This window comes from Hyperoodon ampullatus (assembly GCF_949752795.1).
Source record: "Hyperoodon ampullatus genome assembly, chromosome: 17".
NCBI lineage: Eukaryota > Metazoa > Chordata > Mammalia > Artiodactyla > Ziphiidae > Hyperoodon > Hyperoodon ampullatus.
Window position 1 is genome coordinate 22,669,783 of NC_136930.1, and position 72,089 is coordinate 22,741,871.

The 72,089-nt window shown below is 41.2% G+C and overlaps 1 protein-coding gene and 1 long non-coding RNA gene across 7 annotated transcripts in view; both read right to left on the bottom strand.

Annotated features, from left to right (window-relative positions):
• Window positions 1-9,220, bottom strand: part of LOC307065433 — a 17,000-nt gene extending 7,780 nt beyond the window's left edge. The window contains exon 1 of the long non-coding RNA XR_013811334.1: window positions 9,096-9,220. This is a non-coding gene — a long non-coding RNA (uncharacterized lncRNA). The remainder of the gene's footprint in view (window positions 1-9,095) is intronic.
• Window positions 9,221-15,272: 6,052 nt separating this feature from the next.
• TPD52 (tumor protein D52) lies at window positions 15,273-59,630 on the bottom strand (the record flags this gene model as incomplete). Of its 6 annotated transcripts, none has more annotated exons than XM_079722252.1 (8): window positions 15,273-15,392; window positions 18,996-19,044; window positions 20,913-20,954; window positions 28,372-28,398; window positions 29,434-29,535; window positions 31,144-31,292; window positions 41,222-41,337; window positions 56,248-56,383. In XM_079722252.1, the coding sequence occupies 8 exons, from the start codon at window positions 56,381-56,383 to the stop codon at window positions 15,273-15,275; spliced, it is 741 nt and encodes a 246-aa protein (XP_079578378.1). The 6 variants fall into 6 exon arrangements, with proteins under 6 accessions (XP_079578378.1, XP_079578377.1, XP_079578379.1 ...); XM_079722251.1 differs by having other exon boundaries at window positions 56,245-56,383; XM_079722253.1 differs by lacking the exon at window positions 28,372-28,398 and having other exon boundaries at window positions 56,245-56,383.
• Window positions 59,631-72,089: the final 12,459 nt, after the last annotated feature.

Consider the following 72,089-nt stretch of genomic DNA (forward strand, 5'->3'; position numbering starts at 1 on the left):
CATTTAGGGAGATCTAGGATGGAAGGCAAGACAAAAGATTAAGGGAGTGAGATCCTAAGAACGGCTGCCAAGTAGTTCCAGACTGAGTATGAAGAAAGGTAGACCCAGAAAAAAAGCTGATAGACTAGTAGATAAAGGTGGGATTCCGGAAATGGAGAAGGTGAAGAGCGTAAAACTGTGGTCCAAGAGGGCTCAGGAGTTTGAGAACCTGAAGATATCGCTCCAAGTGATAATGAATTTGTATACATACAAATTATGGTATATCTGCAAGTAAAAGAAAGTAGAAATGAAGGTCTAAGAATATGATACGTAGGGCTTCCCTGGTGGCGCAGTGGTTGAGAGTCTGCCTGCCGATGCAGGGGACGCGGGTTCGTGCCCCGGTCCGGGAAGATCCCACATGCCGTGGAGCGGCTGGGCCCGTGAGCCATGGCCGCTGGGCCTGCGCATCTGGAGCCTGTGCTCCGCAACGGGAGAGGCCACAGCAGTGAGAGGCCCGTGTACCACAAAAAAACAAAACAAACAAACAAACAAAAAGAATATGATACTTAGAATACGATGTGCATCTCTGTTGCCCAAGTGTTAGCAAAGTCATCGATGTACATGCTGAAGTCCATGAAGATGGCAAGTAAGAAGGGGAAAAGAGAAAAGCTGTGAGTCAAATGCTGAAGAAAAAAACTCAAAGAATTGAGAAGATTTCTATCAAGGAATCTTTCCTTAAATATTTCTAACACAACAGTGGTCTGAAATGGTAGAGAAGCAAGAACCAAAATGACTCCTTTTCTTCTCAGACCCATCTGAGAAGTAGTGTTATCAAGAGAAATTGAGGAAGAAAGCAAGAAACACTTGTGAGAAGCTTAAAGGGAGACTGTGCACAGAAAGATTTAGGAGACTTGGGACCAAGGAATACAAACCTAGAGCAGGCTGAAGGAAAGAAGGCAAGTAATATGAAAGAACAGTTATCTCCATGATAACCCAGAGAACAAAAGAAGAAACTTCTGGAACTTCTAGTGATGGTTTTTTACTTAACCCTTTAAACTGTTGTTTTTTGTGAATGCTTTAAAATGTGTATAATAAATAGTACTGTAGTAGATAAATCTTTTTTTTTTTTTTTCTTTTCGGTACGTGGGCCTCTCACTGTTGTGGCCTCTCCCGTTGCGGAGCACAGGCTCCAGACGCGCAGGCTCAGCGGCCATGGCTCACGGGCCTAGCTGCTCCACGGCATGTGGGATCTTCCCGGACCGGGGCACAAACCCGTGTCCCCTGCATCGGCAGGCGGACTCTCAACCACTGCGCCACCAGGGAAGCCCCATAAATCTTTTTAAAGTAAATATTGGGGCTTCCCTGGTGGCACAGTGGTTAAGAATCCACCTGCCAATGCAGGGGACACGGGTTCGAGCCCTGGTCCGGGAAGATCCCACATGCCGCGGAGCAACTAAGCCCATGCGCCACAGCTACTGAGCCTGCGCTCTAGAGCCCACGAGCCATAACTACTGAAGCCCGCGTGCCACAACTACTGAAGCCCACGTGCCTAGAGCCCGTGCTCCGCAACAAGAGAAGCCACCGTAATGAGAAGCCCGTGTACCGCAACGAAGAGAAGCCCCCGCTTGCTGCAACTAGAGAAAGCCTGCACACAGCAACGAAGACCCAACAAAGCCAAAAATAAATAAATGAAATAAATAAATATTGGAACATATGTTCAAAAATTTCTTAATGAAGGGGCATTATCAAAAAAGTTTAGAAACCTTTATAATAGAGGTATATCATAGTAGCAGGAGAATAATTATGCCGGATAGGGAGAAATATAGTTACAAGAGGAGGCTGGATAACCAGAATGATTTGCATGATTTTGCTAATTTATATCAAAAGAAACTGAGGATATATGTGGGAATGGATCCTAAGGGTACTGGATCAGGGTGAGAGGAAGACAGTGTTGCCTTGAGCCAAATTTACCAATATAGGCTCACTAAGCAGAGATTCAGATACAACATATTAGCTTAAATGGCTGAGAGTGATAGGCTATACTAGATGAAGCTAAAATACCAGAACTTCCTCAGTATACCACAAAGAAAGGTATCCAAAGGCTTGAAGTGAATGGAATGCTGGAGTGGATTTACTGTTTATGATCTGTTCACCACTCCTTACTAGGGCCCCCAAGAGGATCTATAAGATACTCACTTTCACCAAGGCTAAGAGAAATACCTGTGTGAAGGGAGCACCAGCATTCCTGAAAGCTGTGTGGTAGTGATTCTCTGTAGGCCAGGACTGACAGTGAGACCTGCTGCCAACAAGAGCTCCCTGAATTCAGTGGAGATAATGTGGCAGGAGTCAAGCCAGCACTTACTAGCCAACAACATGGTGGGCACCGTTATCATAATGCAGCAGAGCGTAACAGCAATCCAACTAATCTGACCTGTAGAGCTCTTTGGTGTTGGCTGGTTGGTTATGGTGTCCTTAGAAATAAAATAGATGGGAAAACTCTAGTTCTAGAGAACAGCAGTCTGACTTGAATACCACATATGAATATCAAAGCCCCTCAACCAATTCCCAAAGTTGAAGCAATTCTCAGACACCAAGCCTTCTGAATGAAGAGGAGGTTTGTGTCCCCTTGAGGAAAGATCCTGCTACAAAAGCAAAAATTTATATCACCCATCTTCCTTCTAGCTTTCCCAAGAGGAGCTGTGGCTATTTACCAGAATGACTGTTCATTGAGGAAGGAGAAATCATCAGACCTTTCAGGGATTATCTGAACTGACGCTAACTCTTCAAGAACCAACTCAATGCCAGTCAGAACAGGGGCTTATAGAGATCACGTGATAAATGGAGTTTTAGCTCAGCTCTATCCCATGAACCTGCTCTATAGTTCTCTCCCTAGTTCCAGAATGCAAAACTGTAATGGGTACACTCAGCAACCGACAGGATCCCCACACTGGTTCCTTGATCTGTGGAGTGAAGGCTATTAAGGTACAGAAGGCCAAGTAAAAGATGAATTTGTTTGGTAGGTAGTTGAATTTCCCCTACCTACCAAACAAGTAAATCAAAGGCAATTACCACATTCCTAGAGGCACTGCAGCGATTAGTGCCACTATCAAGGACCTGGAAGATGCACGGTGGTGATTCCTACCACATGCCCATTCAACTTGCCCACGAGGCCCTGAAGAAAACAGACAGGTCTTAGAAAATGACAATTTATTATCATAAATTTAATCAAGTGGTAACTCCAATTTCATCTATTCCAGATGTCATTTCATGGCTGGAGCAAATCAAATATCCTCCAGCACCTGGTATGCAATAATTATCTAACAAATGCTTTCTTTTTCTAGACCTGCTAGTGAAGACTATATACCTCCACGTTACATTAATTCTCTAGCTCTATGCCACAATCTAGTCTACTAAGACTTTGATTGCCACTCCATTCCACTGGACAGCATGCTGCTCCATTTCATATGCTGATTAGACCTGGAAGCAGAAAGCTGCAACTCCTCCTGACGCATGGTAAGACACATATATGCCAGTGGGTGGGAAATAAATCCCACAAAAATACTGGGCCTTAGTGAAATTCCTAGGGAGCCAATGGTCTGGGCTACGTCAACATACCCTTTCTTACCACTAAGAAAGAAGCTCAATGCCTAGTGGGTCTCTTTGAATTTTGTAGGCAACAAATACCTCATTTGGACATGCTTCTTCAACTCTTTTACCAAGTAACCCAAAAAGCTGCCCGTTTTGAGTGGTGCCCAGAACAACACAAGGCTCTGCAAAAGGTCTAGGCTATCAGGTAAGCTCTTCTACTACTTGAGTTTTACAACCCAGCAGATGTGGCAGTGGCAATATATACACGTAGAATGAGACTCTGACAGACCTCCCTAGGTGAAGTGTAGTGCAGAGCTAGAGTACCTTTGAACGACAGCAGTAAAGGACTTTGAGCGTATACCTGAATGATCATTTTGCCTGGAAAGAGAGATGGCCTAAGGTGGGATCTATATTGATTTGTGTGAAGTGACTAATGATTTTGCTGGATGGTCAGGGATTTAGCAGGAACATGACTGGGAAATAGATAACAAGAAGGTCTGGGAAAGAGATAGGAAGATAGAATGGACACAGAGTGAGAAAATAAATGTGAATCATTTCTTCTGCAGAAAAGAATCTTAATAATCAAGGGATAAGATAACTAGTCATGTGGAGGTCAGTCAACCTCTTTCCCCAGCCACTCCTGCTCACCTCCCCAGTGGGTTCAAGAACAAAGCCGCCATGACAGCAGGGACTGCTTCTGTCTTCGGGGTAGGGGAGGTATCTCACATGTCCCAGACTATTGACCGACTAGGCATTTTACCAGGTGCAGGCCCGAATCCCTACAAACCAGGCTCCACTCAAATGTGATAGTTTCCTTTATTTCCTATGTTATTTAATACCTATAGATAAAAACAAACTTAAGAGTTGTAATCACATTAGAAAAATTAATCAAAAGAGAAAATCTTAATATAACCTTTAAAAGAAAAAACAAAATAAAGCAAAATCCAAACACATTAAAAGAAGGGAGTGAGATGCCTGAGCAAAAATAAGAGTTAAGAAAGATATTCAACTAGTGAAAGCTAATGCTGACTTGAGAAGTCCTAAGAGTCTGATTGCGTACGATCAGAGCATATGACCACCCACAAAACAAAATACATACAGAATATATTCATCTTTTCTTTGTAGGAAATGTATAGTATTATTTATAGGTATATTATAGCTGTTGATAAAAAAACCTATTTTCCCTAGAGATTTATATCTACCTCAATACACTCTTTCATTGTTTTTATATTAGCTGGTCATTTCCTCTAAACCTGCTTTGAAAATGTTAGACTCTACTGTGAAACTAGACAGTTCAGAGGGTTTTATTTATTAGTTAGAGATAACTCTCCTAAAATTCTCTAATGTAAAAACTAGGGAACACCATGGTTAAAACCAGAAATATTTTTCATCATTCCTTTACATATTAGTTTTTAAAACATTTGTGTAATTTTTAAAGTTGTCAATATAAAACTAGTGAGAAAACAAAGGGTTAAATAAAGCTGTATAATACTGCTATTTTATGAATTTAGAAGACTTAAAACTTATACTAAAAATAAGAGAATTGAAACAAATCCTTTAAGTAAGCTATTTTTTGGATTTTCCCAGTATTCTGAAAGGACAAAATAGCTGATTCAAATATTCTATCTTCTGGAATATTCCAGCATTTTGAAATAAAAAGTGCCGATAAGAAATGTTCATGAAAAAGTAAAAAATAACATTTAAAAATATTTACATAAACTCTATCTAATATATTGCTAAAATGAAACTATAAAGTATAATATCAGTATTCTACATAAATAAGCTAAAACAATAAAATGTTATTCTCCATCTTAAAAAAATAAAACATTCTGTGTAGCCTCATAAACTCTTGCAAACCACTTTTTCAATGTGCTGAAAAGTAATATGCCCCCCTCTACTGTTAAGAAACAGTAATATTCATAAAGCAGAAAACCAATTCTTTGCTCAACTATTGCCACCCTGTGGCTATAAGGTGGATCTTTCACTATACCATAGCTCCCCATCGGCTTAACAGGTTCTACAAATCTCTATTGTCTAAGTGACATAAAAGGGTTAAAGTTTTTAAAATAGTAAAAAAAAAAAAAAAAAAAGAAAAGAAAAAAGGTATTTGACTTTAAAAATGTATTTAGCAAACATTTACCATGTCCTGTATTCATAAGTATGTGTTATGTTGGTTACAAAAATGAAAAGGACTTGGTCCCATCGTAAAAAAAAAATAAACAAACAAAAAAACACTTAAAGAGATACATGCAGAAACCAATCTTAAAGCTAATGAATCAAGGAAAAGATAATGGATAAGTGAGCATGGATGAGTAAATGGCCTTTCAGGTCATTTAAACTTGAGATTCCTTTAACTGTCCTTGATTAAATTCCTGCCTGGGGGTGGGGGGAGTCCCTTGTAAGGATAACTTGCTTGGCTCTTACTGAATATCACTTACTTCTGAGGTGCACATATAGATACATGTCTGCACTTTGAGAGTAAGAATTAAACCAATGGGTAGGATGTCAACTTCCATTCCTATGTATATATACATTTTAATCCAATAACACGAGATGTTATTTCTCATTTATAGTTATTCAGACATCAAACTGTGTAAATCTTATTCCAATTCATATCAACAAATATATATTAAATCCCTACTTATGTGTAAGGCATTATGCAAGGAATGAAAAGGGTAAATAAAAAACTACCCCGACCTTCAAGAATTACAATCTAGGAGACGGGATAAAACAAGTTCACAAATGGCTCTAATATAACTTAAGAGTTGTGTGTGTAAAATAAAGGTAGCATAAAACAAAGCCCCAAGACATTCAGAAGGAGTTTCATCTGGTTGGTGAAATGACAAAGGCCTAAAAGAAGAGGTGATTTTTACTATGGAATTTGCAGGCATGGAAGCTAATTCTAGGGGAAAGAGCAAAGGTAAAGAAATAGTGCTTTGTTTAGGGAACAGCAAACTGTTTACCTTCTAAAAACATTTTTTAAAGCAGAAACCATGTTACAAATTAAATCTTACATAGAACCCCAATATATATGACATTAAGTGTAGTATTTTGTTGGTATAAGTGTATTTTATGAGCTCAAATTGATAGCATTTACTTATTAAGTCAAAAAATGTGAACATGCAGTTATTTTGATAAAAATTACAAACTGGTATCAGAGGTGAGAGATAAACAACTCCAGTTCCCAATTTTTGTATTCTGTTTTGACTGTCCACTACCAAGAAAATCCACTTATAATACCCCACATGTATAAGTGGGTGAGGAAACAGGCACTGTCATGCACTGTAAGTGGAAGTGTGTGTGGAAGTATGTATCAAAACTCAAATTGTGTGTACACGTTGACCTAGTATATATCCCATAAATAAACAAAAAAAATGTAAATGCTCACTGTACCACTGTCTGTATTAAGGGGGAAAATACCCCCCAGAAACAACCTAGAAGCTCATTAGTGAAGGCCTGGTTAAAAAAATAATGCTATATCCGCACCATGGAATACCAAACAAGTATTTTTTCAATGAGATATACAGTGAGACCTCTGTATTCACGGATGCGGGAGCCGCAGAGGGTTACCTGCACCATTTATATAAGGGACTTGAGCATCCAGGGATTTTGGTATGGCAGAGGGTCCTGGCACCAAACCCCCATGGATACCTAGGGACAGCAGTAAGTATACTACACTACACATATATAATGATAAGGAAAAATATTCAAAGTTATACTTAAGTGAGAATAGCAATTTTCAGCAGCAGCAATGAAAATATACTGAGTGCTTATTATCAGGTACTTGTGCTAAGTGTTTAAATAATGAATTCATTTAATCTCATAATAATCCCATGACAGGTTTTCCTTTTATAAAAAAAGGAAAAGAAGATATACGGATATCAAGTAACCTTCCAAGGAAACACAGCCAGTAAATGACAGAAAAATTAGAATTCAAACCAAGTCTGTCTGAATCCAGAGCTTACATTCTTAAACATTAATAATGTAGTTCAAAACTTGTACGTTCTAAAAAAAAATATATATATATATATAATTAGCTTATATTCATATATGCATACATAAAATCTCTAGCAGTATGCATTTATAAAAATACACCTTCCAGCTTTGAGAAAGTGAGGAAAAGAAAAAGGGGGCTTTTATATTTCCCATAGTAACCTTCAGTGCTATTTACATGCTCCTTTTGCAATACTATTTTTATACTTTACAATTTTTTTTCAAAAATCCTGATCACACAATAAAGACGAACTTTATTCATCTTGTAATCTCAGGATACTCTTCAATTACATAGTTCCAGAAACTTCAAAGAGTGAAGTGAAAGATTTTTCACAAAGTTGAATCTTTACATCAATACCTAACAACTACTCATATTCCTCATCATAAATATGTCACAAAAGTACTGAAAACTTCCAATAAACACTAAAATAAAACTAATGTGGTACCTTCAGTTTTCTTATTACTCTGACAATTGTTTTTGCTCAGTTATTACTCTGGAGTAGCACATTTAACTCACATGCTCAAGCCTGTCCTATCCTCACTTATACAACCGTTTGTGAGCAGTCACACAAAGATCTCAATTCAAAGACTGCTCAGATTGTCCTGAAGTTCAAATGTGCACTTTCTGTTCTATTCATTCATTCACGCACTGGGCAAACACTTACGGAGTGCCCACTAAGAGTCAAGCACTGTGCTAGATGCTGGGCAGTTTTCTATAACCCACGACACTACCCATCGGTAAACTGTTTGGTACTGGTTCCCAAGGCGATGAGTACAGAAATTGATACAATTTATTTTTATACAGTTTAATACTGCCAGACATCCAATTCCATGTCCTCTGACTCAAAAAATCTGACTTGTATTTACGTCTATTTCTTCCATTTTATTTATCTAGTAATTTTATCGCATTTTACAAAATTATTGCCTCGGACAGATGGATTTAAAAAAGGAAAAGGTCATTTACAGAAAAGGAAAGTGAAGCATTGACAGGTTACATTACTTGCTCAAGTTCATAGTGACAGTAATTCTGATTCACCTCTCCACTGAATTAAGAAATATTTATGAGCCTGGTACGCCAGACACTAAGGTCCACACTGCAGCTACTGGGTAGAAACAAGAGGAGCAAAGGGCCCTGCCTCTCCCAGTGTGAGTCCAACTTTACTCGGAGTCCCAAGAGTCGCCCTAGGCGCGTCACTGGCAACCCTCGCTGCTGGTTTCCCTTCCAGCACTCGCCCGAGGAAGACGCATGCAAGGGAGTGTGGGCAGCGCACGCCCAGCATGTAAATGCTGTACAAAAGTACAACAAACGGAGGAAAAACACCACCACACGCTCTGTTCTAAGTGGCCAGCAGGTGGGACAAGCCACACCGCGGCCCCCTACTCTACTCCCTACGCCGGGCCCCGTCCCCGCCTCTCGGTCCCACCCACCTTGCCGGGCCCACCCCCTACGCCGGGCTCCGTCCCGGCTCCCGGCTCCACCCACAACGGCGGGCCCCGCCCGCCAACGCGTCGCTGGCTTAGCGCCCACAACTCACCCTCATACGTCCGAGCTCCGCCTTCCGCTGCAGCTCTGAGTGCCGCTTCAAAGAGCTCGCGAAGCCGCCTAGGCGCGGCCTAGGCTCCGTGGAATCAGAACTCTCGCTTCCGGAGCCACTTTCAGTGCCTGCGTCTCGACAGGGCCGAAAGAAGACAAGCACTCGCAGAAAATGACTGTCGGCCGTCACGGAACGGATCCGGCACAGCGCCGCCATGACGGCTCCACAACCTCTGACCTTTGGCTTCTCCGCGAACGTGCGGGTCACGGGGCGGAGCAATGAGAGGTCCGCCCACTTGCGGAGCACTGTGGGCCGGTGGGCGTGGCCTAATCGGTGTAAGGGAGAAGTGTGGTGTGAGAGAGACTTAAGGTAAAATTGGGGGACTAAATCCTTGGTGGCTCAAGTCCCCTACTAGCAGCGACGCGCTAAGTTTTGCATGGAAAGGGTTTTGACTCGGAGCAATTTCGCCCTCGCGGGTGCCCTTTGGGCCTGTACTGCTGTAAATTCTGGTAATGCGACTCTTGCTGGCCCCGCCGCCTGCGTGTCTGCCCCAGATGGCCCCAAGGCTCTCTCTGGTCGCCACCGCTCTTCAGGTCTTTGCTCAAATGCGAGGTTCTCCTTGACTATCTTATTTAGAATTGGAATCCCAGACAATATGCCACGTAGTTTACTTAGAAGTAATTTTGTTTAGCGTCTGCTCTCTCGATTTGTAAACTCTGAGGGCAGGAATTTTGCTGTTGAATACCTGACAGCGGGCACATGGTAGGGCTCAAACATTTGTGAAATCCCGGATCTAAGTTTCGTTACAAAAATATTAACTTGAGACATTTTTGGTCACCTCTTAGCTACAATCCCTTCTAGGGAATTAAGGAATTTCGTAATGCCAAAACATACACCACCAGAGGCCCACCCTCACTTATGCTTTTCTCCCTACCCGCCCCAAGTTAATTGCCAGAATTTGCCCACCTTCTTCAAAACCGAGCCTAACTCCATGCTTGGAGTGTTTATGAATTAAGCTGTCCACCCAACTTCTACCCAGCATTTTTATATTAATGCGTAGTTACCTGGAGGGAGGTAGCAAGCACTTTTCCAGCTCATTTACAAGTACTTGGACAGAAGGAATTTTTATGTATGACCACAGCCCCTATTTTAATAATGCTTTTGACTGAGACTTTTTTTTTTTTTTTTTTGGCTGTGCTGCGCAGCTTGCGGGATCTTAGTTCCCTGAGCAGGGATTGAACCCATGCCCTCAGCAGTGAAAGCACAGAGTCCTAACCACTGGACCACCAGGGAATTCCCAATAATGCTTTTGACTGTGGATTTTAAAACTCTGATGTTCTCATCAACTGCCTAGACAGCAGACAGAACCCTAGAAGTGCACTAACCTTAGAATGGTGCATGACTGTATGAATCACACACAACTTATTACTAGCCACCTGTTCGGCAGTCCTTAAATTCGGCGGAGAGCTTAAGATAAATTCTACTCCAGGTGAGTTCTCCCTTTTGGTACATAAACCGTTTCTTTCCCTTGACCATTAATGAAGTCTTGCCGAAGATATGTTTGCATTATTTTTTATGGCTTTTGCTACTTCTGTTTCTCTTCAGGAAAAAGTGTGGTAAATTGTAAAGAGTATTGACCAGTGTTCTTAGTTCTAGTTCGACCTCCAGTCCTGATCGCAGGCAAGCCAATTTAATGTTGCTGATTTGGTTTCCTCACGTAAAAACCAAGTTATTAGCCTCTTTTTTTTTTTTTTTTTTTTTTTTTGCGGTACGCGGGCCTCTCAGTGTTGTGGCCTCTCCCGTTGCGGAGCACGGGCTCCGGACGCGCAGGCCCAGCAGCCATGGCTCACGGGCCCAGCCGCTCCGCGGCATGTGGGATCTTCCCGGACCGGGGCACGAACCCGTGTCCCCTGCATCGGCAGGCGGACTCTCAACCACTGCGCCACCAGGGAAGCCCATAGCCTCTGTCTTAAATTTAAGGAAGTGTTTTGTAAACTTAACTAAATCAGCATCTACAGAACAAATGGGATTACTAATATCCCAGCTCTAAAATTCAGTAGATGTATTATCTTCGTGTCCTACCTCAGCCAGATGATAAATTCCTTCAGTACTGTGATAATGCATTGGGGGACAAATCCTGATGTTTTCAATGGATAAGAGTAAGTTTGCATCAACTGACTTCAAGTGTGCCTAGTTCTCTGCCTTTGGTAAAGCATCAGAATCATCACATGAGAGAGAGGGTAAAGGACTGAGTGAATCTGCACACTGTCCTTGCCTGTATCAGTGCCAATTGTAAGAATAACCCTAATGGCAGTATTTCAACATCATGGCACTTCTGATCCTGCTGTATTCCTTGAACCACACTTTCCTTCTTGATTTATTAAAAACACAAGCTTCTTTTTTCCCATATAGCTTGCAAATTGTTAGTATGCTTTTTAAAAATATTAGTAATGGCAGATGACAAGTGAATAAAAAAATAATTCAGGTTCTGGCTCCATGTCTACTGGCTGTGGTTTCATCTGTCAAATGGTGACAGCACCACATCCTTGAGTGAGGAATTAAAGGAAATGGGTGTGAAATGCCCAACACCTACTAAAAGCTCAATAAATAGTGGCTATTAGTGGCTAGGTGGAGGTGACCAGAAGGTGATTTAGAAGTTCATGCCTCTCAAACATGCATGAAAACCTGGAATAAAGATAGGGCTAGTGAAACACCGCAAAGATATGAGTATTACTGTAAAGACAGTCATTTCAACCATAGAGATGAATACAATCATTAAGGAGATTGTGTAGATGACTGGAGATAGGCAATAACATTTAAGGAGTTGGAAGAAGAGAATACCAGAGAAGAGTCAAACTGGAAAATGAGAAAAGAATTAATTCTAGACACCAAGGGGAAAACTCGAAAGCACATTGAGATGAAGCGTGTTAAAGTTAAAGTCACCAAGTAGCGTTTTATTTAAGTAAAATCCTGGCAGGTGATAGGCACATGCAGGCCCTGCCCTCTCAGGGCTCACAAACTAAAAGTGAGTTCTTTTGGCTCATTTTGATTTTGGTTCATTTTTATTTCACAATCAGAACGTGGAAATTGAAATCTATGGATTGTAGGTTTACTTAAAAGTGATAATGCTTTATTATTAACTGTAAACCAACATGGCCTCTGTAATTAATCCAATTACAATGGGACAGCCACTAATTAATGGCCAAACGTCTCCCCATTATGGGCAAAAATCTGATTTTTCATCTGGGTCTTAAGAGCTATAAAGAAACACATGCGATCCTGATATAGGGCCTTATGCAGCCTCTCTGGCACAAATACAGCAAATAGTCACTTACAAATGTCTTTTTGTAGTCAGCATGTAGCGTTTTTGTTTGATACACTGAGTCCATACAGCTGCTCCTGGTTCTTTCTATACCCAGGATATGAAGGGTCTGGAGAGAAGTTGTATAATTAATGGATTTACCCCCTTTCCTCAGCACATAGGTAATACAAAAGAACCCATGCCCAAATTATAGAATTTTTATTGTTTTCAAATACTATACAAAAAAAATAGTAGTATCTCTTCCTTAACAGATCCAGAAGTAGTGAGTCCAAATTCAACATGTTTTTTCTCTATTTCAATATTTTGAGTTACTACTAGGATAATCCAATGGTTTCTCCTCTCTTCCACTGATTACTTTGGCCTCATAGGTGTGAGAATTCTTGCTTTATTTCCCACAAACTCCATAAATTAAGGAGTTCCTTTGTAAGAAGGGGATAATTTCAGGAATTATTTTCTTCTGTCACACTTCTTCAATCCATAAATATCTGAGATTTCACTCTTGTTGCTATGTTTTGCCAGTGTCAAACACAAAACACAGTAGAATGACTGGGACCCCTTTCTGCTGTTCTTAGTAATTACTGTGTTCTAAATTGCTTAAATGTCTGTGAATTCATAATATTAATCTTCCACAAAGACTACTTGGAATAATATTTCTAAGTCGATGTTTATTTTTCTAAATTTATCCTCCCTCTACTGTTTTGTTGCTTTTAAGAGGCAGAGTGCTCTGCAATAGATTAAATCATTTCTAAATTAAGTGTAGGTAGATGTCTAGAAAAGTGATTCTCCAGTTTATTCTTTTACAACCATCACCAATACCCACATACACCCATCCCACCTTCCAACCCTATTTCTATCATTTCTCTCATAAAGTAAGGAGACTTGAGGATATTTCACTCAACTAAAGAAACTGCCATCTTCTCCATTTTGCTTTGTTAAAAAGACAACAATAGGGCTGGACATCCAAGAAACAATGTGATGAAAAGAAGATGTGATAAAAACAACTGAAAGACTAATTGGTTGAAAAAATAATTTAACAGCTATGTTGAGTAACCACAATATTTCTATAAAAAGACAAATTTCTACATGTCGACTCCGCTAGGACAATGCTTCAACAACCTTTGCCTTAAAGCCTTTTCAAGTAAGTAATTTATGGTAGTCTGATACCATGAAGCAGTGATTTAAAGCAGATGGTAAAAAACGGCCTTTTTTTTTTTTAAAGCATAGATACCGGTTGATTATGTAACACAACAAGCTGTTTCCAGACCACTGGTCTCATAATAAATATTGAGACCTATACTACTGATATACACAATTTATTAAGCTTTTCACATGTAATAGAGCATAGTTTCAGTTGCATCTGAAGTGCTAACAAAAGCTCCAGCAATCAAGAATGGCAGCATGTTATCAATATTTTATAACAATCAACACTTGTAGCTTTTCAGATTTGGATAAGATAATTTATCCCAAAGTAAATCTAGTCATGCTTTTAAAAAATGCTTTAGGTCACTCCAAGCTTGGCAATTAACATTTGGCATAAACAATAATAAAACAATCACAACTTGATAAATAACAAATACAACACTGTAGGCCATAACCATACACAGCATAAGGAAAAGATGGTGATGAGTAAATAGCCATTAGAATTAATAGAGTACCTTGGCCTCCATGCAGATACTTCCAGAGGCTTTGGTTCATTCAACCCTGACACTCAGTTTTCAAAGCAGGGGGCAACATCTAGAGTATCATTTTGTAATTTCTAACACACTGAAAACAAGTAAGTAGAAAATGATGAGTTGATTTTTATTAATGCATTAAATCCTCAGGAGTTATCACCAACCCCTTAGTATAAAATTTTTTCAAGTTATATTAGTCATATGTGTGCTTCTTACTGTAAATGCTGCTAAATGAATTAAATGAAGACAACAATCTTTCCCCTAATGTGATTGATTTTAGCACTTTTCAGCTACCTAGATCTAAAAATCTTTCAGGCTTTTGAACTGAACGTTTGAGGACAGTGTTCATATTTCAACCTATTGATAATACAATATGCTTGATTCAGAACATTAACTTACAATCTATTCCAAAACTAAAATTTTAATCTGGTGCAAAATAAGTAGCTATAAGTGGCACAATAACCATGACGCATAATGACCATGACACTGAAATGGTTACTGTCACAGATGGTGATAAACAAGGATGTGAGGGCTCCACTCTCAAGTCGCCTAGGATTTTGAATTACTGTCTGTACATACTGTCACTTACAAAACTATAATAAATTGAATATTTAGTCTGGTGTCTTCAAACACCCAAGATATAAGATAACTTATACCAAAACAATATTTATTCGAAAATATTTTTTGTACCTGGTAGTTCTTCCCTTGGAGGTGAAGAACAATTTGCCAAAACTTTTAATAACCAGGATACAGAAAATTTTAAAGAACAATCTTACCTAGGAATCAAATACACAGAGATTCAAAGAGGAAAAAAGAAAATTGTATAGAAGACAAAGATCAAACTGGTATCCCAGATCCAGAGCAATTTTGTAAAGTAGGAAAGCAATTATGATAACCCACAGCTTCTTAGATCATTCTAGTGAGGACCTCCAGGTACTATATATGTTTTTATAATGATATTTTCTAAATAAAGGGCCTTAAATGCACATAAAAGGGTGTTTCCCAGGAATAGAGGTTAAGATATTTTTACATTGTTCAACCCACAAACTATTTGGTCAAAGGAATATGTAAAGCTCAACAAAAGCACATCTGGTGGAAATTCATGGCAATGAATGTTGACAAGATGTGCTTGGATCTCGCTTGCAGCATCTGGCAGTGAGTAGCAGAACAAAGGTAGGAATCTCACAGGCTCTCCTGTGTCTGTTCTGGAAGAGGCTCCGTGGTGGTGGAACTAGCGTTTGCAGTTGAATTCAAGACTTCTCCAAAATCACCACCAGCAGGCTTGGTTCCTCCTACTTTAGACTTTTAACATAAAAGTTCAAAAAGGAAGAGACATTAGGAAACATAAACTTCGCTGACTCTGCATAAAGTAACTCAAATTTTACTTTGAAGAACAAATAAATCAGGAGCCTAAGAGCTCAGTGATTATTTGTACAGAATTTAGTACCGTTGTAATGTTCCACGCGGTTTCCCAGAAAAACTTATGCAGTTTCTGTGCTGAAATATTCAAGTTGGTAAATTCTACCCCTCCACTTGTTTCCCCTATCTGCTTATTGTTCTTCATGGGGAAGGTTGTCTGACGAGTTTTGTAAGGCCTATTATGCTAAAGTATCTACTGAACTCTTTATATTTGGATAACACTTTGTGAAATATTATTGAGTAAAACAAAGGAAAGAAATATATGTATGTCTCCCAGTTACAGCATAAACTTTCTAACCTTTTGCTGCTTAAAGAGTGGTACATGGACCTAGAGACTCAACATCACCCGGGAGCTTGTTAGACATTTGGAACCTCAGACTGGCCTCCCCATCTCCGTCTGCAGAATTGAAATCCAGGCTTTAACAAGATCTCCAGGTGCTTCCTATACACATTATAGTTTGTGAAGCACTACTCCAAGTTATCTGGCCTGAAAATTTGTCAATAGACATTTGTTTGAATGAATATATCTGCCCCGCATTTGTATACTATTGTATGCTTTTCAAAACCCTTACACATCCTTAATGACACTGATGAATCTATGCTTCCTGCCCACCGTCACCCCCTCTCCTGCCCCCATTACATCTCATGGCTGACCAACAGGACAGCTGACTAACATTAAGAAACCAGTCAATGATCAAGGATGTACTTCACAGTGGGCTTGCATCTGACCTTGCTCTTAGCTCAGTCTTGACTGGGCACAGATTCATTAACAATCGGAATCTAGTTGAAATTTTCTCTCTCATTTCTTCTTGGCCTCCCATCCAAAATCTTTGAACTGCATGAAAAATGTGCATGACTTGTATCCACTGTAAATTTATTAAAACATTCCTTAATTGCAAGAAAATGTTAAGACCTCTTGCAATTCACAAGTCTAAAGCAACTCCTCCCCGCAACTGGTCCCTTCTCTATTCTAAGACCATGAATGTCAGTAGTAACTCCCAGTCAGACTCCTGGAGTTATCCTTGGTCCTTCCCTGTCTTGTTCCACATCCAATCGATCACTAACTTTTTCTCTGTCACTTGTAAAGTCTAAACATCTCTCGACTCTGGCACTAGCTCAACTCACCACACCAACATCTTTGGCCTGGATTACAATGCCTCCCTCCCACCTTGTCTCCTTCTCCAGTCTCTCCCCCCTTAGCTCTGCAGGGCAGACAGTGATATTTCTAAAATGCACAGAAGAATGTGCAATTCGGGTTGTTTAAAATCTTTTAGTGGCTTCCCACACTTTCTTTAACGTGGCCCACCCATCTCTCTAGCTACATCTCCTGCTCAATACCCCACAGCACAGCAAAGTTCCTGGTGTTCCTCAAAGGGGCCCCAAAGCTTCAAACATTCCCCTCAACCTAAAGGTTTGGTTTCCATTTACATTACTGCATCCTCTGAGAAGCCCGCTCTGACCTTCCCTCCTGCCAAGCATGACAGAAATTCCCACTACTGAGCCTCACTGCAGCCTTGACTTCCACTGTCATAGCACCTTACCCTGTGTTTATTTTCATTGGCCATTTAATTGTCTAAACATCTTCAGAAAGGGTCTGTGTCCCTGTTGCTCACCATGGTATTTCCAGTGCCCAATACTCATCTCCCGGCACATGGCAAATGCTCAATAATCACAGTTAATCCAAAATCTAAATGTAAAATCATGTAGACCCGATGTTTAACTGAATATCAATGTAAGTTAGAAAAACTGCATCCCAAGCACACAATTATATTTTACAGCTTCCTTGGTGATATTTGTCTAATACACTATACTATTAAAAAATACATTTTTATTTGAATGGTGCCTAGTCATATTTAAAAAACTGATTTCACTACAATCTAGAGAGTCTGAATATACTCAGGAGGAAAGTACACAGTAAATGACCTGGAAGTTTCTCCTCTTCTTCAGTGTCAAAAGAACTGAGACTTTCCTGGTTTTCCAGCTAGTCATTTAAAAAACTAATGCTCAGGGTAGATTTCAAGGAGAGGCTATGATATTCCTAAAACATTGAGAACTGAATTAGAGTAAAACCTTCTTGCAACGTACAGTTTGTTTTCAAACACCTGACTAGGCATTAATAAGGATAAAGCAGGCCTCTGGTACTGACCTAAAAGAATAACTATGATGTATTTTTTGCTCATCAAACATGTATTAAGTAGCTGTGATATGCCAAGGACTACTCTAGGCCCTGGAGAAGCATCAGTGAGCAAAAAGGGGCCTGCGTTTGTGGGTTCATTAGAGCATGCGTGCTAGGGGGGTTGAACGAACAAGCTGTAGGACTGTTTGTACAGTGTGATTCCTTTTTGAAAAACATTCATACATTTATGTAGAAACAGAAAAGGTGGGTAGTAGCGTTTGTATGCGCAAGAAAAAAGGATTCAGATCATGATACAGTGTTTGGTTTTCTTTCTGTAAGCATACCCTGATTCTGTAATTTTAAAAAGATATATTTAAAAGCAAGTGACTCAATTACAATTCTAAAAGACAATATATGAATATTTTAAAGCTGATTTATATAAAACATTTTAAGATATTAGTTTTAACCCTTAGAAAATATCCACAGTAACTACCAGAATTTGTTTAGGAAGAAATGACCATATGGGCTTTGCACTTCTCTGTAGAGAAGTCTGGGCAGTGGATGGGAACAAAACAACATTTTTGGTCACTTGTGATCCTTGATGATTTTATAGTTTTGAATATAATCTTGAAGATAATACAATTTACAAATTAATAAAGCTGATTATTATGGGAAAATGTCCACCTTCACCAATATCAAAGCAATCAAAAAAAAACAATGAATTATCAATGATGATCACCACTGCATCATCATCATAATAAAAATGTCCAATAATTAAGGATTGAACAAACAATATCCATTATAAGGCTATGTAAGCAGCCACTGAACATAATATTGAAGAAGAATAATGATACAGAAACATGTTTATGGTTAATTCTTTTTTTTAATTTTTAAATTTAATTTTATTTATTTTTTTATATAGCAGGTTCTTGGTTAATTCTTTTTTAAAGTGTAACAGCACAGTCCTACAACATCACTGTCTGTGGGTCATAGGACCACTTTTTTGTGTTTTATTTTTTGTACTTTTCTATATTTTTAATCTTCCACAATAAGATTTATATTAAATTTTGTCCAATTACAAAAGTATTTGAATAATGCAAAAAGCAGCACAAACTTCTAAAGTACTACTGTTCTTTAAAATTATACATTTCTTTTCAGCACTTATGCTGGCCATGCTACAATACACACTCAAAAAATTGATTAAAAGAGTATATATCATCTTAAATATCCATAAATAATGTAAAGAAAGTTATTGAAGTTCTTTAACTATTTTTAGAAGGAAATACTAATTTGAATAATTTACCCACACCAAAGAAAGTTAAGGCACCAAACAAGATAACACAAAAGACCCTGTTCATTTCTCTACTTGCCTTTAAGTTTTCAACCTTTTCCTCAAACGATTTGAATGTTGGGGAGTTTCTATGGAGAGAAAAGAAAAATAGTAAATTACAAACACTGAACAAAAAAGCCAACAATTTTGAAAACATTATTAAGCTGACTGTATTCCTCTTCGCCATTATTCTCAATCAGCAAAAGAACACATATACCATATGTGACACCTGTTCCATAGATGTGCAGGCATACGTACAAACGTTTTATTATGTGAGATTATTGATTTTGTTCTAAGATTTCTACAACGATGTTTTCAATTCCTTGAACAGAGCCCGTCTTAGACATATAGATAGAGTCAAGTACATGTGTGAAGAGACAGAACAAAGTCAGGTACAACGCTGAGTCTGTCACTTTCCCAACCAACTTGTCATGGTGTAAGAAAATGCCACTGTTGGATCAGTCTGATTCTGGTTAAGGTGCTACACTCTAGAACTCATGTTTAAATTCACGTTGCCTGGCAAGATTTCTACATGAACCCACATCACCTAAGCAGGACAAGCAAACCATAGGAGGTTCCTCACCAGGGATGCTGGTTCCCAGGAGCAGCATAACAGGGAAAGGAGAGACCAAAAGGAAGGGAGGAGTACAGAAATGTGGCTTTGGCCACTTCACAAAGCTGCCCCAACTGACAGAAGCTCTCTGAGCCCACGGGAAGCCTCTCCTGTGACTTCACATTCATCCATTTGAATTAAGGAGGATCACAGCACCTGTGTCGCTCCCACCTGGGTTTCCAAAGCTTTTATACTATCCACCTGACCTCCAGTATCCTTCCTACTACCATGATGAAAAAGGAGAAGAAGGGAACAAGGGGTTTCCTCCTTCCCATCGTGGGGATGGGCAATCGGTCCCAAAGTGTGGTCCCCAGACCAGCTGTATCAGTAGCTCTTCGGAAGTTGTTAGCAAAGCAAATTCTCAGCCACCCCAGGCCTACAGAATCAGAAACTCAATGTGGGCCTGCTAGGCAGCAGCTTTTAATAAGCCCTCCAGGTAGCTCTGAGGTACACTAAAGTTTAAGCCAAGCATGTATTGTTAAAAATCCTCTGCCTCTATAGAGAGGTTAGGTGAGGTCATAGAATGTGCCACTTGCAAGTGCTTACTGATGAAAGAGGACACTAGAATCAGATCACAGTTGGCTCCAAATGTCACAGTGGGGTGAGGGAAGTAGAAATGGGGAGGATGAAAGAAAAGAGGGGCTTCCCTGGTGGCTCAGTGGTTAAGAATCCACCTGCCAATGCAGGGGACACAGGTTCAAGCCCTGGTCTGGGAAGATCCCACGTGCCGCAGAGCAACTAAGCCCGTGCACCGCAACTACTGAGCCTGCGCTCTAGAGCCCGTGAGCCACAACTACTGAGCCCACGTGCCTAGAGCCCATGCTCTGCAACAAGGGATGCCACCGTAATGAGAAGCCTGTGCACCACAATGAAGAGTGGCCCCCGCTCGCCGCAACTAGAGAAAGCCTACGCACACCAACGAAGACCCAACGTGGTCAAAAATAAAATTTTAAAAATTGATTAATTAAAAAAAGAAAAGGGGATTGTAACTAAAGCTAATGCAGACGGAGGAGGTGGGACACCTACATCCATGAAAACAGAAGGTTGATTAGATGAGCACTGTTCACTTTTTTTTAATTAAACAGATTCCACATATGAAACAATTTAACAGGTTTACAACACAAAGAAGAAATAATAATTCCTTTTTCTAATCACAAACATTTAATGGATTTCTTACACCAACCTAACATTGTTAGGAAGAGCAACTGAAAACTGGTGACAGTTTTCACAGCTTGTTTAGAGTAGAATTCTAGCTCCTACTTCAGAACAGTTCAAGTTAAACATCTAGATAAAAAAAAATAAGAAAACATCAGACCAACTATATTTTGTAAAAATATACTTTACCTCATAGCAGGCATGCTAATTGAGTGTTGAATGGACCGTATACTAAGAGGCAGCATTAAAAAGAGATAGAAATGGAGTTAGTAAAGTGGTGATTAGACATTATAAAAAGCAAACAAAACTTAGTTTTCTAGGAGCTCGTTCTTCTGGCACCATGAAGAATTACCTGCTTTTTGAGGTGGAGGGGATCAAAATTATTTCAACATAATTTACTTTTATTCATGAGCCAATTTAATTCTAGCAGTTAATAGAGCTAATGATCAACTTTGCATTCTTATAGCACTTTGAAAATTGTCGAGTGCTTTCACCAGTATCTGTAATGAATCTAGCATCAAGGCTCAAAAGCTAATAATTTACAGGTCACAGCACAATCGTGAATGGAACTTGGGTCTTTAAGACTCCTAATCCAATGTTCACCACCTCCCCTCAAAAAATGAAGCACACACACACACACACACACACACACACACAAGCGGGACCACTGAAGGGCTCCTGCAGTCCTTTTTCTCCCACATACTTGTTATCAGAACAGGAAGGTTTCAAAGTCACTATTTGACAACTTCAAGTGACTTTAAAATTACGTATCACTTCTTAGTGGTAGTCGTATCCAGTTTTCTAGTAAGAGACACCTGTACTTCATCTCAAACTGAATGTCCTTATAGGCCATTCAAATAACATTTGACCCCCTGTTTTACCAGGACCAGCTTTTTATTCAAGGGCAAAGCAGTTCACTGACCATTTGGGTTCAAGGTTATCTACCTCCAGCCATCTCCCATAGAGAACACCTCACAAGATGAAAGTACCTCAATTCTTGGGCTCACTAAGTCACTGTATGTACCCTGCTGATACTGTTAACATGCTTATTAGCATTTTGATCACTGACACAGCATTTTGGGGTAAGCTGGACAGTCCAAGGTTTCAATTCTCAATTATATTTAAATACTGTGTGTGTTTATGATTTAGTTTTCTCCAAGATTCCGTTGTTACAAATGACAATGTGTTTCAATGTAGCTCCTCAAATCTAGTTCTGCATTAGTATGGAGTATGATCTTGATATGAATCAAAAGAAGCTGACAGCTCGTACAGTCAAATAATCAGTAAAATATTTGGACATCTTCGTACTTAATGTTGTACACAATACAGGAAAAGATCCACTGTAGCTCAGCATTCTCTCTTCCTATCACAATGGTAGATACCTTGGATATAAGACTATATTCTGGGAGGATTTGCTAATTCTTTTCCTGCTTGATTTACTGCAGTGTGCTGGATCCATATTTTAAAGACAGAGATTAATAAAAATCACCTTTCTTAGTTTACAATACCAGAACTCCAAAAGCTACCTGCCCTTCCTTGGACCCTTCTGAAAAAGCTGCCTCTGTAAGTCACATTCCCAAAGCCACCTTCCACCATCACCAATATAATAACTGGATCAGTAGAGTTCCACCCACCAGAGCTAACCTCCTGGTAATTTACAAATTGTTTAGACCAAATTTAAAAAAATTGATTTGAGATAATTAAGATTCCTACCCTGGGATTTTGTAATTAGAACACTAAGCTGCTGGTCAGTTAGTGGTAGGTACTTGAACCAGAAAGTCATGTAGTGTTCGACGTTGAGGAAGACATTGGGGGGGACCAGGTACAAGCTTCAAGAATGCAGAGGAGGGGCTTCCCTGGTGGCACAGTGGTTGAGAGTCCGCCTGCCAGTGCAGGGGACACGGGTTCGTGCCCTGGTCCGGGAAGATCCCACATACCGCGGAGCAGCTGGGCCCGTGAGCCATGGCCGCTAAGCCTGCGCGTCCGGAGCCTGTGCTCCACAACGGGAGAGGCCACAACAGTGAGGGGCCCGCATACGCAAAAAAAAAAAAGAATGCAGAGGAAACCAATTCCCAAAGAAAGAATTGCATGTAAGCACAGAGAGAGGCAGAGGAAATGAAGGAGAGATGACCATTCAGGGAAGAGGGCTCAGGTGGTAGAGGAATGGCTTTCTTGGTTTTTTGGGGTTCTAGAAGCTACCTTGATTTCTAACAGCTTTTCAATGAGCAGGACTAGTCTGGGTGGGGCCTGAGCTTGCTTCCTTTCCTCTCCTTGGATTCCAAAAGAACTTTCATTCTATGCAACACATTCCCTTTTTAGGTGAGCGAAGTCACATAGTTTTCTATTCTTCCTAACCAAAAGACTTTGCTAGAACATTTTGGCGGAAATTACCAAATTCTGGCAAAAGAAGGTGCTTAATGGCTGAACATGTGATAAATTATTTGTCCAAAGGACTCACACATTGAATTCAACAGTATCAACAAAATGAGAAAATGGGTGGATAAAGCTAGTATAAATCTCAGAAATGCACAGTTAATTCTAGTCACTGACTCTCCCTAAGATCTCCCTAAGATCTGTAAAAGATCATTTCCTCCAATGGCCAATTTGTGGATACTGTGCCCCTTTAAACAGCCTACAAACTAGTTAAAAGGGACTAGGGCAAACGCAGAGTGAAAAGAATGATCATAGAAGTGAATTGTAGATGCATCAAGTTGACTATCAATCCCACATCCAGCGCACAAAATTAATTCCGGATTATCCTACATAAGAAACAAGCCTGAGGTCATAAAAGTTGAAAAACTGGATTGTAAAAGTCACGAAGTCACATGGAATTATCAGAGGATGGCGAATTAACACAAGAAGGCAGTGGAGAGCTTATGCATGACTCATCAAGGGATCTTCCCTGGATTAGGTAGGAGAAGGACGGTTGGTGGAGCATCAGTGCAAGGGGATATCAGGAGAATGAGGGAAACTGACAAACAGGGTAAACAGTCAGGAGAAGACACTCAATAATGTTGGAAATACAGACAATTTTAAAAAATATTTTGTTTTTACAGTATTATCGTAGGAAAGGACTACCAATACACTTCCAAGAAAACCAAGATAGAAATGATAATTTGGGGCCTTTAAGTTAATAAGTACCTAGAAGGTGCCAATGATGTTTATAATATGACTTAAAGAATGTTAAAAATGAACACTTTGAGAATTCTAAGAAACAGTGCAGCATCTCTTGTAAAGGACTTTAGGGTCTTTACAGGATCATGACAAAATCATCCTTGCTGGTGTTGTGTTTCAATTAGCAGTTAAGGCAGAGAAAGAATTTAAATATTTGAGTACCATGAAGGATACATCCACTAAATACGTTTAAGTGGGAATGTATAGGAAAAAGCAAGGAAATGATTACAATAAGGTGTTTATTTTGTGATAAATTGCTGAGTTGAATTTCTGTATGTTTTACATTTCAAAACAAGAAAAGATTAAAAATACACCCACTGAACAGAGAATGAAATCAGTTAAATTAATACAAAGTTGAGGTGTTCCCACTTTTGAGGTAGCCATTACAGCAGGAAGAACAAGGAGTACATATCAATTTCAAGTCCACCCAGTTATCTGAACTTCTCTACAATCCCTATTTAAATGAAATTCCACTTTGTTGGTGGCTAGTCTGTAATCTAACAATTGAGCAGCTGTCCTTGCATTTCTAGCTTCTCTACGGAACGTTACACAAGCTTCAACTTGCCTCAACTTACACATCATCTCCAACATCACTGAAGTTTAAATACAATACAGAAAACTTCAAAAGCACAAAGCCACGTTGCTGCTGGACCAGAACTGTCTCTAACAGATATATTGTGAGGATTTGTTATCATCTATGAAGTTTAAACATAATATGGAAAACTTCAAAAGCACAAAGCCATGTTGCTACTGGACCAGAATTGGCTCTAATAGATATATCGTGAGGATTAGTTAGCATTTATAAAGAAAACTTTATGAAAACTTTTTCCAGCTTGATTTTGGCTCTCAAAGAAGGTAACCTATAATCAAAGTAGGAATGTAAATCTGGGTTCCTCAAAACACTGAGAAAAAAAATCAAAAAGGGCAACCTGATTCTCACTCAGAAAACACAAAGTACTTTGCAATCTAATATTTACTCTTACTTTGGAAAAGTTATTCTTTTATAAAGCTGAATTGATTTTTTAAAGTTTCCTTGTTTCTTACATAGGTGTTTGATCTTTTCATACCTAATAATAATAAAGGGGGTGGGGTAGGGGGAAAAGAAGAAGGAAGGAAGTAGTGAACAGAAGATAGAGAAAGAAGAGTTAACGGTCAACATGTTTGAAAGCTTATCTATGTATTACTATTCCCTTTTGCCCTCAAAATAATCTCTTGATCATAGGTGATGAACCAAAGGAACTGCTGGACAGTGCCGGTAGGGCCTAAGTCTTAAACTTTCATTGCTCTGGAGAGGCAGAACAGTGCAGACGGTAGTGCAGGCTCCTGAACCCGGGTGTGCCTGGGTTCAAGTCCTGGCCTTCAGCCACGTCGCTATATGACTTTGAGAAAGTCACTTAACCTCTCTGTGTCTCAGTTTTCCTCATCTGTAAAATCAGAAAAATAATAGCACCTGCTATACATAGTCATGCCTGAAACACAGTTCACCATTATTATTGTTACGGATGGCTTTAACTGAAACACACATTAATATTTATTTCATTTTATATTATTTTCTTTAAAGCTTTCAAATTTCACCCAGCTATTATTTTGGTTGGTAACTTGAACCCTGGAGTCTAGAACAGTGCCTGGCACAAAGCTGCCATTCAATAAATACTTTTGAATGAAAGAATGAATAAATAATTGCAGTAACTAAAATTAGGAAATATGGGCATAAAAGGTAGAAAAGTTCATTAAAGCTTTTCAAATTCAAATCAAAAGGTACTCTATTACAACAAGAGAAAAGAGGTCATTTCTTTTCCTATTAAGTGGTAGAAATTTTTTTTTTTTTAAAAGAAATTTTCAGCAAAATGGAATTATCTGGAATGACTTTAATGAGTCCAAAACCACCACCAACAAAAAAATATCTAGAGGTTTACATGAAGCAACACATGTCAAAAGGAGAAATTTCCTTTGACGATAGAGGCAAAGTTAATTACATTTCCTCCTAAATATATCAGAAATATTTGACTAATGAGGCTACTGAATTATTAGAGCATGCTATTAATAACATGAAAATTGATGTTTACACTGACAGCAAGTGAAATGAGAAGGCTCTTTTAAAGTTTCTCTCAAAAAAAGTAAAGGCATGAGTCAACATTTGCCATGTATGTGTAGAAAACAAGCCAACAGAAGAGGAGTGACTATGACCACACCACTTAGGGGAAAGCTGTCTGTCCCCAAAGGGCCACCTTTGGCCTCCCTGCCGCTGACACCTAATTGTCAGGGCGTCAAAAATAGACATCTCTATCTCTGTCTCTGCCTCTCCCTCTCCCTCCTTTTCTCTCCCACTGTCTCTCCCCTTCGCCCCTACCCTCCCTTCCTCTTCCTCTTCCTTACTCACCCACCCAAGGCATACAGCAAACATCTATATCCCAAGTGCTAACTTATTAATTGATAATGTAGTACAATTCAAACTGTTGCTGACTCTATTCAAGTCAGCAAAATATCTGCAATGCCATCAGAGAGTGAAATCATTGCCACAAGTCTGCTGGGTTAGCATGGACTCGGAACAAAGGGTAGTTAACAAGATTACCCAACTAATTCAAGCACTTGCAAAAAGGGGCCCCCTGCATCCATCTCCATGGGAGGCAAGGCCTTGCTGCTGGGATGGAAACGCTCAAATCTGCTGCCCAAGCTCCTCTCCTTGCACAGCTCTTGGGGGCACGTGGCCAGTGTTTGCCTCTGTGACTCACCCATCTAAAAGATGTGGGTTTTCCTTATGTTTTCTATTGTATATGTTTTTATATACTTCTATTATATGTTTCCATATATTTTCTATTACATATGAACCCATTAAATCAGATTACAATCAGGACATCTTGATCTAGAAATGATTTTTTTTTTTTTTTTTTTTTTTGTTTGTGGTACGCGGGCCTCTCACTGTTGTGGCCTCTCCCGTTGCGGAGCACAGGCTCCGGACACGCAGGCTCAGCGGCCATGGCTCATGGGCCCAGCCGCTCCGCGGCATGTGGGATCTTCCCGGACCAGGGCACGAACCCGTGTCCCCTGCATCGGCAGGCCGACTCCCAACCACTGCACCACCAGGGAAGCCCAGGCCATTTTCAATTGAACACCAAAGATACAGAATCACTTCCTATCACTGATTTCTTGGGTTGTTTAGCACAATTTTAAACTTTAAATAGTTCAACACTTAGGGACTTCCCTGGTGGTGCAGTGGATAAGACTCCATGCTCCCAATGCAAAGGACCCAGGTTCAATCCCTGGTCAGGGAACTACATCCCACATGCATGCAACTAAGAGTTCACATGCCACAACTGAGGAGCCTGTGTGCCGCAACTAAGGATCTGGAGAGCCACAACTAAGGAGCCTGTGAGCTACAACTAAGGAGCCCACCTGCCACAACTAAGACCCAATACAACCAAATAAATAAATAAATATTAAAAAAATTAATTCAACCCTTAGAGTTTGTTTATCCCCATGATTTACTCTGACTTTCAGGGCTAAATGTCATTAAGAGAGAGCCTCAGCTATAAGTACCTATGTGATTACTTAAGAAGGCACAATGCTAGGCCACAGCAAGTGACTGCTTGAGAAGACAATTCACATTAATAGGAACAGAGATGGAGACTAGTATATTATCCTTCCTGCTTACACTCAAAAGACCTTCCTCCACCTTAGTTTTCTCTGACTACTAATTGGATAATCAGAGAGTCTGTATGGGAGAGAGAGGAGAGGTTTGCTCAATAGCACAAAGATTCCTTCTATAAGGCATGGTTTGGGCTGACATCTTTTTAATGTATGTTCTTTTTTGGCCTAATATACTTTATTTTTCCTTTTGCAACCATGAAATGTTCTTGTGTGCATAATTATAGAATACAACTAGTGTAAAGAGATAATAAAATAGTATAAACACTATAAGCTAATAAAACAAGTACTAAAAAGTGCTGAGTCATGGTATATTTTACCTTAGGCATATTTTACTGCAATAGAAAAATTTCAGAGTAACCTGTACAGGACAGAAGACTAACATTGTGAGACAGTACATATGCTGTCTATTACAACTGCATAATGGGACCCAGGTGAAGGAAGATTCCAACATCCTGACAAAGGCACCAAAGAAATTAAAGCATCAAAAAACAAACAAACAAAGTCAGACATTAAAAGGGAGGAATTCTGCATGCCATGGTAAAGCTGCTTCTTTTTACCAAAAAAAAAAAAAAAAAAGGAAAATGTCAAAATCATTTCCATATCCCTTTGAACCACAGTGTCAAATTATTCTTCTTTTAATGTATCCATTACCCATGGTATACAAGAAACCCTCCCTTGAAAACAGGAATGCACCGGAGAAAAGATATGCCAAAAGGCAAGAAAATTACGTAGTGGACAAACACAACCATCCAATGTGGCATCATAATCTAAGCACACTTGTCTTAAACGAGAGCTAGGCTGCAGTGATGGTTCAAACTCTCCTTACCTAAAGGAATGTGAAAAGGCTTGCAATCTGCAAGAAGCCAGAGTAAGCATTAAAAAAGAAAGGAAGTTCTGGTAAATCTAAAACAATTAAATAACCTACTTTTTAAAAGTTGTGTAAGGTTTTAACTGAATTCTAAAGGGCTACACAATCGAGTCAGCGCATAAAGAAAAGAGAGCACCTAAGAGAAGTATATATAACTGTCAAAAGGGTTTAAGAGAGCTGTGTTTACTACATTGTGTTGAAAATGATAATAGTCCAAATACAATGAGCAAGTCATTTGTTTTTTTTGGTACAAAGTATAATACCAATTAGCCAAACTTATTCAACCAACAAAATTCTGGTTGTAAAATCTACTTTCCCCACAAATGGAAAACACAAAGTCATGCAATCTGAAGGAATTTTTTTTTAAACACAAATCTTTCATGCCAACAGAAGCACAGACGATTTAATCCACATTTGTCATTTTCAGCACTATTTTAATCCACATGGTGGGTGGCGCAAGGCATGGGTGGACGCAAAAGCACTGTGAAGTGGTTTTACCAAAATGGCCAGGAAAATTCTGCAGACGCAGTGAAAATATAAATACAAAATAAAAAGCAACAGCTCAAAACAAGATTTGGGTCTCGGCAGGAACATAAATGGTACAAAGCAATGCACAAACGAGCATGTTGTAAGCACGCTATGGGATAAAGATGTACCTCCCGGAAGTGAAGGCAGGACTCGGTGCTCCCAGACTCATCCCCATCAGACACCAGGCTCCGCCCACAACCACAGGTTTGCAAGCACATACTTACCCGGTGTGATCAAGAACGACTAAAAGGACAAAATTCACAACCAGAATTTTTCAACAACCTTAAATGTATTCATAAGATGATCAGTTTGAAGGCTATGGCTAAAAGAATTTAGGGAAGCATTTCAGGTCCTGGTTTGAAGGAATGCCCTCCCTCACTCAAACAGAGAGGAATTCAGCATCAGCCAGAACCAGGCAGGAAACAAATGCAACCATAATAACAGATTTTAATTTGCCTCAGCTTAATTAAGCCAGGAAAAATGAGGACGTACTTTACATCTTCCAGCTTTTTGGTGATGACTGATCCAACAGATGAAAAAGCAGCTGAAGCCTTCTGTCCAGCCTGAGATAAGGTTTCAGAGGTCTTCTTGTACCTATATTAATTTATAAAAGAACAAAGCAAAGAAAGTAAGCTAACCTTTCCAGTATCCGTTATTTAGAATTCAGTGACGACTACCTCTTGAGAACTCTCAAAAAAAAAATTTAGAACGTCTAAAATTCTTCACGGCCACCAGGTCAGCATCATCACATCCACCAGGTCAGCATCATCACATCATCTTTTACTTAACCATCATTTCAGTTACAACCTTCTGCAGTGCTCTAGGACAGCCAGAAAGATAGAGGCCTATAAAGGCAGGGCCAAAGAAATCCGGGTAAGGGCTAAAAATAGTCATGGAGCCAAGATCAAAATGAGCCATAGGTTGAATGAAATGATATCTCTTTATTTTTTCCCTTTTCCACTTAAGCTAAATAAAACAAAAATGAAATCAGATTCCTCACATGTCTTTCACAACTTTATCTCCTAAAAAGGGGCCAGAAGCAAGGTAGGACCCATGGGTACTTTTTTATTATCCAAATCAATTTTGGGGGCATAAAGATTTTTTTTCAATTTTGCATATCTGTTGAGCTACCAAATAAGGACCAGTGTATTCTCAACGGGGTATGTAAAAGGTACAATACTTCAAATGACTTGAGTGGGATATCTGCTATAGCACAAAGGTATAATTTACCATCTCCCTCCTCCCATCTACACAGGGATTAGTGAAGGGAAAAACTAAAACAAAAACGAGAGAATATGGTACTTGCACAAAAGAGGTTAAGATCCCCACATTGTAGAAAGGAATGCTCAGGCATTTTTACTTACCCCGTCAAGATCGAATACTAAAAACAAAAAAACAACCCAGTTTATGATGATACAAAGAATGGTGTCCTGCATGTCTCCCACTGCCTACTTATATGGGCAGAAAGTGGAGGTGGTCACCCTCGTGCTGTCATGCCAGGATGCAGTCAGCCTCACTGTTGCTGGTCACCAGCGCAGCAGATGGGACTGAACAGAGAACACAGTTCGGAGGCTGTCACTACAAGCCTGCTCCTCGTGTCAGGAAACAAAACTGCATCATGACAATGTCGGATCAAAACCGTGTGACCAAAAAGACCAAAAGATTGAGGGGTGGTCCTCTGCCACCAGCATACATCAGAGATGGTGACCTGAGAATCTTATGGTATGTATAGAACAGGGTAAAAAAAAAAAAAAAAAGACTGGCTCTGTACTGGGCCAGACCTGAGTTCAAATCCTGCCTCCATACTTTGAGAGGTTTGTGACCTCAAAACTTATCTGCTCCTGTTTCCTTATCTAGGGCTATATCACTACCCACTCTACTGGGTTATTCTGAGGATTAAGCGACTCGTGTATGTATCTGGTAAGTCGATATGTAACATTTTTAGAGCTTAGATTTTATTTCTTCAACTCACGTATGAGGCTGGTTTTCTTTCTGTTCCCTAGAACAGTCTGAAAGACTGAAGTTAGAGAAGGGTCAGATACACTTGAGAATGGGGGGACGGGGGGTGGAGTGGGCAGTGCCCTGCACAGTACAGAGAAAAGCTGCAGAAACACCCTCAGTGCCTTTCGATCCAGTCCCCAGACAAAAAGGGCAAAGTGTCCTTTACAGTTTCTAGAACAATGTAGAATCAAGGGAACGTACGCAGATGTGGCTGTCACATCTTGCCACCCTTTGGCAATGTTCTGTTTTAGTTCCTGGAGCGAATTGATCCCGAGTTTCCGCTTGATCTCCGTTAGGTGCTTCTCTTTTGCTGCTAACACTTGGGACAGAGTCTGGATTTCTTCTTCTACCTGTGAGGAACAGGGTTGGGGTAGGTATACAGTCATTCAAAGAGTTAAGATGGTTAGCACAAAACTATACTCAAAATTCTAGTCATTTTAAAACATTTTTGATTCATTTATCTGCCTCTTTAAAAACAACATATGATATGTTGTTACGTAAACCAGTTACATGTTGATCTCTCCTGTAAAGCTGCTTTCCTCTCTTCTCTATATTTCCATTTTGAGTCGTCCCCAGTTACCTCACAGAGGCTGAGGGCTCAAACCTCCACACTGATAATATTCAAACTACTCTAACAGCCACTCTCCCGACTGCTGGGTCTGCATTTCCAGCTGAACACTGCTGCTTGAATGCCCATAAAAACTCACATTTGTGTATTAAGTCAAACTAATCTCCATCCCCACCAACATACACACAACCATGCCAAATCAAAATCCAACTTTCTTGCATATTTCATATGAGTTTATACTCTAGTATAAACCGGAGCTCACACTGTCAGCCTCCGTACCTGCCAAAGTCACAAGCATAAATAAATCACACTGTCTCCCCCAGAGAGTCCTGCAGAGGTGTGGCCCCGCTGATGCTGACTGACCAGCCTCAGCTTGGTGGTTAGAAATGGGCTCCCAACCCAAGGTCAGCCAACCCTCAAGAGGCCACCAGCCAGTCTCATTCAGGAACATAGTTTAAGGGCTTCCCTGGTGGCGCAGTGGTTAAGAATCCGCCTGCCAATGCAGGGGACACAGGTTCGAGCCCTGGTCCGGGAAGATCCCACATGCCACGGAGCAACTAAACCCGTGCGCCACAACTACTGAGCCTGTGCTCTAGAGCCCACGAGCCACAACTACTGAAGCCCACACACCTAGAGCCCGTGCTCCACAACAAAGAGTAGCCCCTGCTCAACTGAACCAGAGAAAGCCTGCGTGCAGCATCGAAGACCCAATGCAGCCAAAAATAAATAAATAAATAAATTTATATATATATTAAAAAAAGAATGTAGTTTGAGAAACTATGATCACACTGAGAGTAGAAGCTTGGATAAAGAAGCCCTGAAGTACAGGTGGGGATCAGTGAGATTTTGAGATGTTACAGAAGCTTAAATATACTTGAGGAGGCTAAAACTATAAACAGAAGCTATGAAGAAAAAAAAAAAAAGACAGAGTAGAGGAAAAGCCTAAGCCAGGAAAACAGAGGGAAAGGGCAGACCCACAGAGAGAAACAGACACCTGGTGGAAAAGACTTTTGTCCCAGGAAGTTGAAAAACTGGGTCCCTAAAGTACAGTTGGCCTTTTGTATCCACGGGTTCCACATCCACAGATGCAACTAACTGAAGACTGAAAATATTCGGAAAAAAAAAGTTCCAAAAAAACAAAACCTGAACTTGCCATGTGCCGGCAGCTATCTACATATCATTTACATCATACTTACATAGCATTTACATTGCATTAGGTATTATAAGTAATCGAGAGATGATTTAAAGCATATGGAAGGATGTGCATAGGTTTTATGCAACTACTACACCATTTTATATAAGGGACTTGAGCATCTGTGGATTTTGATATCCACAGGGGTCCTGGGATGAACCCCCTGCAGATACTGAGGGACGACCATACATTCATTAATATTCAAGACCCTTAGAAGAATGCTTCTCTTGGCTTGTGGCAAAGCCATATTCTTAGTCTTGACCTACACAATACTTCTATGAGCTCAAAGACAACATGGCCTGTAAAAACAACAGAGTATTGTTAAGCGAACTGACAGTACTCAACAAAAGGAAAGAAGGATAAATCAAATGTGATGTGGCTGCAGCTGCCAAAGGGGAAAAAAAAAAAAAAAAGAATAACATACTCTCAGATGGCCTTAATTAGAATACAGGCCCATAACAAAAATAATCCTCTGTGCTTATGAGACAGGACCACACATATTGTACCCTTTTGGGAAGTCACAGTTTGAGAAGTATATTGACAACGTAGAATATGAGAAGAAAAGGGCAACAGTGATGAATAAGGTTCAAAATCAAGTAAATCAAATGACTTGCCCTAAGTCACCAAACTAATAATGTAGGAACCAGAATTTTAACTCAGGTTTTCTGAGTCTACTTCTCAGTTTACTGGCTAATTCTCATTGCACATGGTTAGCTTTCTAATATTTCTCTTTACCTGAACTCCAAATTTCAGATACTTCAAAGACTAGACTTAAAGGTTAAGTTTTCTACCCCTTGACCCATCCCTGAAGTATTCACTTGCCCTAATGAAAGTTAGAAAGAAAGACCACTGTAAATCTTTCTGAACAGTACATGACCCAGTACATTCCCTGCTTTTTTGTTGTTGATTGTGCTGCTAACATACCTACCTAGCTCAAGGTCAGAATACCATAGCAACAATTCCTTAATTATGGAATAATGAGTGGAAAAGTTATTACAAAGCTATGGTAATTAAGATCGTGTTGTAGAACTAAGAGTCCAGAAATACACCTGCACATTTATGGTCAACTGATTTTCAACAAAGGTACTAGGATAAGTCAGTGGAAAAGAGTAGGTTTTTTTCCATAAATGGTGCTGGGACAACTGAATTTCCATATGCAAAAGAATGAGGTTGGATCCCTAAGTCAGACCATATATAAATATTAAGATAGATCAGAAATCTAAATGAAAAAGCTAAACAGGGGCTTCCCTGGTGGCACAGTGGTTGAGAGTCCGCTTGCTGATGCAAGGGACACGGGTTCGTGCCCCAGTCCGGGAAGATCCCACATGCCGCGAAGAGGCTGGGCCCGTGAGCCATGGCCGCTGAGCCTGTGCGTCCGGAGCCTGTGCTCCGCAACGGAGAGGCCACAACAGTGAGAGGCCCACGTATCACACACACACACAAAAAAAAACCTAAACAGTAAAACTATTAGAAGAAAACACAGAGGTAAATCTTAATAACCTTGGATTAGGCAACATCTCTTAGATATGATACCTCAAGCACAAGCAACCAAAGAAAAAATAGATAAATTGACATCCTCAAAATTTAAAACTGATGTGTTTCAAAGGACAGCATCATGAAAGTAAAAAGACAACTAACAGAATGGGGAAAATACTTGCAAATTATATATCTGATAAGGGTCTAGTATGCAAAATACATAAAGAGCACTTACAACTCAATAATAGAAAGGCAAATAATCCAATTAAAATGGACAATGGATTTAAATAGACATTCTGCCAAAGAAGATATATAAATGACCAATAATCATATGAAAAGATGGCCAATACCATTCATTAGTAATTAGAGAAGTGCAAATGAGATACTACTTCACCCCCACTAGGATGGCTATAATCAAAAAGACAAACAATAACAAGTGCTGACAAGGATGTAGAGAAATTGGAACTCTCATACACTGCTGGTGGGAATGTAAAATTGTGCAGTTTGGCGGCAAAACAGTTCGACAGTTCCTCAAAAATTTAAACATGGAGTTATCATATGACCCAGAAATTCCATTCTTAGGTATATAACAAGAGAACTGAAAACATATGTTCAAACAAAAACCTGTACATGAATGTTCACAGTAGCATTATTCATAATAGCCAAAAAGTAGAAACAATCTAAATATCCAACAACTGATGAATGAATAAACAAAATGTGGTATATACCTATACAACAGAATATTATTCAGCCATAAAAAGGAATGAAGCACTGATATGACTGCAACATGGATGAACCTTGGAAGCATTATACTAAGTGAAAGAAGCCTGTCACAAAAGACCACATGTTGTTTGATTCCATTTATAGGAAATGCCCAGAATAGACAAATCTATAGAAATAAAAAGTAGATTAGTGGTTACCAGGGACTGGGGAGAGGGAGGATTGGGAGTGAACGCTAATGGGAACAGGGTTCCTTTTTGGGGTGATGAAAATGCTCTGGAATTAAGTAGTAGTGATAGTTGTATAACCTTGTGAATATATATAAATCAAGGAACTGTACACTTTAAAAGGATGAATTTGATGGTATGTAAATTATATCTCAAAAAGGAGTAAAAAAAACTAATGTTGTTTATCTCCATTTTATTTAATTTCTACAACTATTTCAAGCAGTGACTCTAATGTAAAAAAACTGAACATTACCATTTTCTTTAAATGTAAATAATTTTATTATATCTTATTATCATTATTATGATATCATGATTATTATGATAATACTGTGATATCACAATGTCATATATGATATGAGGTAAAGTAATAGGATATCTGCCATATCTCATGGAGTTTTCAGAAAAATAGAATAAACTTCTGATAAAACGTGAATACTATACAAATAAAAGGATAAATGCACATGCATCAGAGTTCATGAAGACCTGGACACAAGACTCAGTGCTGCAGTGCATTACCTTATGACCTTAATCTCTATAATCTTGGATTAGGCAATGGTTTCTGACATGTGACAACTAAAGCACAAGTCACCAAAGGAAAAACAGATAAATTCAACTTCATCAAAATTAGAAACTTCTGTGTGTCAAAGGGTGAAAAGAAAGTGAAAAGGAAAACACACAGAATGGGGGAAAACGTTTACATATCATATGTCTGATAACTTCATTTGTTAAATAACATTACATAACCTACTGGGAGACTTAGACCTATATTAAGTGCTATTACTGTTAAGTTAATATTACTGATAATGACATAATTATACTGAGAACAGGCAAGGATTTAGAAAAACTACTCTCTCACATACTATGAGAAATCTTCTGGATAGCATTTTGGCCTTGTTGGTGTACATGGGAATGACTCTGTGACCTTAAAACCCAGTAGACCCAGGGATTCTACTTCTAGGCATTTATTCTAAAGAACTAATTAAAGAGGTGCCTAAAGGATTATATGTAAGTACTTCCATCAAAATACTGTTCATAATAGCAAAAAAGGGAAACAACTAAATGTTTATAAATAATATGTCCATTAACTAAAAATGAGCTTGAAGCAATTAAAAAATGGGCTATGCAGCAATTTAACATGATGTTTTAGAAGATTATTTACTGGCACAAAAATTTTTTTGAAATTCAGTTAAGTGAAGAAAAGTTACAGATGTGTATTCTGATGCCTTCATAAAATACTGAAATACGTTATAGCAATATATACATAGCAAAAAGTCTGGAAATCTGGAAACAGACAATCTAAATCTTTTACACTGTAGGTAATTTTAATTTTCTTTGATTTTTTTTGTTTCTGCACTAAACATAAATAACTTGTGGAAAACGTATTTTTGTTTTCTCTTTTCAAAATAAGAATATTAGGCATGTACCACATAGTCAATATTTTTAATTCTTACTCTCCTCATAGGGCTTATCACCAATCTGCCTTGCCCATCCTATCCCCACCTAGTTTATAAAATCTGATGTAAAAAAGTGGATTGAACAAATAAGTGAAAAGGAAACAGGAAAATTGAACAACACTATAAACCAACTAGAGCTAACAGACATAAATAGAACACCTCACCCAAAAACAGTAGAATACACCTTCTTCTCAAATGTACATGGAACACTCTCCAGGACAAAGCATATGTTAGGCAACAAAACAAGTCTCAATAACTTTAAAATCATACCAAATATCTTTATCAACCATAATGGAATGAAACTAGAAATCAAAAACAAAATGAAAATTGGAAAATTCATAAATTTATCAGAATTAAACAGCACACTCTTAAACCACCAATGAGTCAAAGAAGAAATCACAAAGGAAATTACAAAATACCTTGAGACAAATGAAAACAAACACACAGCATATTAAAACTTATGAGAAGTAGTAGGAGTAGTGCTCAGAGGGAAATTTATACCTGCAAATGCCTACATTAATAAAGAGGATCTCAAATCAATAACCTAACTCTACACCCTTACAGATCTAGAAAAAGAAGTGTAAACTAAACCCAATCTAACAAAAGGAAGAGAATAATAAAAATTAAATATAAGCAAAATAGAGAATAGAAAAACAATAGCAAAAAATCAATGACGTCAAAGGCTGCTCCTTGAAAAGATCAACAAAATTGACAAACCTGTAGCTAGACTGACAGAGGAAAAAAAAAAGAGAAGATGCAAGTAACTAAAATCAGAAATAAAAGTGGTGACACTACTACCAACCTTATAGAAATAAAAAGGATTATAAGAAAATATTATGAACAATTGTATGCCAACAGACTAGATAACCTAAATGAAATGGATGCAATCCTAGAAATTCACAAATGGTCAAAACTGACCCAAGAAGAAACAGACAATCTAAATAGATCTATAACACGTAAAGCAATTGCACGAATAATCAAAAATCTTCCAACAGGGCTTCCCTGGTGGCAGAGTGGTTGAAAGTCTGCCTGCCAATGCAGGGGACACGGGTTCGTGCCTCGGTCCAGGAAGATCCCACATGCCGCGGAGCGGCTGGGCCCGTGAGCCATGGCCGCTGAGCCTGCGCGTCCGGAGCCTGTGCTCCGCAACGGGAGAGGCCACAACAGTGAGAGGCCCACATACTGCCAAAAAAAAAAAAAAAAAAAAAAAATCTTCCAACAAAGAAAAGTCCAAGACCAGAAGGCTTCACTGGTGAATTCTACCAAACAAAGAAGAAATAAGGCCAATTCTTCTCAAATTCTTCCACAAAATAGAAGAGAATGGAAAACTTCCTAACTCATTCCAAGAGGCCAGCCATTACTATGATACAAAAGCCAGACAAAGATATCACAAGAAAACTTCAAGTCAATCTCTCCCATGAATATAGATGCAAAAATACTCAGCAAAATACTAGCAAACCAAATCCAGAAGCATATTAAAAGGATTATACACCATGACCTAGAATACATACACCTAGGATAAAGTGGGATTTATCCTAGGAATGCAAGGATGATTCAACATATTGAAATCAATCAATGTAATATACCATATTAATTGAATTAAGATGAATACATGATCATCTTAATAAGGTGCAGAAAAGCATTTGACAAAACCCAACACCCTTTCATGAAAAAAACACTGAACAAACTAGGAAGAGAAGGGAACTTCCTCGACATGAATAAGTGCATTTATAAAAAAAACGAAAGCTATCACCATACTGAATGGGGAAATATTGAAAGCATTTCCCCCAAGATTAGGAACAAGACAGGGATGCCCACTGTCACCGCTGCTATTCAACGTAGCACTGAGGTTTCAGCCAGATCAATAGGGAAGAAAAATAAATAAAGGCATCTAAAATGGAAAGGAAGAGTGAAACGACCTTTAACTGCAGATAACATTATCTTCTATATAGAAAATTCTTAAATAATCCACAAAAAATCTATTAGAGCTAATAAGCAAATTCAGCAAATTGCAGTATACAAGATTAACATGGAAACTTCAACTGTATTTCTATACAGTAGCAATGAAAAATCTGAAAAGTAAATTAAGAAAATTCCACTTATAATCACATCAAAAAGAATAAAATACTTCAGAATAAGGGTAACTAAGGAATTATAAGATTTGTACACTGAAAACTATAAAACATTGCTAAAAGGAATTAAAGAAGACCTAAACAAATGAAAAAAACACTCCACATTCATGGAGTGTAAGAGTTAATATTGTTAAGGTGGCAATACTCCCCCAAATCAATCCTCAGATTCAATAAAAGCCCTATCAAAATCCCAATGACATTTTTTGTGGGTAGAAAAGTAGATTCTAAATTCATATAGAATTGCAAGAGACCTTAAATAACAATTCTGAAAAAGAAGAAAAAGGTGAAAAAGTCACACTTCTCGATTTCAAAACTTACTACAGAGCTATAGTAATCGAAAGAGTGTGGTACACTCAGAAGGACAGACATGTAGATGAATATATCAGAACTGAGAGTCCAGAAAGAAACCTTTACATCTATGTGAAATGATTTTTGACAAGAATGCCAAGAGCATTCACTGAGGATAATCTCTCAACAAATGGTGCTAACAAAACTAAAGTCACATGTGAAAGAATGAAGTTGAACCCTACCACAAACCATACACAAAAATTAACTCCAAATGGATCACAGGCTTATATATAAGAGAGAAGTTTTAGAAGAAAACATAGTGTAAATCTTCATGATTTGAGTTTTGGAAATGGATTCTTGTATGTAATGCCAAAAGGACAAGCAACTAGAGGAAAAATAAACTGGACTTCATCAGACTTTAAAACCTTTGTGCATTAAAACACTATGAAGAGGGCTTCCCTGGTGGCGCAGTGGTTGAGAGTACGCCTGCCGATGCAGGGGACACGGGTTCGTGCCCTGGTCCGGGAAGATCCCACATGCCGCGGAGTGACTAGGCCCGTGAGCCATGACCGCTGAGCCTGCGCGTCCGGAGCCTGTGCTCCACAACGGGAGAGGCCACAACAGTGAGAGGCCCGCGTACCGAAAAAAAAAAAAAAAAAACCACTATGAAGAGGGACCTCCCTGGTGGTCCAGTGGCTAAGACTCTGTGCCCCCAATGCAGGGGGCCCAGGTTTGGTCCCTGGTCAAGGAACTAGATCCCACATGCTGCAACTAAGAGTTTGCATGATGCAACCAAAGATCCCGCATGCCGCAACTAAGACCCAGCGCAGCCAAATAAATAAATATATATATATATTTTAAAAAAAGACACTATGAAGAAAGTAAAAGGACAATGTATGGAATGGGAGAAAATGTTTGAAAATTACATTTCTGATCAGGGTCTAGTATCCAGGGTACAGAAAGAGCTCTTACATCTCAACAACAAAAAGACAAATAATGTTTTAAGAACATGGCAGAGGTTTGAATAGACATTTCTCCAAAGAAGGCATATAAACGACTAATAAGCACATGAAAAGATGCTCAATATCATTCGTCATTAGTGAAATACAAATCAAAACCACAATGAGATACCACTTTACACTAAGATGGCTATAGTCAAAAAGACAGAAAATAAAAAACGTTGGCAAGGATGTACAGAAGTTGCTGATGGAGATGTGAAACGGTGTCCTCCCTGCTGTGAAAACAGTCTGGCAGGTCTGAAAAAAAAGTTACACATGGAATTACCATGTGACGAGCAATTCTACTTCTGGGTATATCCCAAAGGAATTAGAAATAGGTATTCGAACAAGTAGTTTTCCACAAATGTTCCTTAGCTCAGTATCTACAATAGTCAAAAGGTGGAAACCACCCAAATGTCCATCAACAGATGAACGGTTAAACAAAATACAGAAGATAAATACAATGGAATATTATTCAGCCACAAAAAAGCAGTGAAGTACCAATACAAGCTCAACAAGGATGAACCTCAGAAACATTATACTAAATGATAAAAGCCAGATACCAAAAGTCACATGATATGTGATTCCATTTAAATGAAATATCCAGAATAGGTAAATCCATAGAGAGAGAAAGCAGATTAATTGTCACCAGGGGCTAAGGAAGGGAAAACTGGGGATGCCAGCTTAGTGAATATGAGGTCTCCTTTGGATGTGCTAAAAATGTTTGGAGCTAGATAGAGATGATAATTGCACAGCATTGTGAATATGCTGAATGCCACTGAACTGTACACTTTACAATGGTTGATTTTAAGGAAAAAAAAAGAAGAGAGGGAGGGAGAGAGGAAGGTATGGAAAGAAGGTTCGAAGTACCTCTATCCACAACACTGCCAAGGGGAGAAAAACGTCAGTGAAGCAGCTGAAGAGCCAAGCGCATCGGGGTTAGTGAGATCACTTAGAAGATATTCACTAGTAGCCCTCATCCATTTCCCACTTCACACCCTACTTCTCAGATCCACTTTACCTGTACATACCTTCCCTCATAAAAACCAACTGATCTCACACTTCCTCGTCTCCTCTCCCCCCACTCAAGATCTCTAGGAGAGTAAACACATGTTGCTTTCTCTGCCCTGAAACTGAGTCTACGATATTACCATGTGCTTTAGAAAAACAAATGACAATATATTAAGTGCAAAACATGAAGTTCCAGAAGGATTGCGCCTTTACCTTTGCAAGTTCTCTTCTTAGCTCTTCTCTCTCCTCCTCTGATAGGGTCTCAGTGGCACTGATAGTGGCAGCAACATCTTCTCCTTCCTCGGGTACTGGGTCTGTTCTCAGTAGACCTTGTTGGAGATTTAAAAAAAAAAAAAAGTCTGTAAGGTATGAAAGTTAAGTAAAATTCTCCTTTGGGCTCCTCCACTGCCCCAGCCAGAATAAAGCCAATTAGGTTAGAGCCACACCTCATTTTTCTGCACCTTCAAATGATGTGGCTTTCCCAGGAACGAACCAAAAAAAAAAAAGTCTGACCTAACCACTAAAAACCACCAAATGACACCCTACCAAAATATGAATTTAAAAAATACAGCACGCTCTCTGCTTCTGTTCATTTCTCCAGTCACAATATACTTACTGCAAAGCAGAAGAGTTAAGAGGCCAAGAATGGGATCTTCCCAAGACCTTAAATGCTTAACTAGTCAATCAGCATGACTAATAATTCATAGAAACCAAAGGAAGGAGACTGTAAATGTCTTTAGCTTCCTCTACTAATCAGATTCAACTCTTAATAGCCTCAATGAAGAAGTATCTAAAGAAATTTTATTCCATTTCTTTCCCCTAGTTAGTGGAAGTAGGAGACACCTTCTTGTAGCTTTTTAAAAATATGTATCTCATCCAGATACCCTTTTAAAAGTCCTAAATTATATACTCAGAGAAATGACCAACACCCACATAATATTTCTACCAAAACACTATTTATGACCAATCCTGCCACACCCGTTGCCCTGGAATAGAGCCAATGTCTATTCATCCATCAGGAAGAACTCGGTATTTTCAGAGAGTAGCCAGGAAGGCACCTGCCTCTCGGCAAGTCTCCCCTCTCTTCTGCCCAACCAAGTACAAGGCTAAGAGCATGGGCAGTGAGGCCCCTGAACCTTGGGTGACAAATTTAAGAGGGCACTAAGAAATTATTTTAATATTTTATTGTAATATTTTTTAAAAGTCAAAGTTAATTCAAAGAATCCATGGTGAACAAAGTACCAAAGATTTAAATAGACAGGCTCAGTATGGCTGATTTTTCCTTTTGCCTCAGGCTCCAAAGGTGGCTTTTCATAGCACTGTTACTGATCTCGTCTTTATTTAAAATGTTAGTATGTTGTTCATCATGGATTCCTTCCACTTTAATCTTCTTAAAACACTGCATTAACATAATACGCACCTTGATTGCAGGGCTTTTCGATGCCCCCTTAAATGCTACACCTGAGGCGAGGGCTCGCTCGCCTTACCCTGGTCGCAGTCCTGCCATCCATTCCCATGCCCCAGCTGTGGGCATTCACAGTTTCCTCTGGCAACAGCTTTTTTGCACAGGGAACCAGGAAAAGGTCTCCTCTTCCTGCTCTTTGCCTCTTTCTGCCAGTGAGCATTCCAGGGATCACACTGTTCCCCACCAGCCCTCACGTCCACTTCTGGGAAGGGCTGGTTCCACCACAGTGGCAACGTGGCATCCGCCCAAAGCAGGATGCCGGGTGGCAGATGACAGACTTAAGAGGCAGGCAGAGAGGAAGACCGACAGAGAAGAAGCACGCTGTTCCGACAAGCAGCCAGCGCCATGGCAAGCCCAGGAGAAATATACGTACGTACATTGTGTGAAAGGTACAAAGACACTTGCACGTGATCCATTGTATATTAACTGCATAAGAGTAGTTGATAATTACAATAACAATAATTAGTAGCATAACAGTGCCTACCTGAAAGGTGTTTCCAGAATTGTTAAAGGCATAAAAGTAATACAAATAAAACAATTCAGAAACCACAAACTAGAGTGGCAAATAGGATCTGCTTCAAGTCCTCTCATGAAAAGACAATACGTGACAGGTACAATCAGTGGATGGAAAGGCTCAATGAATAGCTGCTTCTGCGGGTTCCCTCTAAAATATCTTCAAGCAGATTGCCCGAGTACTGATAGAAATCTCATCATGTCACTCTCCAGCTTAAAATGGTTCCTTTAGTAGCTCCTTGTTGTTTTCAAAGCAACTTCAACCCCGTAGTTGAGCACACAAGCCTCACTGGCCCCATCCCCTGCTATCTGGCACTGGAACCTCTTACTCCAGCTTGAGTCATATCAAACTGCGGACATGGTGCTGTGCTATGTACGGCCAGAAACCACTGAGGAGGGTCCTTGTGTGCTTGCAAATGTATGCCCTATACCGGATTATTCGACAAAGGAGCGTGAGACTGAGGATGGAATACAAGCATACAGGCAGCAATCGTAGGAGGCAAGAGAATAAGAACCACCACAGAGTTCATTACAAACATTATTTTATTTTTAATGTTTTGCTCAGACCCTCTCAAGTTCTCCAACTAGGACAGGACCCAACAACACGCAAGGAAACTCAGGTGCTGGGACTTCCCTGGTGGTCCATGGTTAAGAATCCGCCTTCCAATGCAGGGAATGCGGGTTTGATCCCCGGTCAGGGAACTAAGATCCCACATGCCGCAGGGTAACCAAGCCTGCGCGCTCTAGAACCTGCGCACTGCAACGGAGAGCCTGGGTGCCGCAACCAAGACCCGATGCAGCCAAATAAATAAACAAACAAACAAACAAACAAAAACTCAGGTGCTAAACCATGCCTTAAATAGCAAAGCCTCTTTCACGCTTTTTAATAAACACTGTTTTGCAAATCTACTTATGGGGGAAGATGCAATATCTGATTACTAATAATGCTTTACGTGTAACTGCCCAATTCCAGAAAGAATCTAAGAGGATTCTGATATTAATCAAGAATTTAGTTGAGCTACCAGGGAAAATAAGAATCTCAGAAAAGGGCGTTCTGGGGTTGTCCACAGTTAGCTTCGGGACCTCCAAGATGACCTTGGGATTTTATACTCAGAGTCTGCTTTTTCATATTAGCCTGTAGGTGGCAGCAAATTATCAATATTAAAATTTAAAGGCGAGGTTTGTTTTAGGATCATCGACTAGGGAAAAAAATTGGAAAATTAAGGACATGAAGGAAGAACAGAAACATAGATATCGAAATCACCTGCAAAACCTAACAGTCATGACTTAGGAAAATTATTAATAACCATAGCCGCCACCACAAAGTGCATTCTATTTATATCCAAATCTGAGCTAAGTGGTCCCAATACATTACATCATTTACTTGCAACACTTCTGTGAGACAAGGATCACCATCACCATTTACAGATGAGGAAACTGAAGCTTACAGAGGTTAAGCAACTTGCCCATGGTAACATACCTGAATACATGGTGGAGTTAGGACTCTGAACCTGAATATTTTTATTTGAAAATAAAACTTCAAATCATTCATTGTACAAAGCACAAATAAAGACAAGAGTAGGGGGCTGAAGGTCAGACTTGGGAGATACCTAGAGGCAATAATAAATAAGACTCTGTAAAAAATGGTAGAGTAGATCAAAAGCAGTCTCTTAATCATTTCCAACCATATAGTTTCCTCAAACCTTGTTATGTGTTTCTAGGTATTATCCCTTTTTTTTTTTTTTTTTTTTTTTTTTTGCGGTACGCGGGCCTCTCACTGTTGTGGCCTCTCCCGTTGCGGAGCACAGGCTCCGGACGTGCAGGCTCGGCGGCCATGGCTCACAGGCCCAGCCGCTCCGCGGCACGTGTGATCTTCCCGGACTGGGGCATGAACCCGTGTCCCCTGCAACGGCAGGTGGACTCTCAACCACTGAGCCACCAGGGAAGCCCTATCCCATATCTTATATGTTCAGTAAGAGTAGAATATTTATTGCAGAGGTAGAATCTGGCATGCTGGAAAAAAGATATTAATTTCTCATTCATAACATGAAAGTTGGGACATGGAAATGTATATCAGTATAGATTACTGATAACTAATGAGAACCTATTGTGTAGCACAGGGAACTCTATCTACTCAGTGCTCTGTGGTGACCTAAATGGGAAGGAAATCCAAAAAAGAGGGGATATATATATATACGTATAGCTGATTCACTTTGCTGTACAGTAGAAATCAACACAACATTGTAAAGCAACTACATTAGAATAAAATTTTTTTAAAATATAGATTACTAAAAACTATAAATAATTCAAAAATTCTTATTTGATCATTAATTTTAATGTTCCTCCTCAGAGTCTGACAGAAATCTATTTTTAAAAGACAGAGGGAGAAAATATGAGATATTTATTGAGATCTACTGTACCAGCCACCGTGAGGGGAGACACATTTATATATTATCTAAAAAAAAGAAAAAAAAGCAAGAATCTTACAACCAGCACCCAATGAGTGAAGCAGTATTTGCAGTATTTATTTCCATTAGGAAACTGAGGTTCTCTGAGTTCAGTAATGTGCCCAGAGTCACAGAAATTAAAACGCAGGTCTTTCTGACTCTAAACTCTTCCTCCTTCATGTACACTTTTCATAGAGAAATTCCAAAGAGCAGGGGGAACAAACAGCAGGTCAGAAGGGAAGCTGGAAGCAGAGGGCTTTTCATTCCCTGCAAGTGTGAGAACACGTGGGGTGCCTGGCTTGAAAGTCACAGATACCATTATCGAGCCCAAGTGTCTGCAAATCAGTGATAATTCGTTCCATCAGGTTACTAACATTTTAGCCACTTGCTTAATTCTTCTTCTAGTTGTGCAAAGAGATTGCCAGGCTGTCTTCAGTTGCATGCATGGGATCACCCTGAAGAGTTTCATCTGGGGAGGAGAGCCTGGAGCCCACGGACAGGAGAACTGTTGGTTGCCCAGGTGGGAGACCTACTGCCAAGGGAGTGATGGGGATGAACCAGGAGAATGGTGCCCCTTCAGTCCTGAGACACAATTTTTTCTTCTACATTTTACATCTTGGAACTGGAGATCATTGTACAGCCAGCCAGCTAGGCAGTCCTTGTGGCATCGCTGTTTGTCACCTGTAACTGTGCCTCAAAATGTGCAAAAATGGGTGTCAGTGGCTTAGAAAAATCACAGACCTCTCTTTTAAGAAAGGCTGTATCACAGGCGTTTTGTGAGAGCAAGATAAATAAAACAGACATGGATTATTTCTAACTGAAAGGGAATTCAGATAAGTCAGGCGATGCACGTGAAGATGTTTCAGGAAAACTTGAACTGAGCTGACTTTAAAATGTATGCAGGGCTTCCCTGGTGGCGCAGTGGTTGGGGGTCCACCTGCCGATGCAGGGGACACGGGTTCGTGCCCCGGTCCGGGAGGATCCCACATGCCGCAGAGTGGCTGGGCCTGTGAGCCATGGCCGCTGAGCCTGCGCGTCCGGAGCCTGTGCTCCGCAACGGGAGAGGCCACGGCAGTGAGAGGCCCGTGTACGGCAAAAAAAAAAAAAAAAAAAAAAAAGTATGCAGAGGAGTGTTATGATTAATGTATATGTCTGAATAAATCTGAGAAAATAAGCATAAAATTTTAAGTGACAATTTTACTTAAAATTTGTTTTCACTTAAGCTAATTTTAAGTGAAAACAAAACATTGTTTTTTAGTTTAACTTGCAGCAATTTTTTCCCTGAATGAAATGTAAAATAATGGTACATCTTAAAATCTGTGGTGTCTTTGATGTGATGAAACATGATACTTTGGACGTCAGAGAATTTGTTAGTACTTTGAGGAAAACGAAGTTCTTAGTGTTTTGCTTCAGTGGAAACATGTCTGAGGAGTGACAACGGTGGGAAAGAACGAGGAAGAATGGGGAAAAGACTTCAGTCTTGAACAGTCTCCAGTTCCAGAAAACAAGGTCCTGACGTCACACCCTTATCTTTTCACCTCAGGACTCATAGCGCCCAAAATAAAGCAAACGTTCATAAATATTTCATTTGAACTGACTTATTCACTAAAGATTTGTTCCAACTAAGTTTCTCTTTTCTCTGCTCTCCTCCCATCCCACGCATAGCCATCCATTTGCTACATAGTCCCAAAAATTTCAACCCGGGAAGGAAGTAAAGCTTTTTTGATACATATTTAGAACCTACAATTAAAACTAAGCCACAGGGCTTCCCTGGTGGCGCAGTGGTTGAGAGTCCGCCTGCCGATGCAGGGGACACGGGTTCGTGCCCTGGTCCGGGAAGATCCCACATGCCGCGGAGCGGCTGGGCCCGTGAGCCATGGCCGCTGAGCCTGCGCGTCCGGAGCCTGTGCTCTGCAACGGGAGAGGCCACAACAGTGAGAGGCCCGTGTACCGCAAAAAAAAAAAAAAAAAAACTAAGCCACGGTTGAGAGTTTGGTGGGTACCTCCCTGCTCAGGTGCGGTGGGTACAGCCCCTATAGCGGAGCCCTAAACAGTTCTCTCTTCCCTTCAGTTCTTTGGCTTTCACCTTTTTTTTTTTTTTCCCAATCAAGGCCAACTATTTCCCTTCAAGACTTTCTATGATTATCAACTAAAAAACTTTTAACCATTTTCATACATTTTTAGATCTGAAAAGAATTTTGGATCATTTAAATCCAAACACTTCACTGCATAAAGACAGGAAACACAAGGCAGAGATTTTTAAAACTAGATGCTGTTGTGGGTTGACTTGCGTCTCCCCCCACCCCCAAAAAAAGACACCTTCTACTTCCAACTCCCAGGACCCATAAATGTGTCTTTATTTGGAAACCGGGTTGTTGCAGATGTAATCAAGATGATATCATACTGGATTTAGGTGGGCTCTGATCCAGGGGCTGATGTCCTTATAAGTAAAAGGAAGTCTGAACACTGGGACCCGGAGAGAACATCATGTAAAGATCCAGAGCACACAGAGACAGAGGGAGCACGCTGTGTGATGCTGGAGGGCAGAGACTGGAGAGATGCAGCTGCCAGCCAAGGCAAGCCAGGGGTTACCAGCGGGAAGCTAGGAAGAGGCAAGGAAGTATGTCCCTGCAGGTGTCAGAGGGAGCATGGCCCCGCTGACACCTTGATTTTGGACTTCCAGCCTCCAAAACCGTAAAGATAATAAATTTCTGTTGTTTTAAGCCGCTCGGTCTGGAGCACTTTGTTATGGTAGCCCCAGGGAACTGAGCCCCGGGAAACTGAGCCCCAAACCCCGTTACCTGTTTAAAAAATAAAAAGGCAGGCAGGGGCTTCCCTGGTGGCGCAGTGGTTGAGAGTCCGCCTGCCGATGCAGGGGACACGGCTCCGTGCCCCGGTCCGGGAGGATCCCACATGCCGTGGAGCGGCTGGGCCCGTGAGCCATGGCCGCTGAGCTTACGCGTCCGGAGCCTGTGCTCCGCAACGGGAGAGGCCGCAACAGTGAGAGGCCCGCGTACCGCAAAAAAAATAAATAAATAAAAAGGCAATAATCCCACCTAGTTCTCTGGGTTTTTATAAGAATATTTTAAAGGACCATGACATCAAGGGTGGGCACATACTCAGTGTTCGATAAGGATCTGCTGTTGCACCTCCCCGGGTCCTACGAGTCATCCTGGCGAGTTCCTCTCTCCTCCTCCGCGACGCTTCATCCACGAGGCTCACTTCCTCACTTCCCATCACTCTCCAGCCCCTCCCTCAGCATCTGCCTCTCCTCCGCCCCTTCAACTAAGGACAGTCCTCCGTCACGATCTCATTTGACATCTCTAGGTAGCGCAGACCGAACCTCACTCTGAAGTCTCCGGTCCTGATACCTCCCACTACCCTCCCTGCGTTTTTTCCTACCTCTCTGAGATGTGCCTCCGTCTCCCTCTCCCAAGGAGCCCACTTCACCCTCCACCACCAATCCCACTACTCCTGCCTTAGTCCAGGCTCTTCCCGTGTTTTGCTTAGATTCTTGCCCCCAAAGCTCCTTGATGGTCCCCTCCAATCCATTCACCGCCCTGCCACCAGAGAGATCTTTCTAAAACATGACTCTGACCACCATGGCACTCCTTGCCATACGTCCTTGTATGGCTGCCCACCTCCTAGTAAAGCTCACTGCTCTTTTTTTTTTTTTTTTTTTTTTGGCTGTGTTGGGTCTTCGTTTTTGTGCCCGGGCTTTCTCTAGTTGCGGCAAGCAGGGGCCACTCTTCATCGCGGTACGCGGGCCTCTCACCGTTGCGGCCTCTCCCGTTGCGGAGCACAGGCTCCAGACGCACAGGCTCAGTAGCTGTGGCTCACGGGCCTAGCTGCTCCGCGGCATGTGGGATCTTCCCAGACCAGGGCTCGAACCTGTGTGCCCTGCATCGGCAGGCGGACTCCCAACCACTGCGAGACCAGGGAATCCCCGCCCCCCCTTTTTTTTTTTTTTGCGGTACGCGGGCCTCTCACCGTTGTGGCCTCTCCCGTTGCGGAGCACAGGCTCCAGACGCCCAGGCTCAGCGGCCATGGCTCACGGGCCCAGCCGCTCCACGGCATGTGGGATCTTCCCAGACCAGGGCTCGACCCCGTGTCCCCTGCATTAGCAGGCAGATTCTCAACCACTGCGCCACCCGGGAAGCCCAGCTCACCGCTCTTGACAGTCTGGAGCCCACCTATTATTCTATCTCCTGCTACTGTCCTCACGCCCACCCCTACCCCCGTGCGCTCACTGCATCTTCCAAACTGCAGTTCCTCTGCAAACATGTTATTTGGCGGGTTTATTTTTTTTTAAGGAACGTATTGAAAAGTAAGTTAAGATAAGCTGCCTCCCCTACTTATTTTTCCCATCTGATTTTTTTTATTATGGTAAAATATATAACATACCATTTGCCATCTTAACCATTTTTAAGCATGAAGGTCAGTGGCATTAATTACATTCACAATGTCGTACAAACACCTTCACCCTCTCTTTCCACATCACGCTCTCCTTCTTTCTGTCTTTGCACATGTTATTTTCTCTTCCTGAAACCCTCTCCTTATTTCCAAGTCCCATTCATTTCAATAAACCAGTAGGAAAAGTCTCCTGCTCTTGGAGGAAATTCTCCGGACCTGGTGACCCGGGCTGCTCTGGACCTAATACCCCTCCGTATACTGCCTACTGTACTTAGAACACAGCCGGCTGGGCAGTATTTGACCTTAGCACTGCGCTCCGAACATGTAGCTTCAGCCCCACACGGTATCTGGCGCAGAGTGTCTGGCACACAGGAGATACTCAGCAATACTCTCTGAATAAATGAATTGTAGGAAGGCACCCCATGGAGTCAGAGGGAGAGATAGGAACCCCGTCTCCCATCCTGGTCTACCTTGCCCCTCTTTTTATTTTATGTATTTCATTCTCACTTCACTGCTTTCACCTAAAAAGGTTTACCTATTTAAAACAGACCTAAAATGTCACTTTTCTGAAGCAATACAACTCTGTCTCATACATAATCTAATAGATTGTTACCATTTGGAGCAGGTCACCTACCTTCATGTTATAGAGAAGGTGTGTACACAGCTCCGTGTTTGAATAGGTGGGGCGCTCATGGTATCAGAGCAGGAAGAATATAACATCAGCCACCTCCAGGAACATTTAGTTAGGAGGGGAGAAGGTGCCACAAGAGAAGTGTAAGGTACCGGCTACTGAAGTCTGAATGTTAACACTGTCTACCCAAGAGAGAATTTGTAAGAGGATAATCAAGGCCTAGAAGCTTCTCTGGAAAGTAAAACTGTATACACCTCTCTTACACAGTCTTCAAAGAGGCAACGATGGCTTTAAGACAGGAGGAGGAAGAAGAAACTTCAGTCTCTGGGGTTGTTTTCTTTAAGCACATCCAAGAAGAAATATGCAGCCCCTTTTTTTAACCTACAGATACCAAAAAAAAATATATATATATATATATATATTTAAAACATATAATTCAAAATATCTTTAGTGGTCATATCCACAAAGATCACAAGATAAAAAATTTTCCCCTTAAAAGTCCGTGCTTGGGCTTTCGTGGTGGCGCAGTGGTTGAGAGTCCACCTGCCGATGCAGGGGACATGGGTTCGTGCCCCAGTCCGGGAAGATCCCACATGCCGTGGAGCGGCTGGGCCCGTGAGCCATGGCCGCTGAGCCTGCGCGTCCGGAGCCTGTGCTCCGCAACGGGAGAGGCCACAGCAGTGAGAGGCCTGCGTACCGCAAAAAAAAAAAAAAAAGTCTGTGCTTGGGGCTCCAACTTTCTGTGCCTTATTCTTTGTTTCCGGATGTAACAAAATCCAGAAGAGGGGGAGGAATACTTGAAGGTCCTCACACCAAAGTGGGTATCCTTAAGAGACCCGAAAAGCAAAGGGTCCACTTAAGACGAGGCTTCCCAACTGTGACATGGTGGACATGTAGAGCAGGGTAGTTCTTGGCAGGGGGTATCCTATGCAGCGTTCCATGGGGCAGCCCAGGCATCCACCCACTCAGTGTCTGTAGCATCCCCTCCTGCAGCCAGTGGTAGCAACCAAATCGTCTTGAAATCTCCTCCAGATGTGGCCAAATTCCCAGAGGGGGGCAAAAGTGCCCCACTGACTTCATGCAAGGGAGCCTCTGACACCTGCTATTTGCCTTTGATTATTTTCAGAAGAAAGAGATGCAGGAGCACGGGCCGTGAAACCTGGATACTCCTTAAGGCTGCGATTTTCCCATATTTGCTCATGGTGAGAACAGTAAAAGCTTAGGAGAGAAAAATGAGTGGAGTAATTGTCATGGAGACAGCAAGCAACAAGAAAGCTGAGGAAACTCGAGTCACTCCACCGGTTGGGGGGGACGACCCAGGAATCCAGGAGATGAACTGGGCAGTGACTGGGTCATCAAAGAGGAAATTCCTGCAAGCCGGGGAGGGGAGGCAGACAGCACCGACGCAAAAGGGGGAAGAGAGCTCTCTGGCCAGATGGGCCACCGTGCTCCTGGGACTCAACTCTGCAAACAGGGCCCGAAACAGCAGTCAACTTCCTGCCCAAGAAAAAAGGTCACCCTCTCCGAACTTCACTTCCCAGGAAGAGTGGAGGAGGAAGAAAAGACAGCAAAGGGAGAGCATATTCGTATTTTCAAATGTTTCATGCGTCTCTCCAGTTTTTTTTTTTGGATCTGCAATATATTGTAAAGATGCATAACTAATTATGGTTAATGTAGAAACAGAATTTTAAAGTCCTAATGAACACAAGTGTGTAAGAAACATAATGAAGAGCACATTCTTCGTTACTGAGGAAAGAATTTATCTCAAGGCTTTATTTCCCAAGACACTTGCTGGAGTTCCAAGAGTTAGAACCAATCTCACAGCATGCAGTTTTCACCATACCAAGAATCTTTAAAATTTGTAGCCAGAATCAGATTGATAAAACAGGTTAACCTCTCTCCAGATATTCTTAAACGGACCCTTGAATCTCTTTCATCTTAAAAAAAAAAAAAAAAAAGAGAGAGGAAAAAAATCTTTAGCCAATTTTTTCAGAACCATCTGTCCCCACAGCCCCAATCAAGTGTAAAACTGGCAAAACTGGGGCACTCCATGAAAGGGGGTGAAAGGTCAGCCATGGAGGAATTTGGGGATCCCCAACGGGGAAGTCACTCCATCCTCAAATTTCCTCTGTAGGAATAAGAAGGTTCTACATCTCTTCAATTCTGCTCAGATTTTTATTTTGTAAACCATATATTTGCTATTTAAGACCTTGACAATCCTGAAAAACTTTCCGGAAGTGATGACTCCTTCCCTAAAAAGAAGAGAGAATGGCACAGAGTAGAAATCAAGAGGGGTATAAAAGAGAATGAAAAGGGCTCACAGCTAAAGAATTTCAGTTCGAGTTTTTCCCGTGTTTTTACAGTTTCAAATACGACAGCACGAAACTAAAATGTCAGAGTTTTAAATGGCTCCTGTTTCCTGAAACCACTAGAAATAACCAAAGGTTTTTTTTTATAAACTAGGGCTGCATCTTTCTGTACGTTAGAAAATCCTTAAGAGAAAGAGTGAGTCTACATAAATAACATTTGGGAAGTTTTCCTTGTAGATGTTCACAGGATGGAAGAGAAAAATGCAGCCAAGGAAACCAGCTGTGAGGCCACTCTGCTGACCGCATGGCAACATGGAAAGTTCAGGTCCCAGCGGCACATGAGGAATCAACAAACTACCCCACTTAAGACCCTTGACCAAAGGAAAGGTTAGGCCTTAAATGATTAACCTGTTGTATGATATCCGTTACCAGACAGGTGGAGATTTCCTGTGATCAAAAAACAAACAGGGCTTCCCTGGTGGCACAGTGGTTGAGAGTCCGCCTGCCGATGCAGGGGACACGGGTTCGTGCCCCGGTCCGGGAAGATCCCACATGCCGTGAAGCGGCTGGGCCCGTGAGCCATGGCCGCTGAGCCTGCACGTCCGGAGCCTGTGCTCCGCAACGGGAGAGGCCACGACAGTGAGAGGCCTGTGTACCACAAAAAAAAAAAAAAAAAACCAAAGGAATAAAAGACCCCACTGGTTTGAGAACTGAGGGTGAGTATGAGTCCCGACTTAGGCTAAACTTTGTGATTCGGGGACTTCTCAACACCTCTCTTGGCCTCCATGTTCACATCTGTAAAATGAACTGCAGTGTGATTTACTCTTTGCCAGTTTCATTTCATTCATTCATTCATTCATTCATTCACTCATTCATTCAACCAACAATATTTGTTGAACCACAGCTGTCAAGCACTGTTCCAGGTGCTGGGGGAAAAGCAGTGAACAAAAGACTGACACCCCTAATGGAGCTTTGTATTCCAGAATCTGAAATCAGTGTTTTTCAAACTATGCACTGTGAAATCCATTTAGCAGTACCAAATGAGCATTTTTAAAAGATGAAATGGAATAATATAAAATATCAGAGTACATCACACATAGTAAGGATAAGTTCTGTTTCACAGGATTCTGCTTCTGCTATTGACATTTGTTTCTATGAGAGTTGTGGATCAAGAAGTACGAGGCATTTCTGAACGTGGGCTGGCTGTACCAAGAGAGTTTTAAAGTCCCTGATAAAAGACCTCTTTTTGTTCCAGGCACTGGCCCTCATCCTGTCCTTCACTCAGATTGCTTCTGAGGAACATTCTGCCCACAGATTAAACCTTGTTACCTTCTTGTTTGCCCCATGATGGCATTTTGGATAATACCAAAGAATATGTTTTCAGATCAGTGTTCCCAGCCTTTCTGAGTATGATTCCTTTTAACATCAGTCCTTTTTGTGTCTGTTGATTAGGAAAATGCATAGTGGTCAATAGCCACGTGAGCTTTTAAATGGATTTATAATGTAGGTATCCATCCTAAGCACTCCTATCTAGAAATACAAAGGCTGCACACATACAGAAGACAGTACTCATCCCATCTACGCCTCACACTTGATGTTCAAACAGATTTGCAGGCTTCTTGCGCTCCGAGTAGTCCTGGGCACAGAGACTGGAGATCCCCACTTTGATTTGCTTATTTTACAATCACCATGTTCTTACTAGGTGACTGCTTATGGTGGTTTCTGTTTGTTTTACTGCTCTCTCCACTGTTCCTTTTTTTTTAAAATTATCACAAACTAATAAATCTCATGAGCACTGGTGGGTACATGAGTTTGTTTTCAGTTTTTGTTGTTCACTTGCTTTTTTTTTTTTTTTAATCATTCTGTGTCTAATCCCATGAGCCCACTCTTACAGACTGCTAGTAGGAATTGGGGAGGTAATTGTTCAAAATTTGCCTAGAGACACACTCAACCCTACCCACTGCTTCTGTTTTAACAGAAGACATCCAAAGGCAGCAATGACTACAGCTGGGAAAAGTAAAAGGAGGTGGAACAGAGACATAAAAAGACTGAGAGATACCTCAAACAAGCAGCAGAATCCTCCTGGGAATCTCGAAGCCTTGCACACTGATCACCAAGATTTACCTGAGGTCAGGTCACTACGGTCCCAGCTCCCACGGCCAATGTCACTTAGGCTTTACTCTGTCAGCTCTAACTTCCTACTGTGTGTTGCTCTTGAAGCATTTCCTACTCATAGGACTGAGAGGTGAGGAGGGAGGAGGTCATCCTTTGGGGTCAGGCACCCAGCTGATGCCTGCCAGTCCCCAACTCCTGGAGATCAGCTCTACCCTGTTACTGTCAACATTTTTCCATTCCTGGAAATCCAAATGACACCCCCATAGGTGGCCACGGATTGTGACCAATGGTGAGAGGCATGCTGCTTTAGCATGCGCCCTAAAATACTTACAACTAGATTTCGTGTTGTGGCCTTTACCTTCTTTTTTCTAAATTACCCACTTTTTAAGCTTGAGAAGAGCGAAATGTGACCTACTCTTCATTAGTAAGGGAAACATTAACTTCTAGGAAAATCTGCTTACTTCTCTGGCAAGTCACAGAGGTCGTTTAACCGTCTCCAAGCGTTAGCTGTAAAATGAGGGGATTGGCCTGGACGTGGCTGAGGCTGCTTCCAGCTTTGTGCTGCCGGTACCGATAAACTAAGCCCTTCCTTGATGGTGGCTCCGGGCCTGCAGAGCAATCTCATAGCAGCACATGGGAAGCAATGACTGCTTCCAAAGGTAGAGCAGCTTTGAGTGTTTCTCTTAAAATCTCTCACCTGGGTATTTCTGCATGTTGCTCACGGTATTCCAGAACAAAATCCAGGCCCTCCCTTAGTAGAACCTTGAGTTTAGTCAGTGCTTCAGATGCTTAAGCCTCATTTTTGCAAAGATAAAATTGGGGGGAGGGGAGATCTTCATAAATTACATAGGTGACCAGAAGCGTTCGGATTCCCCCATTTTTGTTACTTATCAGCTCAATGAACTCAAGGTGATCAGAAGACCTCTAATGCCCATACAAATAGTTCTACCTTTAAAATCTACTCAGTATTCTGTAATATCCTGTATGGGAAAAGAATCCAAAAAAGAATAGATATATGTATATGTATAACTGAATCACTCTGCTGTACACCTGAAACTAACACAACATTGTAAATCAACTACACTCCAATACAAAATTTAAAAATAAATAAAATAAAATCTAAGTTCCCATTTATTTATATATATTTAAATATATAACATATATTCTAAATATTTAATGAGCCATCTAGCTCTCTGCTTGGAATCTGTAGCAGCTTTACGAACTAGTGGCAACAGAGCAATATCCTGGTACCTTTTTACACTAAGAATTTTAAGGCCCGGCAAATCCCAAGCTGTGTACAGGTTTCATTACAGCAAACTTAACTTTAGAAAACTAGTAGTTACCACACTTCTGAAGAGTAGGTGATCCTGGTGGGGATGTATTTCCACTAGGAGACAAGTAGAGATAGTTTCTGTTCACTCCTGTGTTAAAATCAAACGGGGACTGGTAGTCCTCGTAAACATCCATCTCTCTACTGTCCATTCCAGATGAATGCAGAACGCATAGTTCGATCACCGCCTGCTAATCCTCGGTTGAGCGCTGCTCTGCCCGTATTCCCTTGGATCACTGCACTGGGCAACCTCGCGAAAAAAATCAAGCCCCGGTTTCTGAGAGCTTGGCTTCCTGGCCCAGGTGCAGCCGTCACGCCCTTGGGACAAGAGGGCTGTTTAATAAATGACTTCTCCCCAGCAACCTGAGGAAAGGCTCTAGTCACCACCTGCTGTTCATTTCAGCCAACAACCAACAACCTGGACAGGAAACGGAGCTTTCTGGAGCTTTCTTCAGTAAACAAAGGAGGACCTGGTGCCGCAACATGGCCCCGATGTACAAACAGTTCAAGCAAATGTCAGACACTGGCAGAGTGACAAGAAACTACAATTTATAATTTTTTTAAATCACTCACTCAGCTGACCACAACTACACCAGGGCAGACTTAATCTTCTAGGACAAGGAAGGATTACCAGCCGGTAATCTCCCGCAAATGCCATCTGGGGGCTACTTTTTTTCCACCCTGGATTAGAGTGGAGTCCTGAGAGCCAAGCTTCCTGGTTAAGCGGCCAGCTTTCTGTGTGTGGCTTGGTAGAGAAATAAAGCTCCATTTCCAAGATGACTTTATCTAAAGCAACGTCTGGCTTTAGTGTAACAGAAACGTCAGTCTGACTTGTCTTCCTCTCCTTTCTTTTCCTTCCCTTCCCTTGCCTGTTCTGCAAAGACGGTGTTTCCATTTCAAGAGAAGAAAAGCCCTGCAGGTGCAGCGCCCAGGTCCTCCTGGTCCTTCCTTGTTAACCAAGGTCAGGCCTGCAGGAGTGGCAATAGCTTGGGTGCAAACACGCCCTGCACAGCAACCGTCCTGGTTGGCTTATAAAACAAAACTTCTAAGTCACCAGATCCACTTCCAAGCCTCTTTACAGACCCTTTCTGAGCTAACCCTGGCCTTTGCCAGAGTGACAGCATTTACGGTTCCCACTGCTTTCACCCACGTGGCTCAGCTCATATTAAAGAGGTGAAAATAAAAGCAACCCCTCCCGTAGGCGGGAGACGGTCTGTTACTGCATTAACAAAAAAAAAAAGGCCGTGTTCTACCTTTTCAAATCCACCTGATAAAATGGGAACTCAATATCCTGTCCCTGGATTGGAAGCAAATATGAAACAAAATATTTTAAGCAATCGGTGGCTAGTGTATAAAATATGTATGCACCAAGACAGTCTATATTCATCTTAAGAGTTATCTTCTATTTTTTTTTCTGTTACTCTCATGTTGTACTCTATTTTTGGCAAGTCTATCTAAGTTTTTAAAAAGTTTACTTGTAATAACAACAAAAAAAATCAATCTGTGTTTTTCTCCTAAGAGATACCAAAATGTGGGCAACTATAAATGCTGTTTATTCTATATTTAGAAATAGAATAAATGGTTTTCTTTTTTATTATTGGAAAAAATGAGTTGGCTGGTTTCCTGAAATCCATAGTATCTCTTACCGAGATAGGGCAGGCATCACAGTTACGTTCTTGGACGAGATGTGGTTAATGGGGCCCCTGACCCTTTCAACACTCTACATGTGGTCACCAAATCACTGGTGGAAAAAAACACTTCTCCATTCTCATGCTTCCTCCTTGAGCCACAAGTGTTAGAAAGTGTTACAGGCTGATTGTCTGTGTCTCTTCACGATGCATATGTTGAATCCCTAACCCCCAATATGATGGTATTAGGAGATGATTAGACTTAGATGAGGCCAAGAGGATTGGGCCCCTGACGGGATTAGTGTCTTCCCAAGAAAAGAAGGAGAGCTAACTCGAGCTCTCTCTCCACCACATGAGGACGCAAGACAACAGCCATCTGCCAACAGGAAAAGGGCTCTCACCAGGATCAAATCAACCAACCTGGAACTTCCCAGCCTCCAGAACTATGAGAAACAAATGTCTGTTGTTATAAGCCTCCCAATTCTGTGGTAACTTATTACAGCAGCTGGAACTAAGATAAAAGATATTAGCACTGACACAGGTAACAGAGCAAGCGCAGCCACCTCCAAGCTCCTCAGAACCCTCAAAATTCCCATGTCCTTGATCTTTGGTGTGGACCCCCATGCTACACCCTCTGCCTGAAAGGCCGCCTTTTTTCTGCCTGCTAAGCTCATGCGTCTTTCAAGACTCAGGCAGAAACGCCATCTCTTCTCAGAAGCCCTGCCTTCTCCAGCTCTCCCTTCCGCCAGCAGCACACAGGATGGGACGTGTCCACCTGCCAGTCCCTCTGGGCCTGGACAGCCTCCCCTCCAGGGCAGAGGTTGCATTCTGGACTGCTGTTCTCGCTCTAATCCACATGGAGTGAAGAAAGGAAATAACAGCTTAGGCAGACACTGCATGCCTTATTTATAAACATGAGGATTCAGAATTTAAATGATGTCTCAAATTTTTACTCTACTTGCTTAGGTATAATCTTAGGACCGTCATGTAAAATCTGACTCTTTGAACCAGCTGTAGTTCTCCAGTCAGATCGCAGTCAATACATTCTAGCACGTGAGGAAAATAAGAACAGCGAACCAGAGGTGGGAAAAGCATGGGATATGTTAATGGAATGGCAAAAAAATTCAGTAGGCTCAAGATTCACATACTAAGTAGAAGGGAGCTGTAAGATATTAAAAAAATGGAAGTGTAGCTTACGGACAGACCATTAAAGACCTTGAGTGACAAACTTGTATACTTAATATAATGTGCAAAAAAAGCCACAGAAGGTGTTTGAGCCAGGGGGAAACAGGATAAAATGTTTTATAAAGATGACTCTGGAAACAGTGTATAGGATGCACTGTAGACAGAAAGAGGCTAAAAGAGGGGGGACTCACCGGGAGGATCCCACATGCCATGGAGCAGCTGGGCCCATGGGCCACAACTGCTGGAGCTCGTGCACCTAGAGCCTGTGCTCCGCGGCAGGAGAGGCCACCATGATGAGAAGCCCATGCGCAGCAACGGAGACCCAATGCAGCCAAAAATTAATTAATTAATTATTTTTTTTAAAAAGAGGGGGGACTCAGAGTCTACTGCCACAGTCCAGGCAAGAGGAATCACCTCCACATATTCCTCCTCTATCCTGAAGCACCACCAAGAGCTCTTCATCCAACGTGTACACATAATATGCCTTTTTCACCCTTTCCCTCTTTTCGTTTGTCACCGACCACACAGACTCGGACCTACCTGAAGCGTTCCAGTACAGACCAGCACCCCACAGTGTGGCAGACATCTCCTGTTTGTCTCTTTAGCACCCTCTTTTCCTTGAAGAATCTCGCTTCACCTTCGCCACAGGGTTCCCGGGGGAGAGTCTTCCATGGTTCCCACCTCTGCCCCTGGGCACAGGCGTGGGCTAGCGCTTCAGATCTGGCCCATGCAGACACCCCACCCCGTGCTCACAGGGACTAGTCTAAGGGTAGACATTTGACCCCAAAAGCACCAACTACGGGCCTTCCCTGACGTCTACTCAATGAGTAACGGGAGAAAGTGACTCTTCCCATAACTGAACTGCTGGATGTCCAGCTCGGGGAAGCTGAGAGCTCTTTCTGTCCCCATGTCAACAGGCAAGAGAACCAGTGCAGAAACCAGGGAGGGACAGAGGGAGAATCGGTGACAGCAAAGGGACGGAGCAAGAGCATCTGAGTCCCTAGATCCAGCTGCCCTGGGGTGCCCAGTTATTAAACAGATAAATTTCGATTCTGCTTCACTTACGGCTGGAGTTGGAGTCTATCAGTTCAATTGAAAGAATCCTACAATACCTGCTTTCCAACCATCTCGCACTATTACCTCACCACGTTTCAGCCAAACCTGATTTTCCTATTGCTTTGAATACATCCTAAACTTGGCCTACGCAATTTTCTCGAACTAGTCTCTTTTCCCTATATTTTTACCTGTCAAATTCCTATCCACTTATCAAGTTCAACTTAATAAGTCACATATGATTGGTATGTATACAGGGAATGTCCACTTTAGTACTATATAAAATGGAAAAAATAAACAATGCAAATGCTTCCTAAAAGTGGATTATTTAAATGCTAAATAGAACATTCATGTAATAGAAAACTATGCAGACATGAACATGATGACGTAGAAATGTATATATTTACAGGGAAAGATATTCTTGATATCAGTAAACAAAGCAGGTTCCAAAACTGTTTGCACTGCATGATCCATAATTGTGTGATAATTGGAGAGACCAATCAGCCAAAAGAGAAAGTGGGCAGAGGAGAAATCCCAGAAAAGTGTGCATGCACTGCAGTGCCAGCAGAGGGCACCCATGGGCAGCTCAGAAGTTAATATTCCAGCCAGTAAAGTACACACCACAGAGCAATAACCCACTGGATGACTCCTGTTAGTGCAAATGGAAACGGAGTTAAGTACTAAGGACTACAAAGAATATTAAGTTTCTACCTGCCCATTAACACACCATTCAAATATGTCTAGGCAGGGTCTCCCTAATTTTGAAAGAGTTCAAGAGATAGTCTATGGAAAAGCTATATAACACACAAAAATTGACTTGGAGGGAGCTTGAAGGGCACACAGACGGGTGATGCAATTGCCCAACAGGAGTGCCAGGCCACAGATATCAGATCCTGTGGACGTGTCATAATGACACAGCAGCCAGCTGGCCAAATACAAGACAATTTGATCACCAACATAATTAAGGATAGCAGTGGATTATAAACCATTAAAAATAGGAGTCCAGGGCTTCCCTGGTGGCACAGTGGTTGAGAGTCTGCCTGCCGATGCAGGGGAAAACGGGTTTGTGCCCCGGTCCGGGAAGATCCCACATGCCACGGAGCAGCTGGGCCCATGAGCCATGGCCGCTGAGCCTGCACGTCCGGAGCCTGTGCTCCGCAACGGGAGAGGCCACAACAGTGAGAGGCCCGCGTACCGCAAAAAAAAAAAAAAAAGGAGTCCAAGAGTCCATATCCGATGGTTAATTGCATGTGTCAATTTGACTGGATCACGAGGTACCCAGATATTTGATTAAACATTATTGTAGTTGCATCCGTGAAGGTGTTTGTGGACAAGATTAACACTTTAATTGGTAAAATGAGTAAAGCAGATTGCCCTCCCCAAAGTGGATGTGCTTCATCCGATCTGCTGAAGGCTTGAACAGAAGAGTCACTCTCTCTGCCTGACTGTCTTCGAGCTGAGATATCAGTCTTCTGTGTGTGGACTTGGACTTGTAATGAAATTTACACCGTCATCTTTCCCGATTCTCAGGCCTTCAGACTCAAACTAGAAGTAGAGAAGTGCCCCCCTTATTAGTAAAGAATACATTTCAAGACCCCCAATGGGGGCAGAAACCATGGGAAATTTTCCTATACATACATACCTATGATAAAGTTTAATTTATAAATTAGGCACAGGAAGAGATTAACAATAATTAATAATAGAATGATTATAAAAATATACTAATAAAAGTTATGTGAATATAGTCTCTCTTTCTCAAAATACCTTATTATACAAATTTAATGCCTTTTCCACCTTAACTAAGGACTTATCATGCACTGTGGCTGTTAACTTTCGCAGTCTGAGATGCAACAGCAAAACTAGCATGAATTTCTTTTTCCTTCTTCACAATTTCACAAATAGAAGATTCATTCTTACCGTAGATCTTGTCATCCTCAGCATACAATATTTTTCTTTCCTTAATGAGTCGAGAACTTTCATCCTTTCACTTAAAGGAAGAACTTAAAGGCTTCTCTTTGGCATATCCAAATTGCCAGCATCACTACTCTTGTGCTTTGGGGCCTTTATTAAGTAAAACAAGGGTTACTTGAACACAAGCTCTGTGATACCATGACAGTCAATCTGATAACTGGGATGGCTACCAAGTGACTAGCGGGCAGGATGCACTGAACAAAAGGCTGATTCACGTCAAAGGCGGGGAGGAGTGAGACAGCACGAGGTTTGTTTTTTTTTTTTTTGCGGTATGCGGGCCTCTCACTGTTGTGGCCTCTCCCGTTGCGGAGCACAGGCTCCGGACGCACAGGCTAAGTGGCCATGGCTCACGGGCCCAGCCGCTCCGCGGCATGTGGGATCTTCCCAGACCGGGGCACGAACCCGTGTCCCCTGCATCGACAGGCGGACTCTCAACCACTGCGCCACCAGGGAAGCCCACAGCACGAGTTTTTACCACACTACTCAGACCGGTGAACAATTTAAAACTTATGAATTGTTTATTTCTGGAATTTTTCATTTAACATTTTATAATTGCAGGTAACTGAAACCACAGAAAGTGAAACCACAGATAAGGGGGAATTATTGTATTATCATCAACCTGCCTGGGTTTCCAGCTTGTGACTGCTTGGGACTTCTCTGCCTTCATAATTGTGAGGCAATTCTTTACAATAAATCTCTTATTTATAGATATGGATGCAGATCTATAGATATAGATATAGATATCCTATTGGTCTATTTCTCTGAAGAACCCAGACGAACATGCCATACAAACAATAAGTAGATCAATAAGGAGGAAGAAGGAAGTCTCTTACAGAAAAACACTGCATCAACCGTCACCATAAAGACTCAGGCAAGAATCAGGAAGAAAGTTTTATAAGTGGGATATATACATGGTCTTTTGGGGCCTCCCCACAGATTAATTAGGTGTTGGAATGGAAAATACAGTAACAACACGGGGGAGAAACTGAACACTACCTTTCCTGGATGATCAACATTGCTATCACTCGAGAGGCAGGTGAACATGAATCTTCAAATGTGCTACCCTGAATACTTATGAGGTATTCACGCTAAGAATGCAGAACCTGAATCCGATTATGAGGAAACATCAGACAAATCCAAAATGAGAAAGGTTCTTTTTTTTTTTTTTAAAGAGGAAGAGGCTGCATTGTTCAAAAATGTGGATGTCATAAAAAGCTGTGAAAATGATCCACATTCAAGGAGACTAAAAAGACATAACAACTAGAAATGATACCTAATCCTAGATTGGGTCCTGAACCAAAGAGAAAAAAGAACTTCTATAAAGGACATTACTGGGTCAGTTTAAAAAACTGGAATACAATGGCAGATGAGATAAAAGTATTGTATCAATATTGAATTTACTGAAGTTACAACTGTACTGTGGTTATGTAAGAGAATATCCCTCTCCTTAGAAAGTACAAATGGAAGGATTTGGGGGCAAAGTGCTATGATGTACGCAACTTTCTCTCTAATGGTTCAGAAAATAAAATACTATGCACGTGAGAATGATAAAGCAGATGGGGTACAATGTGAGAAGTGGGTGAATGATCTGGGTAGAGTATGGAGCTGTTGTCTTAGTATTCTTATTCTTTTTTTTTTTTTTCTCTGTGGCACACGGGCCTCCCACTGCTGTGGCCTCACCCGCCGCGAAGCACAGGCTCCGGACGCGCAGGCTCAGCGGCCATGGTTCACGGGCCCAGCCGCTCCACGGCATGTGGGATCTTCCCGGACCGGGGCACGAACCCGCGTCCCCTGCATCAGCAGGCGGACTCCCAACCACTGCGCCACCAGGGAAGCCCAGTATTCTTATTCTTGCAAACTTCCTGTAAGTTTGAAAAGGTTTCTTTAAAACTGACTGAGAAGAGCTCCTCTTTATGGGGTTAAGTAGGCTTGAAGCAGCTGGAGCAGCAAGGAGCGGGCCCTCTCTCCAGCCACAATGGGGCGAAGTGTCACAAAGGGATAGACATACAGACCCCTTCTGGTTCCTGGCCACTGCTGAGACCTGAAAGGATTCTCTCCACCTTGCCCTGAAGAAGCAGCTGACTGACCCTCCGCGGGAAAAGGAGTCTCACCATCACATCTTTGCTGGTCACATCCTTCCTGAGGAAAACAAGCAGGACCCTCTTCCACGATCAGGATGCGACAGTACCAGAGGCCGAGAAGTTAAGAAACACCACCGTCATTTCGCGCCCCACCCCAGTGCCACGTAAGGAAACCTTGACTCAAAACCAAAGCAAAACAACACAGAAAACAAACTTACGGTCACCAAAGGAGATGGTCAGGGGAGATAAATGAGGAGTTTGGGATTAACATATACACACTACTATATATAAAATAGGTAAACAACAAGGACCTACTGTAAGGCACAGGGAACTATACTTAATATCTTATAATAACCTAAAGTGAAGAAGAATCTGAAAAAGAATATATGTACATGTATAACTAAATCACTTTGCTGTACACCTGAAACCACACAACATTGTAAATTAACAACACCTCAATTTTTAAAAAAGTACCATGAACCAAGCACACAAAAAGGTACTTAGTTTCAAATATGAAATCCAATTTAAAATCACAAGGGTAGAGGCTCCATTATTTACACAATGTCTCGATTAATCCTCGAATAACCCCTGTGAGGTAAGCGCTATGACTGTCCCCATTTTTCAGATGGAAACAAAGCAGAGACAGGGTCTGTAAACATCCACACCCACGTAAAGCTGGGATTTGAAACCAGGTTGTCTGTCTCCAAGGCCTGTCTCCTTTCTGCACCAGGAGAAAGCTGGACTGCAGTTAAGAAGCAGGTGAGGAACCAGAACCTCACATACCAATCACCTGAGGATCTAATTACAGTGCAGTATCTGCATCACTAACAAGCACCAGATGAGGGGAGGCTGCTGGCAGGGGAGGCTGCTGGCAGGGGACCACATGGAGTATCAAAGTGATGGAGGACCTTGAACAGCAGGCTGAGGAGCACGAACGTGATTTTCATAACAACAAAATAACAATTACTTGTTAGCATTTACGTCATCCTTACGGCAACACGGGGTGGGTAAAGTTATCTCCAGTTTCCAGATTAGTAAGGGTAAGGAACTGAAGGACAGACCCCAAAAGCCTCATAGCAGGAATCCTCACACTGCATCTAAGCAAGGGGGAGCTGTGTCAAGCTATTAGAAGTGGGAGGGAGGTGGTCAGAGCTGTGTTTTAGAACAGGGGTCCCCAACCACCGGGCCATGGACTAGTACCGGTCTGTGGCCTGTTAGGAACTGGGCCACACAGCAGGAGGTGAGCGGCGGGCGGGCGCGCAAAGCTTCATCTGCCGCTCCCCATCGCTCACATTTCCTCCTGAACCATCTCCCCCATCACTAGCATTACCGCCTGAACCCTCCCTGCCCCCAACCCTGTCCGTGGAAAAACTGTGTTCTATGAAACCAGTCCCTGGTGCCCAAAAGGTTGGGGACCACTGTTTTAGAAAGATCGTTCCTGCCTCCATATGAACATGGATCACAGAGGGGAGATAGGAGATAAGTGAAACCATCAGCAGCACCAAGGCTGTTATGGACTGAACTGTGTCCCCCACAAAATTCATATGTTGAAGCCCTAATCCCCAATGTGACTGTATTTTGGATACAGGGCTTTAAGGAGGTAATTAAGGTTAAATAAGGTCATAGGGTGGGGCCCTAATCCAATAGGAATGGTGTCCTTATAAGAAAAGACAAGACACCAGGGAAGCACATGCACAGAGGAAAGGCCCTGTGAGGCCTTTGAGAAGGTGGCTGTCCACAAGCCCAGGAGAGAGTCCTCACCAGAAACCAACCCTGTTGGCACCTTGATTTTGGACTTCCAGCCTCTGGAACTGTAAGAAAATAAACTTCTGTTGTTTAAGCCACCCAATGGCAGCCAGAGCAAACTAATACAAAGAGTGTGCTCCAGGGAGCAATAGTGGAGAGAGAAAGGCAAAGACATATTGCAAGACACCACGGAGGGAGCTTAAACAGACCCTGGAGCCCAACTGGATGACTGGGGTGTGGGGGAAATAAAGACCAAGCTCTAACTGTGATTCCCCAGCAGGAGCTGTGGAAGTCTGTGATGGCATCAATGAAGATAAAAGGAGGGAAGAGGAGTGGTGGAAGGAGGGAGAGAGGAGACTTTGAAGGACCAGAAAGTGGATTCCACTTGGGCAGGTTGGGTTTAAAATGCTCAGAAAATTCTGAATGTAAATGGCCAGCCAGTGGTTAGAAATTAAACTCTGGGGCTCAGGAAAAGGTTAGGGCCAAAGATATCAATGTGGGAAACCCCAAGACTGTCAAGGAAAAGCCCAAAGAGAAGACAGGTCCTATGAAAGGAAGAAAGAAAAAAGGCAGTGAACACCTGCAAGTAGGAAGCAGGCCAAGAAGCCTGCAAAGAGCAAGAACTGCCCTTTGATGATGATGATGATGGTGCTGGTGCTGATGGTGATTATGGTAGTGGTGATGGTGGTGACGATGGTGATGATGGTGGTGGTGGTGGTGGTTGTGATGGTGATGATGGTGGTGGTGGTGGTAGTGATGGTGGTGGTGGTGGTAGTGATGGTGATGATGGTGGTGGTGGTGATGGTGATGATGGTGGTGGCAGTGGTGGTGGTGGTAGTGATGGTGATGATGATGGTGGTGGTGGTGATGATGGTGGTCGTGGTGGCAGTGGTGATGATGGTGGTGATGGTGATGATCATGGTGATGGTGATGATGATGATGATGATGGTGGTGGTGGTGGTGGTGGTGGTGATGGTGGTTGTGGTTGTGATGGTGATGATGGTAGTGGTGGTGGTGGCGATGATGGTGGTGGCGGTGGTGATGGTGGTAGTGATGGTGATGGTGGTGGTGGTGGTGGTGGTGATGATGGTGGTGGCGGTGGTGGTTGTGGTGGTAGTGGTGGTGGTGGTGGTGGTGATGATGGTGATAGTGGTGGTGGTAGTGGTGGCAGTGGCGATGATGGTGGTGATGGTGATGGTGATGGTGGTGGTGGGTGGTGATGAAGACAATGACAATAATGATAACTCACCCCTAAGGAACCCTTACTATGTACTAGACATTCTCCTATGCACGTTACACCAACCCTGTGGGGTAGGTTTTTTCACTACCCCCATTTTATAGATGAGAAAACTGAAGCACCCAAAAGTTAAATAACTTGCCCCAGACACATAACTAGCAAGTGGTGAAGCTAGGATTCAAACTCGGGCAGTCTGGCTCAAGTGCTCTCAAGAGGCAAAAAACATGGCTGAAAACTTCAGTGACCAATACCACAGGAATAGTGGGAGGAGAGAAAGTGGACAGGACCAAATGCTACAGAGATTTAAAAACAAGCCACTGGACTCGGTGTCCTGGTGATCTTGCATAGAAATTTTAGTCAGAGCAATGGTAGAAGACAGATAAAGGGGAGCGGAGGCCAGGGGAGGGACGAGAGGCTAGAAGTGAGTGAACAGGAGGTGGGGTTGGTTGGTCTGTATGTTCCTTTGTAGTGTATGCAATGGATGAGATAAAGAAGGCAGTTCAGGACGACATCCCTGGCTCAGGAGGAGGCTTCAATTCCTACACTGCATAATCCTGACTTTCCTTTGAAAGTATGTCAGCCCTCAGATTAGAAATTCTACGTTAGAATTGTAGGAAATACTCCCTATGGGAATGCCATTACTTTCTCCCTTTATTTTCTAACCCAAGGGGGAAAAAGTCTATTGTGGCACTGTGTTCTAAGAAAAAACTTTCCCCCTTGGAACCCCCTTCTCCAGAAAAATGCACAAACTAGTGAATATATTCAAATTATTCAGACCTAAATGCAAATCTTTAAGTGATAAATGAGTTCCAACCAACTCTGTTACTTGACCTATTGACTTGCAAAGAAATTCCACTTGGCAGGAGCTTTGAACATTTTGGGTGGAGTGCGTTTCTGCCCTCTCAAAATAACTGAAATTGAGCTCCTGTCCAATAGACAGGCCAGAGGCTTTTTTTTCTTTCCTTTAAGAAATGTTTTTGGAGATATTAAAGAGCAAGAGGCTTAAGAAAAATCTCAAACAAGCTAACCTTACACCTAAAGCAATTAGAGACAGAAGAACAAAAAAAACCCCAAAGTTAGCAGAAGTAAAGAAATCATAAAGATCAGAGCAGAGATAAATGAAAATAAATGAAGGAAACAATAGCAAAGATCAATAAAACTAAAAGGTGGTTCTTTGAGAAGATAAACAAAATTGATACCACTAGCCAGACTCATCAAGAAAAAAAGGGAGAAGACTCAAATCAACAGAATTAGAAATGAAAAAAGGAGAAGTAACAACACTGCAGAAATACGAAGAATCATGAGAGATTACTACAAGCAACTATATGCCAATAAAATGGACAACCTGGAAGAAATGGACAAATTCTTAGAAAAGCACAGCCTTCCGAGACTGAACCAGGAAGAAACAAAGTATAAACGGACCAAGCACAAGCACTGAAACTGAAACTGTGCTTAAAAATCTTCCAACAAACAAAAGCCCAGGACCAGATGGCTTCACAGGCAAATTCTTTCAAACATTTAGAGAAGAGCTGACACCTATCCTTCTCAAACTTTCCCAAAATATACAGAAGGAGGAACATTCCCAAACTCATTCTACAAGGCCACCATCACCCTGACACCAAAACCAGACAAAGATGTCATAAAAAAAGAAAACCACAGACCAGTATCACTGATGAACACAGATGGAAAAATCCTCAACAAAATACTAGCAAACAGAATCCATCAGCACATTAAAAGGATCATACACCATGATCAAGTGGGGTTTATCCCAGGAATGCAAGGATTCTTCAATATATGCAAATCAATCAATGTGATACACTATATTAATAAACTGAAGAAGAAAAACCATATGATCATCTCAATAGATGCAGAAAAAGCTTTTGACAAAATTCAATACCCATTTATGATAAAAACTCTCCAGAAAGTGGGCATAGAGGGATCCTACCTCAACATAATAAAGGCCATATATGACAAACCCACAGCAAACATACTCAATGGTGAAAAACTGGAAGTATTTCCTCTAAGATAAGGAACAAGACAAGGTTGTCCACTCTCACCACTATTATTCAACATAGTTTTGGAAGTCCTAGCCATAGCAATCAGAGAAGAAAAAGAAATAAAAGGAATACAAATTGGAAAAGAAGAAGTAAAACTGTTACTGTTTGCAGATGACATGATACTATACATAGAGAATCCTAAAGATGCCACCAGAAAACTACTAGGGCTAATCAATGAGTTTGGTAAAGTTTTAGAATACAAATTAATGCACAGAAATCTCTTGCGTTCCTATACACTAATGATGAAAACTCTAAAAGAGACATTAAGGAAACACTCCCATTTACCACTGCAATAAAAAGAATAAAATACCTAGGAATAAACCTACCTAGGGAGACAAAAGACCTGTATGCAGAAAACTATAAGACACTGATAAAAGAAATGAAAGATGATACAAACAGATGGAGAGATATACCATGTTCTTGGATTGGAAGAATCAATATTGTGAAAATGACTATACTACCCAAAGCAATCTACAGATTCAATGCAATCCGTATCAAATTACCAATGGCATTTTTTACAGAACTGGAACAAAAAAATCTTAAAATTCATATGGAGACACAAAAGACCCCGAATAGTCAAAGTGGTCTTGAGGGAAGAAAACGGAGCTGGAGGAATCAAAACTCCCTGACCTCAGACTATACTACTAAGCTACAGTAATCAAGACAATATGGTACTGGCACAAGAACAGAAATATAGATCAATGGAACAGGATAGAAAGCCCAGATAATCCCATGCACCTATGGTCAACTAATCTATGACAAAGGAGGCAAGGATATACAATGGAGAAAAGACAATCTCTTCAATAAGTGGTGCTGGGAAAACTGGACAGCTACATGTAAAAGAATGAAATTAGAACACTCTCTAACACCATACACAAAAATAAACTCAAAATGGATTAAAGACCTAAATGTAAGGCCAGACACTATAAAACTCTTAAGAGGAAAACATAGGAAGAACACTCTTTGACATAAATCACAGCAAGATCCTTTTTGACCCACCTCCTAGAGAAATGGAAATAAAAAAACAAATGGAACCTAATGAAACTTCAAAGCTTTTGCAACAGCAAAGGAAACCATAAACAAGATTACCTACCTTACTACCCTCAGAATGGGAGAAAATATTTGCAAATGAAGCAACTGACAAAGGATTAATCTCCAAAATATATAAACAGCTCATGAAGCTCAATATCAAAAAAACAAACAACCCAATCCAAAAATGGGCAGAAGATCTAAATAGACATTTCTCCAAAGAAGATATACAGATTGCCAACAAACACATGCAAGGATGCTCAACATCACTAATCATTAGAGAAATGCAAATCAAAACTACAATGAGGTATCATCTCACACCAGTCAGAATGGCCATCATTAAAAAATCTACAAACAATAATTGCTGGAGAGGGTGTGGAGAAAAGGGAACCCTCTTGCACTATTGGTGGGAATGTAAATTGATACAGTCACTATGGAGAACAGTATGGAGGTTCCTTAAAAAACTAAAAATAGAACTACCATACGACCCAGCAATCCCACTAGTGGGCATATACCCTGAGAAAACCATAATTCTAAAATAGTCTTGTACCACAATATTCACTGCAGCACTATTACAATAGCCAGGACATGGAAGCAACCTAAGTGTCCATCGACAGATGAATAGATAAAGAAGATGTGAATATATATACAATGGAATATTACCCAGCCATAAAAAGAAACAAAATTGAGTTATTTGTAGTGAGGTGGATGGACCTAGAATGTGTCATACAGAGTGAAGATAGAAAGAGAAAAACAAATACCATTTGCTAACAAATATATATGGAATCTAAAAAAAAAATTTGTTCTGATGAACCTAGGGGCAGGACAGGAATATAGACACAGATGTAAAGAATGGACTTGAGGACACGGGGAGGGGGAAGGGTAAGCTGGGACGAAGTGAGAGAGTGGCATGGACATATATACACTACCAAATGTAAAACAGATAGCTAGTGGAAAGCAGCTGCATAGCACAGGGAGATCAGCTCAGTGCTTTGTGACCACCTAGGGGGGTGGGATGGGGACGGTGGGAGGGAGACGCAAGAGGGACGGTATATGGGGATATATGTATACATATAGCTGATTCACTTCATTATACAGTGGAAACTAACACAGCATTGTAAAGCAATTATACTCCAATAAAGATGTTAAAAAAATTAATAAAGATACAGAGGATATTAAAAAAATAAAGAGCAAGAGGCTTCATTCCCTCCCCTCAGCCTACCTCCAAACACTTTTTGGTTGAGCTTTCAACTGGGAGAGCCAGAACCTGTCGAGAAATCTCAAGAATGTCTGAATTCTCTATCTCCAGGGAGCCAGGGACTGGATTCTAAAATTGTGCAAAAAGGTCTCTTTCAGTGAGATCATCTCTTATCCATTCGGGACATGTTCTTGCCACTACTGTCCTCGGACTGAAGAGGTTTCATTAGCACAGCAGGATGTCATAGAATAGCTCGATATTCGCCATGTGCTCAGATAGTTAACTACAATGCACAAATTTTTCATTTTATAAATAGAGTTTGAGTTCAAGTGTTATGAACCCTCCTCACATTGATGAGTGGTTTCAGTAATTGCAGGCTCAGGCTGAAGTTTTCCAACCAGTGCTTCTCCAACTTTTACATTCATCAAACCACCTGTGATCAAGATAAACTACAGATTCTGACCTAACAGATCTGGGATGGGGCCTGAGATTCTGCCTTCTGGACAAACTCCAAGGTGAGGCCTGATGCTTGCTTTAGATAACAGCTGCTAAGCTGCCTTAGGATGAAAGCTTAAGCAAAATCTAATGCTTGTCATTTTACATGGCCTTAGCACTTATGAAATATCTATCTTGGAAAATAAGAGACAGATTTTGTAGCCAAATGGTGTTTGTT